The sequence below is a fragment of the Macrosteles quadrilineatus genome, unplaced genomic scaffold, assembly GCF_028750875.1.
Source record: "Macrosteles quadrilineatus isolate MER2022 unplaced genomic scaffold, UCM_ALF_1.0 Scaffold_2__2_contigs__length_208266976, whole genome shotgun sequence".
NCBI lineage: Eukaryota > Metazoa > Arthropoda > Insecta > Hemiptera > Cicadellidae > Macrosteles > Macrosteles quadrilineatus.
In genome coordinates, this window is record NW_026542595.1 from 165,868,641 (window position 1) to 165,940,729 (window position 72,089).

At 34.7% G+C, this 72,089-nt stretch overlaps 5 protein-coding genes across 7 annotated transcripts; 3 read left to right on the forward strand and 2 right to left on the reverse strand.

Annotated features, from left to right (window-relative positions):
• The first annotated feature begins 3,538 nt into the window (after positions 1–3,538).
• On the forward strand, positions 3,539–8,433 carry LOC128985112 (uncharacterized). Its single transcript, XM_054404494.1, has 5 exons — positions 3,539–3,634; positions 4,467–4,635; positions 5,996–6,369; positions 7,413–7,660; positions 8,205–8,433. Exons 1-5 carry the CDS (start codon positions 3,539–3,541, stop codon positions 8,431–8,433), a joined length of 1,116 nt encoding a protein of 371 aa, XP_054260469.1.
• Positions 8,434–10,389: 1,956 nt separating this feature from the next.
• On the reverse strand, positions 10,390–39,259 carry LOC128986629 (transmembrane protein 87A-like). The gene is made up of 16 exons (XM_054407090.1): positions 38,926–39,259; positions 30,990–31,050; positions 29,698–29,795; positions 29,064–29,174; positions 25,525–25,749; positions 24,451–24,606; positions 23,518–23,670; positions 22,820–22,950; positions 21,365–21,583; positions 21,041–21,161; positions 20,012–20,115; positions 18,164–18,243; positions 17,414–17,484; positions 16,775–16,827; positions 16,190–16,217; positions 10,390–14,758 (listed from the first exon to the last, which is right to left on the reverse strand). Exons 1-16 carry the CDS (start codon positions 39,037–39,039, stop codon positions 14,717–14,719), a joined length of 1,767 nt encoding a protein of 588 aa, XP_054263065.1. The 5' UTR covers positions 39,040–39,259; the 3' UTR covers positions 10,390–14,716.
• A 5,238-nt stretch (positions 39,260–44,497) lies between these two features.
• LOC128985113 (ionotropic receptor 21a-like) lies at positions 44,498–53,164 on the forward strand. Its single transcript, XM_054404495.1, has 10 exons — positions 44,498–44,572; positions 45,326–45,474; positions 46,182–46,404; positions 47,499–47,654; positions 48,696–48,812; positions 49,653–49,816; positions 50,100–50,537; positions 51,164–51,429; positions 52,246–52,454; positions 52,974–53,164. Exons 1-10 carry the CDS (start codon positions 44,510–44,512, stop codon positions 53,148–53,150), a joined length of 1,962 nt encoding a protein of 653 aa, XP_054260470.1. The 5' UTR covers positions 44,498–44,509; the 3' UTR covers positions 53,151–53,164.
• A 1,541-nt stretch (positions 53,165–54,705) lies between these two features.
• On the forward strand, positions 54,706–60,720 carry LOC128985114 (lipase member I-like). Its single transcript, XM_054404496.1, has 7 exons — positions 54,706–54,778; positions 55,476–55,566; positions 55,981–56,129; positions 56,571–56,813; positions 57,621–57,812; positions 58,836–58,989; positions 60,549–60,720. Exons 1-7 carry the CDS (start codon positions 54,706–54,708, stop codon positions 60,718–60,720), a joined length of 1,074 nt encoding a protein of 357 aa, XP_054260471.1.
• LOC128986549 (uncharacterized) lies at positions 59,417–70,599 on the reverse strand. Of its 3 annotated transcripts, none has more exons than XM_054406976.1 (7): positions 70,539–70,599; positions 68,155–68,293; positions 67,521–67,624; positions 66,583–66,826; positions 63,300–63,403; positions 62,669–62,763; positions 59,417–62,110 (listed from the first exon to the last, which is right to left on the reverse strand). In XM_054406976.1, exons 2-7 carry the CDS (start codon positions 68,263–68,265, stop codon positions 62,034–62,036), a joined length of 735 nt encoding a protein of 244 aa, XP_054262951.1. In that variant the 5' UTR covers positions 68,266–68,293; positions 70,539–70,599; the 3' UTR covers positions 59,417–62,033. The 3 variants fall into 3 exon arrangements, with proteins under 3 accessions (XP_054262951.1, XP_054262948.1, XP_054262949.1); XM_054406973.1 differs by lacking the exon at positions 70,539–70,599 and adding an exon at positions 69,857–70,082; XM_054406974.1 differs by lacking the exon at positions 70,539–70,599 and adding an exon at positions 69,857–70,082 and having other exon boundaries at positions 68,155–68,304.
• Positions 70,600–72,089: the final 1,490 nt, after the last annotated feature.

The window sequence follows — 72,089 nt, forward strand, 5'->3', positions numbered from 1 at the left end:
TCGTCGAGCAATCGATTTTTTTGGGCTTCTGATGCAGAATTGTCGGATTTCTTCAACTATGTCATCGCTTGTTTTTAGCCGGCCAGGTGAATGTCTTTTCAAAACATTTCGGTGCTACGAAACTCATTAAACCAGCTTAAAGTTTCTTTATCATCAAGTAGATTTAAATTTAGTTTAATTTAGCAATGGATATAAACTCGGCGAACTACAGATTACAATCTGTGCCTTCTGTTGTAAATCATACTGGCGACTGGCGTCAGCCGTCAGGCGTATGAGTCAAAATAGCGGCCTATCACACCGCACCTGTTTTACGCATACCAAGGTCAAAGTTTCCTCCCTTGCTACACGGGAAACAAAACTTAGTTATTTTAGCTTCAATTTGACGTATAAAACGTTTAGTTACCTTGAATAGTATCCAAGCAATTACCATTTAAAATCCCGGCATTCATTTAAAAACACCCTGTATATTAGAAACAATGAACTTTCAACTTAGTACGATTAGCCGGTATTGTTTATTGTTTTCATGAGCTGTTCACAAAATTACTCATGCTGGTTCATATTGGCCGTTTTCTTTGTTGAGTTGTCTAACGTTTTGTTTGCTGTCACACAAGCCGTGCTCTGTGGCTAGACAGATTATGTGCAGTATGCTGAACAATTTGTACAATAGTACTTAGTCTAACAAAGCACGACTGCTGAAGTACTATCCGTCCGATCAGTCACTGTTGTCGAGTCCTTTGTAGCATTACAGACAATCAGTAAACAAGCTTGTCAAAGCTCTGTCTGCGCTAACAACACTTGGATTAAGTTAGGCCATTACTATGGAGGACGCTTTTTAAACTGTAATATAGTGACGAAAATGCTGAAATGTATCTATTTCTTGTCATATGTAAAACCATATAGGTAACTTAAAGTATCCCCTCATGGATTTCAAATCGTCCTGGGTCTGCTGAAAATTTTTTTAATGTTATTTGTGTCTGGCTTATATCAATAAACTGTCAATTTTTTTTCAAATGATTTTGCTTGTAGCAAAATAAAAGTTCTCGTGGTAGCGCTTTCAAATGGCTCAGAACTGCACATAAGTTCCAAATAATAACATAATTACCAAAGACGTTCTCAATAGTATACTCTTTAATTTATTCCTGTAAATATTTTACGAGTTTAACTGTCTTAAGACAGTTTACAACAGTAAATCAAAAGTTTAATGTGGAATTTAATCCAACAACAACAATACAACTATTTTAATAAAATTACTGATGTTTTTAAAATAACCAAATACCAACCAGAAACTACAGGATAGATTTCAAACAAATAGCTGTCAAAACAATAAAAGAGGTACCGTCAGTTGGTCGAAAGAGCGCTACCACCAGAATATCCATAACTCAATAACGTCATATTTCCAATATCCTATAAAATAACTGGATTCCATCCAACCAAATTCAGAGTTAACTTCATCGTCCCCTCCCGTATATCGCAATAATCAATTTTGAAGTAAAGACCAATTGAAACATGTTAGCTTGGGGTTTCCTGAATTGAACTTGGAAAAACATTACAGTTTGTTGTTTTGCTCTCTTTTACAAAGGTTGTAGTTTTATAATTATTTGTGACAACTAAAAATATCAATAGCAAAAATTGGGGGCTTATAACAAAAGTCCATCCATATTCCGTTCACAACATTTATGCGGGAAAGTTTTCCCACCACTTTTTCTGCTGTGGATGTTGCAGGTGATCAACGTTTAGGCAAATCTCAGCTGTTGAGCTATGTTTGGTAGGATCAAGACGTGGAGGGAATAGATTTCTTCCCCTGAAACCGCCTAAATTTTGTATTATTGGACGCAAAATAGCCATGCTTGTGTGTCGTAGCAGTTTACATATATACTCTGTATGGTGGAACCTGTATCCTTACCCCTTACTTGGGGTCTGACCAATGGTTTAAAGCCGAGGCCAGGAGACAGGTAACTTTTTGATGGAATAACAATCGTCTATAATCAAATGTAAATAAAACTGTACAACACCAGAGCGAGGGAGACACAAAACCGAAGGTTAGAACAACACAAAATAAAAGAATTCCACAGTAGACAGGATGCGAGTGTATTTATCGAATGACCGCTGTATCGTGTGCGGTCGCGGTCTAGCGGCTAGATCAAAGGTCGGCTGGATGGACAAACCCTAGTGATTTTTCTCCGGTTTTTTGTGCCCAGTCCCGTTCCAGTCCCACTAGGAGCAGTAAGTAGTTGTGCTGCTGTTACCACGAACGCCTTGTCCTTGTTTACCGGCGTTTGTTGTGTTCCGGTGTCTTCACCACGATATTTTTCGATCCAAGATCCAATCCTCAGTTTTCTGTGTCTGTTTATATTTTCTATTTGTGTTTTGCGGAATGTGTTCCTCGATCAATTCTTTTGTAGGGCAGGGCCCTTTGACTGAAGTTCCGTCAGGTTTGAAAACTATTCAATTGGTTTAATTTATTATAAGTTAAGTTAATTGTTAATTTATTGTTACAGTATTTTGATAGTGTGTGCACAAATTAAATTAGAAACTAACGTATGTGTATATGAGAAGAATATTTATAGCCTAATTGTTTATTGTAACGTCACTGGATGGATTGAGTTAATACTTTTTACTTAAGAGGTGTTTCAATTTCAAATGATGAGATAATCATTGATTGATACTTATCTTGAATCTTGTAAGTGGTAAGCCCTACTTGAGTGTCATTGTTACATTTTGAGTCCAAACTGAATCAAGAAGGTTTAAAAGTGCAATGTTGCACATATTTTACTGATTGAGAGTCTTAAATTGATTTGTTGGAAGCAGTTAATCACAGTGTAAAATCAATTTGTCATTATATTCTAACATTTTTGTAATTAAATTTATTTTATTTATAAATTGATCGTAAGAAATGAACTAATGTCCTACTATGCAAAAATAAATAATTGGCAAATCATTTAAAACTCCTTAAAAAGTTCTGAAAATTTATTTTTACTGAACATGGTCTATATAAAGTTTTGCATGTGCTTAATATTTTCCAAACGAACCCAGATAAATCATTAAGATTTGGTAACATCAACATCACACCTAAAAATCTACTTTTTTAAGGAGCTATCAATTTTCTGTCATATCATAGAAATGTCCCGCAAGGAGTCACAATGAAATCTTAAATAGGAGCATAGGTTGATTTGTACATCAAATTAAAGACCTTTAATAGGTACCAAAATACAATGCCGCAAATTTGAAGTCAAACGGACAACCGAGTAAAAAATTACAACTTAATAAAAAAGGCAAAAAGAAAAATAGAAGGTGGATACAGAGCAAAAATATATTTTTCCTATAAACACAGATTTCCCCATTCCTTTGCCAGGCTTTAAAGAGGAACTTTACTGACTTTTCATATTATAAATAAACTCTTAATTTATACTGATAGGGATGGTAATTTTGATAGCTGGTTTATGTTATATTTATGCAAATTACTAAATAATTGGTCATAATAAGATACTCTGTTGCAGTACACAACATGGATATTTGATCAACTAACATCAGCTAAGGAATGAAGTCACTGTCGTATGTGTACCTGTGTCTGATCTTCATCTTAGCACAAATACCATTCTTTGTTGAATCTTCAAAAGAAGTTACAAATATAGAGGTTGGTGTTGATTACTTTAATAACTTTTTAATTCCTAGAACAATCCTAATTATCTTTTCAATTAGTGATATGTACGCCAGAGTTTACAGCTTTGTTTTAAATAGAAGTTTACAGCAGTCAAAAGAACATTTTATGGTTTTTGTTGAAAATATTGTAATGTTTTTTTTCCAATCTTTAGCGATTGAATCTGAACTTTTTGAAACATTTTACTGCAGCATTGTTGACAAAAGTTTTGTTAACAAAATATTAACAATTTGTGGTGTACTGAACTCTGATGTAAACGCAGCATTGCGATGCTTACAAGTGGTCTTACTATAGATTTATTTTGTAGGTTACAATATAATCCTTACTCAGGGCTTTAACCCCCTTAGCTTTTGTAATTCTCATTATTTAAGGTTATTTTAAAGTATTCAAAATCAAACGAATAACTGTTTTATCTGTATTTACTTTAGCTAATTAATTTACTAAATATTTAATAAGTTGTATGAACAAGCCAAAGTATGCTGCTAGTTTCACGCTAGCAGTAACCACGAATCCTAGAAAAATACCGGTATGGATCATAAACATAAACAAATGACGTTGTTGGCCCGAATCCTATACTAACAGCATTAACATATGTTTTGGCAGTTCCGTTTAAGCAATGTTAAATATTGCTTATTTTTGGGCCAAAAACGTAATTTGTTTATGTTTATGATCCATACCGGGTCTTTTCTAGCATTCGTGGCAGTAACTATAAATTAACTCTAATTTTGGGTAATTAACGTTAAACATGCTATTCAACATATTTTTCTAAGGCTTATCTCATATTTAATAGTCATGTTTTTTTTTTTAGATTACAACTAAGAGTGGGATTAGAGATTCCCTAAATGCAAATCAATGGACAAAAAGGAAAAGTATGCATCACAAAGAACACAAAAGAGGAAGACACAACAGACACTCTTCAGCAAAGAGATATTTTGAGAAACAGCTGTTGGTTAGGAACAGAACACTGGCTTTACTAGGTAAGTTATTTTACGGAGAAGTAAGGGACAGAGGAAACACGCTTATACCCCGCTTAAGGACTGTGTGCTTTCAGTTCTGGGATGTTGTGCCGGAACTATACTTGTGGAGAGTAAAGGTGGGTTTTTCTAGCTCCGCATTTTATGCAGAGCGCACTGCGTGATGCGCAGTCCTCACTGCGGAGCCTACTCAACAACACTGAATCAGACAGGGCCATTTTCCTACACACCTCCACGGTGAGGAGTACGCTCTGCGCAACTGGCCGACTCATCTGAGAGCAGTCAAGTGCGGACCACGTTTGGACACACGTTTTGGCGGTTTTTCTGTGTATTAGTTGACAGTGATGCAATGGATAGATTTACAGCCAGTGATGACGAACAACTTATCGATATATTCGGTGCTCAACGAATTTTTCGGAATATGGCCGATAAGCAGTTTAAAAATACTGTCAAGGTGACTTGGTGTGGATCAAAATTTTAAACACTCCCACTTTCTCTCTAGATGTGTACATGGAACTGACAAATATTTTCACAATTTAAAAAGATGACCAACAATAAAGTCAATTTCATCTTCAATCTCTTCTTCCTCTTCTAATAACATCAACAACGCCAATAAAATTATTTTCTTATTTAGAGGACGAGAACTCATGTTCACTCACTGAACATACAACAACTAACATTTTGGTAGCAAACAACTACTGACACCTTGCAGCGCATTGCTGAAAGCTAGGAAAACACATCGCATTGCATTGCGCGGAGAGAGATCCGCAGTACACAGTGCGCTCCGCACAAAACGCGGAGCTAGGAAAACCCACCTTTAGGAAGAGCCTGGACAGCAAGCACTGCGCACGGAAATTCCTATCGCACAGGGCACATAGGTCTTCCTCCACCCTGAGTATTGTAGTATGAGGGCGAGAGAGGACGAGTTTTAGACTTTGCTCTAGACCACTAGAGCTAGTCACCACTTAAGTGTACCATGGAGGGTATCCTCTGTTCCTTACTTCCCAGTTCTTTGGTTATTTCATAGACAGAGAAGCAAGATTGGGAAACCACGATACTTTTAATTTTAACCTTGGTGAACACCTGTGTTAGTGTCACCATATTTTTGGGTACTTTAGTGGTCATTATTTCAGAACACTTCTAAACATTATTTCTACCCAAACCATTAAGCTAACATTATGTTGATCAATGTAAAATTAGTTAACCTATGAACTTATTTGAATAACAGTTAGGAAAGCAACTGGGAATTTGTTTATCGGATAGATTTTCAACAAAAGGGATTTTTTTACATTTCAGAAAAACAGTTAAGACAAGGAGTGTAAAGAAGAATAAACTGTTTGGATTTCATGTGTTTTTTTTTTAGGAACCGGAATGGAAAAATTTCTCCCAAACGCTGTGGATCTATTGGACATAAACCCACAAGAACTTCCAGGGGAATCTCCATTTCAAAAATGGCACAATCATGGAAAGAAAAATACTGAACTAGAAGTAAACAACACAAAGCCAAATTTACCAGATGAAATTCTCAAACGAAACCAACTTCTTGATTTGGAAGAAGATCAAAGTTTCTCTGATGTCAGGGGTGATCAAATGATAGGATATGATTACAGATATGAGTCAGCGAAAGTTGAAGACACTGAGGTTCTACAACTGAACCTGGGGAGAGCTTTAAAAACGTTACTGAGAATATTCTCCATCTCATCAAACAACAAAACTGAAACCAACCCATGCAAAAAGGTAATTTATACATGATCGATTCTGTATCACTTGTACCTACAAAAATGTCTACTTCATCATCAAATCAGTCTCCATTAAGATTTTTTTTTTATCAAAACTGGACCAAGGAGTTAATGATTGTTAACTGGATGGTCCTGACTAAGGAAAGGGCTGTTCTTAGTCAGTACAACCCGGATCATCCCACTCCATTCCACACTCACCCTCAATAATAAACAGTCAGTTCAAAATATGCAAGAGGACATTGCTGTCTTTAAATGATTGAATTGAATCCTACACTCATCCTTGCAATTATATTCACCTTATTGTGTACATAAAGTATGTATTGCTGTCTCAATATGTGGTTACTAAGTGAATGACCTATTAAACTTATTTTCAGTCACATAATTGTATTTTGCGTTACTAGCCCGGTAAGTGGTGTTTTACCTCGTGAGCACGACAGTTCCCACGCGAGGCGTAACCGAGTATGTGATTTTCATGCGAGTACGGTAAAGCTTATCATGCGAGTAATGTTTGATACTTTACATCATACTGCACAGAAAAATTACTAGATTTTATACTCATAACACAATTTATTTAGGACATAACATGAATTATGTTATTTTAATATTTCAGAAAATAAATTGCCGTGCAGTGCACGGTAAAATTACATTACGTTACTTTTCCGTGTGTAGGCACGGCAAAGGGCAACTTTCCAGCTTATCAATACGGATGGAAAGGTACCTGTTTCTGTGTATTATGTTGTAAAAACATTTTTGGGTTTGGAATCTGATTCGGTCATCATGTGGGACAAACTTCATAACCAGATTGAAAAGAGACACAAAACTACACAGGAACACTGCATAGTCAGAACTTGGTCAAAGTACCACATACAGACAAATAAACACAATAAATTTATAAATCAAGTACAGTTGACTCATTCACTCTCATTTCATGGGAGTCTATTTAATTTAAGCATAGTTAACAATATTGAATCCATTGATTTAATTCAACTTGAAGAGGTTCCTGAAATTGTGTTTTTAAAATGTGTAAATTCGACATTTCAGTGGATGGGTTGCAAGAAGCAGTTAAAACAAGTGCTTATGGGTCAGTTGCCATCTTGTCCTTGTGAATACCCGAGCAGCATCTTCTATGAAGACAAAGTGTGGGACAAGAGGTTAGGAAGGTATTTCCGCTGGAAGGACGCCAGTGGGGAGAGATTGGACGTTTACAAACCTGGGGCGGATTACTGCATAAGAAGTTTGATTAACCAGGGTTCTTCAAGCCTGGCAGTGCAACAATGCTGCTATGATAGGTGAAGTTTGGCTAATTTATTTTATCCACCCATTATCTACGTCATTGGTATTGTTTTACATCGTTATTAAAGGAAATGTCTAAACTGTTACTGTAGTGTTTCACTAATATTCTATACACATTTGTTTGAACAATTAACATTATTAAATGTCCACTTTTAAACTTCTATCATTGATGTTTTGTAGTCAAGTTGACTTGCCATCTATATTGACCACCTGTAGCAAATTATTTTATTTGAAAAAGAAAACGTAGTTTGAATGAGATTTTCTCCACTTAGGTTTTATAAGGTACTGTGACAGTTTGTGTGACATAAAGATGCTATCGCTTGCAAATTGTCATTTCAATTTTGTTTGGTTAAAAATTTGCTAATTGATAGAAGTCAGTAATTCACATCAGAGCACTCTGATCATTGGCTCAATTTAACTACATAAATTTTAATTCTAAAACTGGTTACAACATCGAAACAGGATGTGTATTTCTTTCTATGGCCAAAGCTTATACTTCTTCTTCCAAATGATCTCTTTAACCCCTACTCTTGTTCCTAGACACCGAAGACTCATCACCAGAGGTTCTGGAGCAGGGACTCCCAACCTGATCAGTCCGGATATCTCCCCTCAGCTGCACCACTCCGTGGATATCCTTCCTTGGATACTGTGTAAGGGAGACTTCACGATATACAACAGAGCCAGACCCCCGGATAATGGACTCAACTGCTCTGTAAACCCTGTGGCTAGAGAGTTCAACAGACAGATCCATCTAGCGAAGTACTTCTGACTGCAACAAGTGTAGAAGTGGACGGATTTAAGCAGCTATAACTGCTGGGTGAGAGTGAAAAGAACAGCAACCATTGATTTTGTTTAAACTTTGACAGAGAAGCAGTTTGTGAGAAAATGAGCACGTGGAGGTAACACCTCGAGGTTATTTAAAGACACTTGCGGACTTTGTAAATCCAGATAAAATATTGCTAGGTCAGTGGTGGCAACACACAAATTCTGCAAACATTGAGATTTTCGGAATGCCATCACTAGTGTCACGAGGCGTAGATTTCCTATCTTACTGTATTTTAAACAGCTGTTTATTTATGTTTACTATTAGTTTATGGTTTATGTTATGGGTTTGTACTGTAAATCTATTTTTGGACATGTGTGTCACATCCAATGAGCTATAAATACAACTCGTGGTAGCACTGACACATAACTTTGCTAAAAAATCGATATGCTATAAAATATTTTATGTTTGTATCAGCTAGGGAAATCAGCTCATGACTTTGCTTATGTACAATCACACAATCCCTTAGTTCAAATGTACTAAGTGCAATGTACTTTTTCCTCTAGTAAAATTGGCACCAACGCCTCACAATTCTCTCATTCAGCGCTACCTGAATTCGTATCTCTACTTCAGTGGTCACACCCTCATCCACTAGTGGGCTATTCAAATCCAGCCCTTTCTTCTATGCCACTCAGTAGTAAAACAAAACTATGATTGTGAGCAGCAAGTATATTGAGTTAAATCCTACACCGATACCACAACAAGAACTTAAGGTATGTATTTTGTTGTTCTTGCATCAGTAAGATGGCAAGATTACATTTTGAATGCCCTTATGATTATCTATGTATATATTAAATAAACATTGCACCTGAATGAGAAGTGTACATTTATTATACATCAGTCTCAATGTAGTTCTGTATAAGTTAAATAATTTTTTCCCCAAAAATGTGAATACATTCAATATTGGACAACTAAAAAGATTTCAGCCCCAAGTGTAAAATTTGCGAGTAAAGCTTTCAACTACTTCTGATATCAATTTTGTTATATACATAGTTCAATTTTAAACTATTAAGTGGTACGCTTGGTCTGAGGTTTTCCCCTAGCCTCTACATATCAGATCGTCAACCATCATGGCTTGATAGTGTGCAGAATTATTTTAGCTTCAAAGCTGTTCACTATAATTCATCAAAATGATCAAAATAATCATTTTGGTTAAAACAGGTTATCAGCCAAAACTGCTTGCCTCCCAAGCATTTAGTGTTGACTAGTACAACTACACCAACGACAGAAACTAAACTACTGATGTTAAATTTATCCGAGCTGCTTTGTAAAAAGACGATTACAATTGGCCACCTAAAAATACTCTCTGATTGCAAAGATGCAAGATCTTCACCTTGAACTCCCTAAAGCGATACATCTTGGTTCATGTTATTCTATTTCCACATGACAACGATGCATCATGATCTCGATTTGGATTCTATTTTAGCAAGGTCTTATAGGGGTATGTATTTTTAAATATAGTATACCACTTTCATACAGGTTTAAAATATATCTGTCGGGTTTAAGTTCAAGCACAAAGAAGTAAGACAGAGAATATATTCAATGGTACACTTAAGTGGTGTCTATCACCAGTTGCTGGTGTCTAAAGCTAATTCTATTGGTCGTCCCCTTCCGCTACCCTTTCCCCCTTCCCATCACGTACTACAACGCTTAAGCGGCAGGAAGTTTCTGTGCATTACAACTGATGTACAAAAGTGCTATGTGATCATCGCCATTTGGGCTATTCCTTGCTCAGTACGAGTAGATTTCAGCCCCACCATTCAATAGCTAAAAGCGCAAGGTTGTCTCATAACCTAGTATTCTCTGGATCTTGCTTCTCTGCGGTTCTATAGAGACAGTTTAATGCTACACTAACATTTAAAGAACAGGAAATTTAGGGTATAAAAACTTGTAAATACTGTTTAATTTTATTAAAGACAAAGGAAATTAAAATTAATTTACTATGTACAAAAATATATGAACATACCTAAACTTCTAAAGCACACAAACATGAACATTAAATACATATTTGTGCTTTTTTGGATTTCAACTTTATATTTATACTTTTAATGTCCAATCACAAACAAAAACACAACAAAAGTAAATACATTTACTTATCTAAACCATACGCATATATTTAGATACGAGCACCTATTATGATATGGTCAAGATTATGGTAATGATGATTCATATTTAAGCAACGCTGTTGCAAACTCCTTGATTCCCATGTCAATTAATACATGAAGATTTCTTATCTGTTCTTTGATTATATATATAAAATACTAACTTGATTCAGTAGTCTGACAGGATTGATTTCCAACATTAGAAACATTTCTTGAGAACAAAACAAAATAAGCATTAGGGACAAAATAAGTTTTACAGTAACAAAACCTACTATTTAAAAAATCTAAAAAAAGCTTCATACAAACCAAAATAAATTAGGGTTTTATATGTATAAAACCCATGCAAAGTTACTTCAACCTACTATCTATCCTACGTAACTTGTTATGGTTGTTTTTGAATAATTGGTGACATAAGGGAATTATTAAGTGAAATTGTTGTTTACAGATTGGAAATTACTAAACATACTTAAAAGGCACCCAGTGAAACTATAACTACATACAGTTCCAAGTGACTAGATTAACTACATTTACAATGTATAGTCCATAAATGAATGCCTCCTACATGCCACATACAATAGTCCATAAATGTAGTATGTATATGGTTGATTACATGTAAACCTACAATGGAAGATTTAAACTAACTGAATTTTACCACTTGGAATAATTAAACTAAGTTAATCATGAAACAGTGTTTCTACACAAATGCTTTAAACATTACAAATATGTTAGTATACCTTTAAATAAGCTTAAGTACTCATTCTAACTTGCAATAGAAACTCCTTATGTACACTACTCTTGGAATAGGCAAGAAAAAAAATTAACAAGAAGACTACTTATTTACAAAAATCCTATTTAAAAGCTTTGAGAATGTTAGGAGAGAATAAATTATTTAGTTTAAATACAAAGAAGGAATAAGTACAGAAGATATCTGTAGGTGAAAAAGTAAGTTGTGAAACACATAATTTGGGCTGATTTGCTTATCGAACATTGTGCATACACACTTTTGAGTAGTTTCTATTTCCTCATTTGATCACATTCAATGGTGTTGCTGAGATCACTGATCAAGGTGTGTGTTGAAAAAAAGCGAGCCTGGGCTTTAGTGATTTACTCTGCTGGATTCCTACTGAAGGAAATTAAGTGATACAATGTCAAATGCAGCCTCAGTTTCATCCATTACAGTCCCACAGCCTTTCTGTGTAATCTCGAATATACATGTTCAGTAATGTAATGGGCTCGGTCAGAAGCAAGAACAAAGCAGCGATGTCCTAAATCACATGTTGGTCCTGGCACTTAAAATTTATTGGTTGATTGTTCTACTGTACCAGCTTTCATTATACATGTCTATGAATCCTTGTGGACGAGAAATGCAAGGTTTAATTCAAACAAACTATCAACCTCTTTAAAAAGACACAATGGGTGCGGCCTCGGCCCCAAAGTTAAAGCTTAAAGGTTCATTCTTTTCCTCCTATCTCAGGAAGTTGCTTTAAACTCTCTGCGACTAGCTACATAAGGCAAATAAGAATATTACAGGTGTCGCAGCATGTTACGGATATCGTAAGAAACACCTGCATTGCTTAAGAATTCCTAATGGAGACATGTAGAGAATAAACAGTCACAGGAGACTGCATCTACTGTTTGACTAGACAGAACTTTTCAAGGTTAGATGAAGCACTCTTGCAACCATGGTGAAGGGGTACCTGCCTCAGGCAGAGCCTATAGACATTCTGTAGTTTATCGTATAACCCCATTTTGGCGTTTCTGACAATCCTAGAAGCTGCACAATTAATCAAACTTGAGTGAAACTTACTATGAAAATCAATATAATCAGGCATATGCCTACATACCACGTAAAAAGAGAAAATAGTGGCAAAGAGACAAGTGTTTAGAAGGAAAAAATGTCGAGAATGTGAACATCAATGACAAACACCTGTATTTTCACTATTTTCCCACTGTACTTATTACTTCTTTGAGGTGTTACTAATAAAAGCTGATGATAGATTAAAAAAAAAACATTGGAAAACTTATTAGTGTAGGGTTTAAATATACATGTATAAAGCTCTACATGAAATTCAAAAAGGCCTAAACTGTTTAACTACAGTAAAATTTTTCATCTAGCAGCTCATGCAATAGCAGTATTGTAAAATCTACTTTTTGCTATATTTAAAAAGACGGGAATATAAATTGCACTTAATACTTGGATATTAGGCTAACGAGGTATTTTAAGCAAATCCCTGTTTTTCATCATTTTGGCATCACACTTCACTTGCATAGCCAACTAATTAATCTATACTATTATAAAGAAGAGGTGGTGTCTGTGTGTGTGTTTGTATGAGGTAATCTCAAAAACTACTGAACCTATTGGGCTCAAATTGCACACAAATGAAGCTACAGCTCCGAGGATACATATAGAACTATTCCCGCTTCGATATTGTCCTAGGGCTCTGCCCCGTGGGCTTTCAAAAATCGGAGGTGAGAGATTTTAAAGTAAATTTTGATTGATGGTATCCATGACAACAAAGAACAAACCTACAAAGTTTAAAATGTAAACAAGCAGTACTAACTGTCAAATTGATTTTGATTTCACAATTCCATACAGCTGGTTCAAACATTCATTTAAATACTGCATGAATATTAGAACAGAGAGGGTAAGGATCATATTTAAAATAATGATGTCACTATCCTGAATGAAAACATTATTTAACATTATTTAAATGGAGCTGTCAAACCATACGCTAATGTCACTTTATACTTACATGCCAACCCCGTACGAAGGACGGGTACTCTGCTAGTCACTAAATAAACAATTACCTAAGCAAAAAGTGAAAATGTATTATTACATTAAATTAGTACATTAAACAATAACGCACAATTTATTTTATGTTTTTCATTATGTTATTTTAACTTTAGTTTTTATAGAACAGACTAACAAGTCAAAACGTATTATACAGATTATTTATATCCTATGTTTAATATTATTTTGAAACCACATGGTAGAGAATTGTAATCCACTAAATTGTTACTTTAAATTTCAAGCAAATTTTTATTTTATCACAATATTTTTATACAAGTTTTTTTTTATATTACATAAAAAAATTATTATATAAATATTATTAGTCTAGTGGACTTTGGAGAATAAACTAAAAGCGAATTGCAAAACATACCAGGAAAGGAAATCAAAGAAATAAATAAAAAACCTTTTTAGCAGATTATTGGAACAGTTTCATTTTTTTATCAGGTAGAATACTTAGGAAGATCTAGGATTTTAAATCTTGTAAATTTTATATCAACAAATAAAACAAAGAAATAGTGATGCTTTGCATTTTAACCCATATTACTTTAATGGGTCTACAATGCATTTAGCCTATTTCAAATTTCAACATATCTTAAAACATATTTAGGTAACAAAACAAGAAAATACAAAATATAAAAAAAACAAATTTAAAAAAATACATTTTTATGTCGAGTGAAATTTGGAAAGTGTGTACATTTAACCAAACTTATGATCAAAATAATTCCAGAAATTTGTTAGGTGGTATCATATTAAGGTACGTTTGTACACAGATTTGTAGTGTACCTCAAGAAGTGTAGTGTAGTAAAAGACCATTTTACCTCAAAATAAAAAAGGTTTTAATTGTTTGCTTAGGCATTTTTGGACAGTCCTTCTAACTTCATTTTATAGAAATCCTATGTTATTAAATTATTAAGTCAAGCTTTTACAACAATCTGCGAACGATTAAAATATTAATAATGAGTACTTGTTCGTCAACATTATAGGATAGTCAAAGTAACCACATTGGACAGTATTCTTCCAAAAACTATTAAATATTTCCCTTAAAGTAAATTAAATTTAAACCTGTATACAAGTTATTTGAGACAACCCACACACAAAAATAACTTTTAAATAAAAATTCATATTGCGTCATTCAGTTTAAGTCCATGATCACAGCGTTGTAGTTCTTACAACACAATCTTTTTCACAAAGCAAGTAGACAAATGTTTATACATTGACGATTCCCTAAAATAAACATGTGTAAGCCAAATAGGTGGCTTAATTCAGTGGGATTCTACAAATAAATAGGATTAACTAATACTACTTTACACATCACGATCGCAGAACTCCACCAGGGTTACTGCATCTTCGACAGTTCGAACTTTGTGTTCATTATTTCCTGGAATTTCAAAATAACCAACGGTTAATTTAAATGACACTAAAGCTAAGCAGGCAATATTTACATTTTCACCAATTAGTATACATTATCTATTGATACTGATAGTAAACTTTTAGTTGATAGTAATTATGAAAATGTATCCACTATTGCTATATAGGATATTTAAAGCTTTTAATACACTTCACATGGCAAGGCATTGTGTAATGTGTTGTTGCATTTTGACAAGGCAAAAAGCCAAACGTTACTGGCAGAATATGAACCACAGTATGGCCTTTGACCCATTGACATACCTATGGACTTTGACCCATTGACATACCTATAGCCTTAGACCCATTGACATACCTATGGACTTTGACCCATTGACATACCTATGGCCTTTGACCCAGTGACAGTGACATACATATGGCCTTTGACCCATTAACATACCTATAGCCTTTGAACCATTGACATACCTATTTGAACCATTGATATATCTATGGAATTTGGCCCAATGACATACCTATGGACTTTGACCCATTGACATACCTATGGCCTTTGAACTATTGACATACCTATAGCCTTTGACCCATTGACATACCTATAGCCTTTGACCCATTGACATACCTATGGCCTTTGAACCATTGACATACCCACATACTTAGACCCATTGAAATACCTATGGCGTTTGACCCATTGACATACCTACAGCCTTTGACCCATTGACTTACCTATGGCGTTTGACCCATTGACATACTTTTATTGCTCTAGCTGATTACATAGAGGAATGGATATTTTCTCCCATTTAGTGTGACTTACAAAAACAACTATAATTTCCTTATTCATTAATATTATGTCTCAAAGTATAATTGAAATTGAATGACAATTTTTAATGATCAGACAGACGCTACATTTTGACACAAAAATTGAAAATTACCTCAAAACTCACTTGTTGTTTACTATTGTTCCCCCCTAAAGAGGTTAGGCAACCAAAGAAAAAAGAAACTAAAATACAGCAATAACCTATGCAGATGGACATAGATAAAAATATTGACGTGACAAGTGCTGCAATCCCTTGGAATGATTTCAAACTATAGAAGCAATGTCCTAGGAACGGAACAGTTCCGTCTAGGAATGACCAGGAGCACATTAGGAGCGGAACTTAAATGTTCCAACCTAGTATGCCACATTCAGACTCCCAAAACCACATTTATAAACTAGATTAAATTCTAACAAATCAACCGCCTAAAATCAACGTAAAATACAAGACTCCAAAACAATAAATGTGTAAATAAGTGTTTCGAAATAATGTAACAAAGATTAACCTAGGTAGGCTCAAATATAAGAAATCCCTGTCATATAAACATGGATTTGAGATAAAAACTGTTACATTTTGGTAGAGTAAATTTAAAATTAGAATTGTAATAAAATTGAAAATAAACTTGTTCAACTTACCTCGTCGGAATCCAAAATGGGTAAAGCACTGAAAAAAACATTTAATGATTAGAACTTTGGTTTTTAAATGTAGCCTAAAATTGTTTACACTAAATAATATAACTTTATGGATCCATTTAAATTTAAAAACCTAAAACTTGCTATAGCCTAGCTTAGACAATGAACCAAAATAACATTCTTGCCATTTTTTCAATATTTTTTGTTGGATAGTGAATGTAATTAAATTATTTCAAACAAAAAATCATGTTAAAGTAAAGTTTCTTTTATGTTAAGTTATGTAAAATGTTTTAACTACGTTCCTTAAAATGGATTAGTAGGATATTTTAAATGTGAAATATTTTTTTGTGATATGATTTATTAAATTTAGGCTATTAATAAAAATAAATAATATTTTTTGTTTAAAATAAATCCATATTGTTTGTGAAATAAAATAATACTGAAAAACTGATGTTTGAAAATAATGTATGGCACAGGTATAGTATGTTTTATTAACAGTATAAGAAAGACAAAAACTTATTTTTCAGCCTCAAAAAAGTTTCAAAAGTAAATTTGTAATTGGTATTTAATTTTCAATGTCCTTCTTACCTGTCTGCTAAGGACGTTGGGATGTTTTCCTCCACCCATTTCAAATCCTCCTCCTGTAAAACCACATTGAGTACTGTCAATTAAAAACCACAACATATATCAATCTATTAGAGTATACCACATGAAGTTTTAAAATAGCCAAATATCTATGGAATAAAAGCCATTACAGAAAGTACTAAATTTAGTTTTGAGCAATTACTTTATCCACAAATATTACAAAATACACTAGAAAAAACGTTTAAGTGTGTCAAATCAAACATAAACTTGGAAATCAAATCTATTTTTTGATCATCAGATTTAAAAATACTTAAAGAGTAAGGAGCTGTCAGCAATAACTTTAAAATCATTTAAGTGTGAAAATGTACCTATTAACAACTAGAGATAATTAAGAATGGCTATAATAATAAAATATTAATTTGTGATTGTTAAATATCACATTTTGTATGTGTTTATTTTTTGTAATTCTTCTGATAATTAGCAAGAATAAATAAACAAAAACTAGGTTGGGTTCAGAAGCAATTGTGTGAGCTGACTGAAATTTGAAATTTGCTTCAACTATTGCCAAAGAACATAGGTAAAAAAATCCTGAAATCACAAATTTTGGCCATTTTGGTTTTATAGTTTTCAGTTTTCACTTACCGCTGAATTCATCGACAATTTCTGCTTTGGAGAACTCGTCCCCGAATTGAGGCCCCCTCTCATTTTGACCCCTGAAAAAGGCATTATCTTTGAATACAAATATTCTCGACCATTAAATAACTGTTACATAATGATCAAGTATTACTCAACAGAAAATTAGATTTACTTAATAAAAAGTATCACTGAGAAAGTTACACATCAACTTAACCGAAATACCAGTTTGAATGCACGAAAACATCCCTTTTAAACTACTGCCCTAATACACGCTATTGCAATGTTTTAATTAAACTGAACCAACTAAATGACTTTGCTTAAAGAAAAAGGTTCCCACTTTGCTATCCTAGACGTGAATGTCTTTATTTTTTCAGAATGCAGAAAACATTTTAATGCAGCAATCAGCAAGATGCTTTAACTTTTTTCAATAAAGCTTTACGTACTTGCTCACTACAAGGTCTAAAATCTAGTTTAGTGGTGTAGAGTAATACATATGGTTTAGTGGTACAAGCATATTAAGTAGGCCTACTTGATTACATTATAACAAAATTGCATCAATAGAAAACTATAAGACTAGGTCATAGTTAAATCATATCACTACGTCTAATAGATATCTAATAAACAAATAGATTAAAGAAAACAATAAGGTCTTGCATGTCACCACACTGATAAATAACAATCTTAAAGCACAAAACTTAAAATTGTGAGTAGATTAGTCAAGTCACATTTCAATATTATTTTATTTAAGTATCTCACCATAAGCATCACTGACAAAATATTCTTCTTCTTCATCGTCCCCGTCTTCTGGAGCATCTAGGAGAGGCGTAAATGCATATCTACAACATTCGCCAATGCTTAGTAACCAACTAAAAGTATATTTATTTTTTTATTTAAAAGAAAGTTTTTATAAAAGTAATCTTGGGGTATATTTTATGTGATATAAAAGTAATTGGAGGCATAACATTTAACCAAAGAGATTTGTCTACACTAACCGACCATGACAGGACCCAGACATGGTCGGAACGCCCAAAAGTTTGGATATCATGAGTCTTCTGTTATGAACATAACAAGTTTCCCAGAATCACAGGAAAATCTTAAACAAATCCTGTAGTCACAGAAAAATCATTCCGCAGTCGTTTGTCATCATCGTAGTCTTCAGCGATCACGGCATAATCCTAATGTATACTAGGCAATGTAAACATCATTACAGCGGCTGCCTAAATGTAATTATGACTATGCGCTACGACTTCCTGCGACCACTGAAATTTTATGCTCGTCATTCGTAATGAATGCTGAATTTTTGGATTGTGCGATTTTCAAAGATGAGTCCTGCAATTGTGATTACATTGTGATTGTAAAATGAGAAGCTCAAGCTCAATTTTCTGACTAAGAATTCAATCTCTCAAGCTTGTAAGAGAGGCAAGGCAAGGCTCAGAAATCGAGCCGTTCGCACAATGTATAGCTTTTGGTACCTAAGAACGGAAGAACCGATATTCCGAGGTATGCCGAGGTCAGATACAATACAATAGTTTACATTTATAAAAAATATCCTTCTAACTACACTAGATGAAATTGACAGGTTGATATAATGTTAACAAAACTAAACTAAACCTAACCGGCGTGACTAATACTGCATATTACATTACTGGATCTAATACTAAATTATTTCAAAATTCATAAAGAATAAAAAATACAAAAATAAATAGATGTTAACGGACCCCCCTCCTCCCCCCCCCCCCCCCACACAGGGACAAAAAGGAGACAAGGCACTGACCAGAACATTTTGGGCTGGTAATGGAAAGAAACACAATCAATGTTTTCTATCACCTTCCTTAAAATTCTTACATTAAAAAATAACTGACACCTTAAAAAAGTCAAACTGGTATTTTGGTGACATACACCAAAAGTAGGTTGATGTTTTTTGTCGCCATTGTTTTACAAGAATGAAGAAAAGGGTACTCACATGTATAAAATAATAGAATTTGAATTCAATCTAAATTCATACTTTCAGTAATTTTCAGAGAATGTCATATTGTGTCTACCAAACTACTTCAATTGACATATTTGTAAAGATAAATATTGCTTATTGATATGAAATCTATTACTTTTCTACAAACTTGTAACGGATGCAGAGTACAGAAACCCTGAGGCAATATACATCTATCAGTAAAACCTGACCTATCACCAAAACATGATGACTTGTTTTGTGTTAAGAGTTTTTAAGCACCATTCATTACGATAACATAGCATTTTATATAGGCTAATACGTTTAGCAAAGTGATTTATAAATATTACAGCCATTCACACCATACACATCGTCCCTTTACATAATAATAATAAAATAACTGACATTTGTAAAACAAGTCTGTATTTAGCTCCGGACTTAAATCTTACATAGAAGACTACCGCAAAGACTACTTTCCATGAAAAAATTGCTATAAATGCTTCACATTGGCATTCTAAATCATAAGTTTGTAGTTTAAAATCATGACATTAAATTTTCATGTTTTCGTTAAGTTCTCAAACTATAACATTTTTTTAACTCATTAGCAAAACAGTCTTATATAAATGTGTTTTAGATTAACAATAAATGTATACTATTACCTTTGATTGTTGTTGGTCGGCCTCCATAGAATCATGATAACTAGAAGAATCACAGAGAACAGAAGTTTCCAATACGCATCATCAATCCAAAGCTCTTTCCAAGCCTAGACAAGAGTCAAATCTAATTTTTACATATTATTTTTAATATTTTACTGATGTTATTTGAATATTTATTTTTTGCTTTCATCGAAACCAAAGCTATTTTAGGACGTGTTCAACAAGGAAACAGTTTCTTTTTGGAGCAGAGTCACATTTATTTAGCCCATGGTTTATAAGGCCTTGCCTACTGGTAAAATATTGAGTACTGTAAGATTGCATGCTTTTTCTTTGTGACAATTGTACACCCTACCGAGTGCATCGAGACAACCCCTTTTCATTCAGAACATACAAAGTCTTCAGGTATCTGCAATTGACTGTAGTTCCTTTTTGTTTCAACAGACAGTGATTTGGATCTTTCTCAGAAGAGGGCCGCCACTATTTAAAGTTTTCCTACACGATTAAATTGTGCTCAGATGAGTTTCTGGTATTGAGAGAGTCATAGATAAATGAAAACTATCTGCAATGTACATATTGAAAGTCAGGTTCAGTCATCGGGCGATATTTTAACAACCCTAATCTTATCCCGTGTTGCCGCTACGTCCTGCAGTAGCCGGAACTCTGCGTCATTAGCCTGTTTTTAGTCAGACATTCAGATGACGTTACGTTTGTCAGTTTTTGTACGTTACGTTGGTTTTTGTGGTTTTTTAGTTTTGTGATTATTTTTGTTCAGTAAATTAAAAAACTAGTGAGTAAAGCTATAAACTAACCTAACCTCACGTCCTTAACTGTGGTTTTTTCCTCTTCTGAAAAAGTTATTTGTATAATGTAATAAGGGTTATAATGGTTTGTTTGTATTAATTGTGTTCTGTGTTATTTGGTCTTTCAACAGGTTTAGGTTGGATAGTCTAGACTCGACTATATGTACAAATAGTTTAGTAATACAGTAAATATTTACGATAATACAATAATATTTCTTATGTGTGAACTTACTGTAAAACAGTTTACGAGGTAATGAGCCTTGATAGAGTACAGCATAAAGACTACTGATGATATTACTGCGAAGATCAGAGTGTTAGTGAAGTGCCTGTACAGGTTGAGTTTCACCATGTTCCTGAAAAAGAAAAAACAATTAGATAAGATTACCAACAATAGCTTATCCTACCGATAGGTGGGGGCAGTGAATCTGGACTCATATCCAAATATTTGAGGTTAAGTGGGAAATTAGTTAAATTAATTGGATTTCAATTCAAGTCATGTGTGAATTCATCAACGATTCAACACTTATCTTTGCCTTGAACTCTAATGTCAGCTCACCTCCGCAGCCTCAATGTTCTCGTCGTCTGCACCAGACTAGTGAAGATCCACCAACAGATGGCAGAGTCCAGCACAGCCAAGGGCACGCTGGCCATCAACATCTGATTGGCCGGGTCACTCTTGGGCCGCATCACGCGCAGGTATGCCTCTGACGCAGCCAGTAGGAAGTACAAGATGCCTGTGGCCACTGTGCGGTGCAGCATGGGTCCCAGCCGGGGCCTGGAAGTACCAAAGAGCAAATAGTGTATTTGACTTTTCAAAATCATACATACCTACTCCTGTTAGCCTTGTTGATTATTATTTATTACACAATACACTTAATTTTTGTAAAAAAATTCTAATACATCTTTTTGGAAAACATTTTTGTTAATAGTTTAGGCTATTCTATTTTCACCACAGTATACATCTGAGTTATAACAGATTAAGCTTCAAAAAAATATTTAAAAAAGTCTCATTTTACTCTGAGACATTGTTTGTTAATCACAAGGGTTGTCTGTGAATCAAGGTCTCCATGTATTTCCAATTACAGCACAAATCTGAAACCAACGTTGGACAGTAATTAAATGGGACAGTAATAAGTCTCTCTCATCATGGTACTCGAATGTTGTGAAAGAAAATTTACGCTCCTGCGAAATATAAAACATGTTCTGTGGTTAGATTTCTCGGGTATCAGTCGTCAAATCTCATTGTCCATCACCAGTTGGCAAAAATGAGTAGAATTAAGTGTTTGGACGTAGAAAATGTGTGCAAGATGTGGAGGAGGTTTTAATTATTTGCACCATGTTTTCCATTAGGTAGGTCAACTGCTGTATTTTATCATTCTAGTTTGTAGCTGTAGCATTGAACAAGTTTAGGGGAATTTTCAGGTAGTTCACAAAACATGACTGTTCTTTGACTGTTGTTGTTGTTTGGCCGCAATAAACATGACTGAGTGAGAATGGTCATCAAAAAATAGGGAACATCTCTATGAGACTATCAAGGGCTATTGTCAGCCAGTCAAGACTATGGAAGACTTAAACAAGCCAGTCAGTAAGCAAATGTTATCCAATTCAATCAAAGGCCCAATGGAAACACATAAACACCAACTGCCAGCCCTGTTGTGCAAGTATGTAGAGCTTTCTGGCATCGCCTTTAGTCCCATAGGAACTTTTCTACGCTTTTCTACATACAAGTCTATTAACTAGAAACAGTTATTGTTAGGGATTTTGACCTCCTTCCTACAGAAACCTAATAAACAAACACGGTACTTGGCAGATGCATCAATTTTGAATTTTCTTTCACACAATTTTGAATACTTTTATAAGACTCATCCTGTATGGATCCGAACCATCTAGAAAAGTAGCAAATAAAGTTAGGAACACAGATTTAAACTTGCTTGGCTGCGACAGAAGTACGATGGAGAGCTTAATTTACGACAGTCCTTGTATTTAGTGTTAAAGAATTATTGTAACTTACTTGACAATGCCGAAGCCGAGACTGACAATGATGACCAACATCCTGGCCAGTGTTCTCTTGCCACAGCTGACAAACTCTGCCAACAACACGGCCGTTTGTGCTGACTGCCCCGTGGTGTTGATACTTTGGTACTGCAATCAACAATTACATCACTTCATAATGATGTTATTTGGTCCAGGATCACTTCTTGAAAATTAAAATGGTATAAGATTACATGTTTCTGTCTATGATCCTAAATTTGTAGTAATGAGCTACCGGTTTCGAGGTTATAACTTCAAAACTGGTACCTCATTACTACAAATTTAGGATCATAGACGGAAACAGGTAATCTTATACCATTTTAATTACATCACCATTATGGGATAGCGACGCTACTTAGGTGTATTTTAATTAGAGTTGATCAAGACCCAAACATAATGGAAATTTTTTCTTCCACTATGTCTTCAAATTTCTTCTCACAAGTTACTTAATCCTTTAGCCATGTGAACAAATGAGTTAATCTCAAAACCTATTTGTATATCACAATCATAGCATAGTGGATATTATTTTTTACACATAATGATTGGTTTAAAACACATTCATCGACTTTTCTCATTAACTTCTGATGGTTTAGATTTGTTTAGTTTGGAAGAGTCCGGTCCTGAGGTGTTCTTAAGAGAAAGGTTATTGTTTTTAAGTCTCTCTGATGAATAGTTTACCTCAGCGTAGAACATTGCCTTCTCCAACATGCCTAGAAGTATGACGCCTCCGATCCAGAACTGAATACGCAGCAGATCTCGCCACTGTAGAAACGAGACTATCAACCAGGCAAGACCTAGCACCACATACACCAGGCACATGGCCCCGTAAAACTGAAACACCACAATTCTTATTTAAAATATGTAAATAGGAAACAAATTAAATGTTTTTTTTTTTTGTAAATGGCCTATTTAAAGTTTAGTGGCTAACATTCTGGACTTCGGTACGAAAGTGATAGGTTCAGGTTTGATCACTCAAACTTCAGAAGTCCAAACCTTTTAAGTGTTTAAGCTGCTTTCCCTTAAGTGTTCTGGGATTCTTTCTAACTGAAAATTGCAGTAAGGACACAAATTAAATTCGTGTTAAATATTAAATACTAACAAAAATATTGCAAAATAAGTTGCATAATGAGTCTGTTAAAAATTTTAACATCCTCATAAAAAACCAAACTTAAATTAAATGTGAGTTTATCTCTACTCTTTTTATACACCACACATAATAAAAAAAAAATCTAAAACAAAATATTATTTACAAGTTAAAAGTTTATACTGTAGATTTAAAAAAGTCCATGCTTATATGATCAAGTCAACATGGAGTGGTACCTGAACATATGCCTGGTTTTTATCAGTTCAAATTAAAATATGGCATATATGGATCATTGAAAACCCAAATCCTCTACTACGGTTTGAGAGAACCGTCAGCGACAAGAGCCAGGGCAATGAAAGGCAGAGTACAGTTCAGGTTCAACCCATCATAAATCATAAATTTCAAACATAGGTTACATTCAATATTTTCTTTATAAACATTAAGGAAAAGGTGGAAATCCAACCAACTTATTTAGGAGAAGAATTTGAATAAAGGATTATGTTAATATAAAAAGATCAAATGCTTACCGGTAGCAGTGGCCAGTCTGCGGCTGAGAGGTAGCCTTGTTTACCCTTCATCTCAATGTGAACATCGGCTGAGAACGGAGAGTTGCTGGTCAGCTGTAGAGACAACATGTAGAAACCATCTTTGGTAACTTTCATTACTGGTCTTGAGGACGGCTTCTGTGGAACAATAACATGAGTGATGATCAGCCTGTTAACCATTACCAAATAAAAAGTAATCATAAAAACTAAATGGGTTTTCCAAATGAATAGGATATTTTTTGGTAACTGTCACTGGCTAGGTTTTGAATGTGGCGGATTTGTAAGTGTCTACTGTAGGCTATTTTGTAAGTCTGCAATGTTGATGACTTTGATAACCTTAAGGACATGGTGAATCTGTATTTCATCTAACGTAGAACTGTTATAACAGCATTTTTTCAGGTTATGGAAGAGTTACTGACGAAGGACTATCACGTGATATGAGGCTGTTTGGCTCAGCTGTGTTGAATTCTTTGACTACTACAGTGGTTGAAATGTTCAGTGTCTAAAGTCCGTTCCTAAATTTAGGCGGTTTAAGGGAAAGTTTTCCTGGGGTTTCCCCCACTTTTTTTAGCTTAATGTAACATGTATCAGCTGTTGACTGTTGTTTTAAAGTTAGGGTGAGGTGGAGAGGATGAAATTGCTTCCCCTCAAACAACCCAACTTAAATTTTGAGAACATTGTACACGTAAGTCACGCAAAAACTTTTCTCCATTCAAATCCAAAGGCTGATATTTGACAATATCAAATAACCTAGCTTCCATCTTCTGCTTCAAAATTTCATCATTCTAATGCAATTTTAGGTCTAACTCAACAACGTACTTTACTACCTACATGACTGTCCTTGTTGACGAAAAGGCCTAGTTATATCAGTAATGTTATTCATATTCACTTTCATACAGTCTGTCAATGACGACTGTGTCATTGAATTGCCGAAATTCCCAAGTGCTAGAAATGAAAGACACAAGAACAGATAGCTTTTCGAAGACTAACTACACATTATCACATGATAAACAACCTTGCCGGGGAAAGGGTTTTTTGTAATTATAGTCAACAAACCGTGTGAATCTGCTTTAACACTTGTCTCTGCTCGTGCAGCTCCGGACTTTGGCTTTGATGATCAAGTTTGTTTTCCTGCTGCGATGATTTCACCTGTGAACTTTCTTGTTCAATTTGTCTCCTAAGTCTGGAGCCTTGATCCTTAGGATCCACAGGCATACCATGCACACCTGCTGCCTCCGATTGTATATCCGTGTAAGCATCCTCAGCAATTGTCAGTTCTTTCTAAAAACCAAAAAATTACACTAAATTAGATTAGAAGATTCAAACAAGACTGACACACGAGGGTGTGTATTTTAAGAAGATGAGTAAAGGATGTGTTGAATGAGTTAACTTTGTTAATGACTGAGATCAGCTGGTTTTTTAGCAGGCACCATTTTAATACACCGTTCACAAAAATTAGTCGGTTTGAAGGGAAGTTCTCCCACCAATTTTTTGCGGTATGTTGCAGCTGGTTGACAGGTTAAATCAATATTTGTTTTATAACAGCTGTTGAGCTATTGTTTTCAAGGTAGGGTCAAGTGGATGGGATAGATTTCTTCTCCTAAAACCGCCTAAGTTTTGTGAATGGAGTATAATCATAGGTAAAACATACTCCCTTAGTAGATTTGCCATCCTTATGGAACAGCTGAAGCCAATTTTATTGTTAGTTCTGTACTTCCAACTGTAGAGGTCGTGTTAAGTTTACAATTTTTTTCTCGTTATTTCAGTCATTAAAAACCTCATTTAACCAAATAAAACGATATAATCATAAACAATAACTGGTCTCCTAGTTATATAACCAAATCGTAAAGCACAAATCATGAAAACAACCCTAAAATAATAGAAACAAAATTTTGTCTACCTCAGAGATCAGTGTGGACGTACATGAACTAGACACGAAAAACAAGCTTCAAAATTCACAATGAGATGAGGAGTCTACTTGTGTTGCTTAGTCTACACCAACATTAATTTTGTAAATAATAAATTGTCCAAAGTTGTACAGTTGTTAATAAATCTAAAAAGACATGTTTCCAGTAAATACTTGAAAATGGCATATTTTGCTTTTTTTGAAAGTGTTATCAGGTATGGTTTGATAATCTGGGGTAACGGAGTTGGAATTGAAAAAATTTTAATCTTCAAACAAAAAAAAGCTGTTAAGAGTTTTGACGGACTCAGAAAGGTTAGCCCACTCTATGCCACTTTTAGTCTCATCGGGGATCCTGACTATTGTTAACTTGTATATTTAGGAGGTATTGATGTTTGTCAAAATTAATTTAAATATGTTTTCTGTCAGAGAAGAAATACGTGATCATGTGACCAGATTTAGGCATAAATTAGATCAACCAATGTTTAGGTTAAGTAAATCAATGAATTATCATGTTAATTTAGGTGTAACTTTTTTCAACAAGTTACCATTGACTTTTCAGAGTTTGCCTCAAAAAGCATTTCATAATAGATTGTATAATTGGTTACAACTGAACCCATTTTATACTCTTGATGAATTTTTAAATATTAAAATAGAGTCTTCAAGCCTATCCTAATTTTAGATTTTACAAGATTTTTCTGTGATGTTAGCTCAATTTAATGTTGCTTGTTTATGAATGTGAATCATAAATGACGATGCCTATTGCAAAATTTTGTAATTTTGTCGAATGTCTAATAGATGTCTTATTTGTAATTATTTTGAAATTTTTTTATTGTTATCCTTTGTTTGCGGTTTTTCAGATAAGAAGCAAACCATTGTAATGCTATATTTTTTATTCCATGTCTACTTAATTTTTCAAGAAGTATTCCATGATCAACACAGTCAAAGGACTTGGACAAGTCACACAACACTCCCACAGTCTGCTGTGCTCCATCTAAGGCCCCAGCAATATTATTGATCATGTCGGTTACTGCTTTTTGAGTGTTAAGGTTAGGCCGGAATCCAAATTGAGAGGGGTTGATTAGATTATTGTTTTCTAAATATTTTACTAGTTGGTTTTTGACAATTTTTCAAAAAAATTTGAAAAGCTAGGTAGCAACGCAACAGGATGATTATTAGAGGGATTATCAACATCACCTTTCTTCAATAAAGGTTTTACTTCTGCATATTTGAGTTTGTCTAAAAAAACACCTTTCTCCAGGGACTGGTTTACTATTCTGCAGAATAAGTCTTCAAAGACATAAAAAACAAGTTTTATCACAAAAAGAGGGATTTCATCCCACCCTGATGACCTTGTGTTACTTATGGTATTCAAAACTTTCTTAACTTCTGCAACACAGACTGTCCTAAAGTTAAATCTTGCATTATTAAGTCGAGAAATGTGTTTACTATTTTTCTCAAATAAGTTAATTGCTTTGGTTTTATTTGAATATTGATAAGGATATGAGGCATTTACAAAAAAAATATTAAAATTGTTTGCAATTGATACAAAATTACTCATTTTGGCATTTTCACTGTTTGTAACTTCAATAGGTGTTTCTGACGATTGTTTTTTTAATCCAAGTTCTTTTTTACAACGGCCCTGGTGCAAGGCCCCACTAGAAAAAACAGGCCATGCTGCAGCAGGGGCAGCGCAACACTACGTCACAGTGGTGGATAGTTGTACTAAACTCTTACCATTAAAATCTTACAAACAGCCAGCTTGTTTATTTACCTAAGACATATGGCAATGGTGATGGCAATGAATTTATCAATGAAATCCATCCACTAGTGTGACGTCATGAATCCTGCAGCATGGCCTTGTTTTTCTAGTGGGGCCTTGCCTGGTGTGGCAATATACGCCTTGGTGTGGCATCAGTTAAAATTACAATTTTAGAAAATTAATTTGCTATTTTGTTTGTAATAGGCTATGGTTTTTTGTCAATAAAAAACCCCAAGACTTGTAATATTTTGATAATTTTACGTTCCTTCTTTTTGGTAGGAGAATCAGAAGCACTGTTCCTACTTCAGACAAAACTTTGGAGACAAAGTGGCCAGACTTGAAAAATATTACGGCAATGGACACTACAGAAAAAGAAAAACAGAAGTGAAACTACGACAAAAGACACCGTGTAAAAGAGCTACGAGTTTTGATCGCGAGGGAAAAAGTGTGAGTGTCTAACCGTGTGTGAATGTGAATGTCTAAGTGATATGGGCTAGTGGTTGGAACAAATTCTAACACTAGAGATTATATGGTCAAAATCGATGGGAAATTGTATAGAAAGAATAGTTTTTTTAGTTCCCACCAACAATAGATTCTAAACACGTGAACAGAGAAAATAAATGGGAAAAAATTAGAGAAGGGAAGGTGTAGTGACAGCTGTTAATTGTATCTTATTTGCTAACACATGTTATGATTATTGTTTGTTGTTTATATGTTTCTGTTTGTACCTACTTACTTAAATAATAGATGTTGTACATTTTTCCTTGTGAAATATTATTTGGCACCGCTACATTAGGTTGTTAGGTCTCATCTTGAGCTCAGTTTTAAGAAATGTCAAAACATTAATAAAGAATAAGAAATGTTAAAACTTTAATAAAGAAACTTAAATGTAAAAATTATTCTTAGACTATCAGGACTACAAAATATTACCAGCTGTATATTGTGATCACAGTCGTGTTCTTCTGGGGGAGATTTGACTGTGTAGAACGAAGCATTGTCTAAAGCTCTTTGTAGATCATTGGGTGGGACACTCCTGCTAAGCTGAAACCGAAAAAAAACATGATTAAGAGGCTCACTATTTAATGTTAAAAAGTATAAGTCTTATAACACATTTTTGCGTCTTACACATTTTTAGCGTTTTACAAATTGTTTGAGACATATTTATAATGTGCTACAACGTATGCGTTTTTCACTCTGATGTGATGATATTTTGGTTGTAGATAATATTCTTGGCAAGGGCGAGATAAGATGGTGAAAAGGTTTCTAAATTTAGGAGTTGGAGCGACACGTTTTTGGAAACTTGAAATTATTTAGTCATTTGAATGTTTTCGCCTACTTGTGAATTAGGCCTACTTTTTGAACTCCAAAAACTTGGCCTTTGTTCGGCCTTACCCAAGCACCAAAGCAAATCAAAATGATTCTATTATTTGACAAAACCAATAGCACTGTATTTAAAATTGTTCTTATACAACTATAAACTATTTTATCTCAAAGAACTTGTAGTAACTTATAAAATTGATTTTAAGGGTCATAACCAGGTTATTATCATTATAAAAATACTTACTGCCTCATTAATATGAAGGTAGTCTCTCCAACAGGCTACTTCTCCCAAAGACCAACTAACTGTCAACTTAGACTGGTCGTCCTTGGAGTCACATGTTACTGAAACAAACATTTTAAGGTTAAATTGCCAAAATACAGGTTTTAAAAACACACGATTAATTTATTTAAAAAATATACCCTCAATCTTGTAATACTAATAAGATCTTGCTATACTTGATATATGTGCTGCACTGTCAAAACAATTTTAACAACCGTTTTAAATTTATGAACAGAATGAATATGCCATATCGAAGAACAATAAATAGTGAACTTAGTAGATTTAAATTTTCATTTCGTGATGTATTTGCATGTAAGAGGGGAGTTAGTAAGTAAAGCTTTGTTCATTTGATTTCAGCACTTAGCCTACAGCATAATTTTACAAACAACATTTTATAAAAATGTTGTATCCATAAAAATCTGCTACCTGTCTCTTGAGCAAGTTTGCAACCACATCTTTAGGTTCTTCGTCATCAGAATACCACTGAAGCCCAGCCACCTCTATATATTCTGGGCTGAAGGGCATATATGTTGGAATATAAGTCCTAATTTAGATTTACCAGAAAGGCTTCTCTGTTAAATAAAAGAAGTGCGAGGCGTCGGCATGCAAAATCACAACACAGAAGTCAGTATACCGCAGGATTTGTTTTGAATGACCGATTTTAGAGATTAATCCATATTCACAAACGTCAAATTCCCGATGAATAGCTGAGGCTAAATACTTTTGTGACATTAAAACTCTTATGACATTTTACTCCTCACACTTGGCCGGATTTTCAATTGTTACACATTTTGAAACCCTGTAAAATCAATTGTCCGACCTTCACACGGTCACCACTAGACACCGACTGACCTGCAGTACACGTCAGTACATGAAAGCCAAGCTATCTCCATTACTTCACTCAGTGACCAGAGGTTACTTTTCCAAGCCCTCACAGACAAATTTGAAAATTTACTTTGAATCAAGTAAATGTGCGGTCACCAGAGAGTCTAGTGACTCTAATTATAATTCATACCTCTTTGGTTGTAACATGTGTTAAATTATTGTCACTACCCAAATATGCTATTTTCTGCCAGTTCAGACCATAAAAGGCAGTGGATAAATTCACAAATCTTTTAGGACAATATCGATGTGGGTAATTGGACTAGAGTTAAAATTGCTGTCTGATGATTTGATTTCAATTCATATAAAAAAGTTAACTATAATGGGTCTACCCGTAAAAAATTATAAAATAGTCAGTACAGTAATCAACTTACTTTGGATACGAATTTCTGATTCTTTAAAAAGGCTCTTAACCACTGCAACTTGGTCATTTTGCTGAAACAAGAAAAAATACATTTATGATCAAGTCAAATTAAAGGCAGTCAATCAAACTTATTAATGGTACTTTATAGCAGTATTTTTTTTTATAGAAACCTGAAGATGTTGCTTATGAGACACCATGACACTGAGGTGAATGCAAATAAACTGATAATTGGGTTCTATAGTAATGCTTGCGATAATTTACCACATTTGCATTACTGCCTCCACAATAAGATGTTATGGAAATCAATAGAGGTTATTGGCAAAATTTAGTATTTAGCCAAGAGATTTCTAAACTTAATTAATTAGGTTAGGTTTTTAAATCAATATCTAATTAAGTTTACAAAATCCAAATGCTACTACCGGTACCAACTTACTAGCTTATAGTAGGCCTATTATATTTTAGGTAGGTACCTACTTAGCCTATTTAATATTTTAAAATTGAAAATATCCAAGAATGCACAACTGTTATTTATTACAGACTCACAGACAACAAGTTTAATAGATGGTAAAAGTTAGGAGAAATGATAAGCCAAGCAATACCGTAGCCTATATAGCCTAGAGACTCAGTCAAGTTGCTCCTTTTTCTCATTAACTTACATAGACTACTTAATTGCCTATCAAGGTTTCAGACCTAGGCCTATAGCCTAACTCCAAAAGAAATTGAAGCATGAGAGGAATGTGTTTGTCAACAACTAAATAAATATGTAACTTATTAGATGGATTTGTCTAGTTAAAAAACCCAAGCATATCTATTATTTACTAACTGTTACATTTTTGGCATCAACGTTCAAAGGTGATGATCACGTTTACGTTAATGTGTTAACACGTATTACGGATTACAGGGCTTTAATTTTACTAACTTAAGCTAACTAACTTAGTTTGGTGTGATCTTGAGGGGGTGAGTGTTGGTGGGCCATCTTCAAAATAGAAAGTAGGTACGAATAAAATAGGTTACCGGCACCAAAGGCTAACCAAAACTTTAAATTCTTTTCCTGTTGCAGGTATAACATTTTTTAACACTTTGCCTCTTCAAGTCAGAAGAAAACCTGCTAAAGCGTTTGCAAAGAGTGTAAAGGGTTGGTTGGCTGCAAGCTCATATTCCTTGCAGGAGTTTTTCATCACAAATCGTTACTCAATGAAGTAAAAAGATAATAAAAATTTGAAAAGAGATGAATTAAATTTAACCCTGTTTTAGTATTAGTGACTTGGCCTACCGTATTGTAAATAATAGCCTACTGAACGGCGTAATAAATCTTGAATCTTGAATCTAGCACAATCTGCAATCTGAACCGGCAGCATGAACAAAGAGACCCTAGGGACACTTGCCAACACTCATTTATAAGGCTAAGTCTCCTACCTACAACCGTCGCAGCCAAAATTGACACGGGGGAGATCAGTTTGAGAAAAAGGTGAGAGCGTGGGGAAAAAATAGGCATAACTTAGTGTCCCAAAATCGTGTAGGTAGCCTGTACGTTGGAGAGCTTTTGAGGGAGACCAACAACTCCATATAAATAGGGATTAGTTCAGAATAAGGGTAAGTTTAGGCAGCCTACAGTTTCTTAACTGTAATTTATGCTATATTTATGTGTTAATTTATGCTAATATCGATTTAAACTATCGATTCGATTAAACTTACTTAGTAAACCTTCATAAGATTGTTTCATTACCTAGGCCTGTCAGCAAGTTTGGTTAGTTAGGTTAGGTTATGACAAGTTTCATTTTATAATAGATTAACTTATTTAAAAATATTGATTAGATTATTAATCAATATTTTTAATTGGATGGATTCAATCGATATTAGAATAGCCGAGTTAAGACACTGTAGGCCTACCACAAAATAAGTCAAAAGACAAATCGTGCAGCATAAGCATAACTTAAGTTAGGCCTACCGTTGTACTTTAGAGATTTGCATTTAAATTCAACAAGGCCCAACAAAGGTACCGGTAGCCCATACATTCCCATCCCCGGGGTTATTGGTAACACAGAGGATAAGCGTCCGGTAACCAGACGTGGATTAGGCGTCCGGTAGTGACATCACCGGGTTGTGGGGTCCCGGATCGCCATTACCACAACGATACGATGTTCGGCCAGCGTTGTTCGTGGTGAAGTGGATAGAGTGCTCGGCTGATATCCAAGAGGTCCCTGGTTCGAAACCCATCGGTATCTTTAACTTTTTGTCACAGATTTTGCTTTGAATGTAATTTCTTCTTAACTGTACATCTTTTGTTAGAATTTTTGGCATTTATAACTTAATTTTATGTTATGAAGAGAATTGGGTAAAACTGAGTTTTTACTACTTATGTTATTTTGACTTTTTTTTACTTTATTTACCTAAATTAGACTATTTTGAGCACTTTTTACATTTAACACTTTTGGGGGAAACGCCGTTTTCACCCTCAAAATCGCGTTTAAAGTTTGCTAAAATTGATAGCGGGACGAGGTTAACAAGCCATTTTTTGACATTTCATTTCTGGTCTGGTCAGCAGAAGGACGAGTCCAAGAGCTTAGAGGAGGGGAGTAAGGTACAGTTTCTTAATTGAGCTAAGCCAATGATTAAAGATATCGATTGGAAATATCGATTAATAATATCTATTATTAACTATTTTGATTATAAAATAAAACTGTCATAACTTAACATGACTAACCACACTCGCTGATTATGAACAAATCGAATTAATGTTTACTAATCTAATCGATAGTTTGATCGATATTAGCGTAGTATTGTTGCTTCCTTCCACCATGTGTTGCGGTATTAGTGTGATATTATGGGAGTATTGTTGGAGAAAGTTGTTTACCTTTTAGTTGTGAGCAAAATGGTGGAAGAAGCTGATGCAAATGTTTGTGAAAATTGCGATGCAAATTTATGTGAAAGTTGCGAAATTAGTTTGTTGGAGACGGGTGCGTGGGATTATGACCGGGTGGTGAGGTTTTTGTTGGACCATGGAATTTTCCACCGATCCGTAAATTGTCCAAACTGTGGTAGAGTATGCGTGTTGGACAGAATAAATTTACGGTACCGGTGCCAGAAAAGCCGACGTGATCCTAAGAAAGGAATACGGAGATGCAATTTTTTCTTAAGTGCGCGGAAGGGAACCTTCCTAGAAAGATCCCATCTCCCTCTAGAGAAGTATGTTCAGCTGGTGGCGTTCCTGCTTCTTTTAAAACCCCCACGACACTATTTGATTAGGGAAGAACTAGGGGTATCCGACCACTTCGTGGTCGATTGGTATTCCTTCTGCCGCGAGGTCTTTATTGACCATTCTCAAAGAAACTCGGCCATGATCGGAGGGCCGGATAAAATCGTAGAGATTGATGAGGCCAAATTCGGCAAACGCAAATACAATCGCGGTAGAGTTGTGGAGGGACAATGGGTATTCGGAGGTGTAGAGCGCGGGTCAGGGCGTAGTTTTTTAGTACCGGTAGACACAAGAGATGCCGACACGCTCTTGGCAATCATACAAGAATGGATTATCCCTGGCACGACCATTATCAGCGATTGTTGGCGTGCCTATAATTGCCTCCAACACAATGGTTTCAACCATTTGACGGTTAACCATTCCGTTAATTTTGTGGACCCTCAATCTGGTGCGCACACAAACACAATAGAGCGTCAGTGGAGAGATGTGCGCCATACAACGCCCAGATTTGGTGTGAGAAAAACCCATTTCATCGGTTATTTGGCTGAGTACATGTTCAAGGTCAAATACCCCTACAAGATCAGACTGCACGAATTTTTCCGTGCAGCTGCTCAGCTCTACCCTCCACCTCAGTAAAACCCCAAAACCTTTGTACATAGTGTAAATATTTTCTTCCCTTTTGAACTATTTGAACTATATTGAAGTAAACCCCCGTGTACATAATGTAAATATTTGCTTCACTTTTGAACTATATTGAAGTAAACTCCCAAAACCATTGTACATAGTGTAATATTTTCTTCCCTTTTGAACTATTTGGACCATATTAAAGTGTATCTTGCCATCTGGGTGTCGTCTTGTTTGGTGAGTAGGCCTAGTCTTTTAAACTACGTTTGGTTATGTAAGATAAGGTTAAGTTATAATTAATTTGACGGAACTGTTCTGAACTAACCTAACCTAACCAAACCTGATGTATGGTTACATAAATCTGGCAATCTGGTTGTATTCTTCTTTGGCGAGCAGGCTTATATACTACGTTTAGTTAGGTTGGTTAGGTTAGGTTACATTAGGTTATAATTAATTTGACGGAACTGTTCTGAACTAACCTAACCTAACCAAACCTGATGTATGGTTACATAAATCTGGCAATCTGGGTGTATTCTTCTTTGGCGAGCAGGCTTATATACTACGTTTAGTTAGGTTGGTTAGGTTAGGTTACATTAGGTTATAATTAATTTGACGGAACTGTTCTGAACTAACCTAACCTAACCAAACCTGATGTATGGTTACATAAATCTGGCAATCTGGGTGTATTCTTCTTTGGCGAGCAGGCTTATATACTACGTTTGGTTAGGTTGGTTAGGTTAGGTTACATTAGGTTATAATTAATTTGACGGAACTGTTCTGAACTAACCTAACCTAACCAAACCTGATGTATGGTTACATAAATCTGGCAATCTGGGTGTATTCTTCTTTGGCGAGCAGGCTTATATACTACGTTTAGTTAGGTTGGATAGGTTAGGTTACATTAGGTTATAATTAATTTGACGGAACTGTTCTGAACTAACCTAACCTAACCAAACCTGCTGTATGGTTACATAAATCTGGCCATCTGGGTGTATTCTTCTTTGGCGAGCAGGCTTATAGGCTATAATACGTTAGGTTAGGTTAATTTATAATTAATTTGACGGAACTGTTCTAAACTAAACTAACCTAACCAAACCTCTAGAATGTGTATGCAAACTCCTTTTGATGTCAGAAAAGGCATGTCAGGGTGATAGGTCGTGCTGTATGTGAATTGGTGACTGCATTAAGTCCTTTGAAGGTAGGTTAGATTAGGTAAGTTAAAGTTTAGGTTATAATGTATCGAGTTGTTAGTTTATGTTGCCTGCAGACTGTTTTTGTAAAATTGAAATCCTGCGAAAAACACTTCAAATTACTATTTCAAAAATGCAAGCATTTTTGAAATAGTAATTTGAAGTGTTTTTCGCAGGATTTCAATTTTACAAAAACAGTCTGCAGGCAACATAAACTAACAACTCGATACATTATAACCTAAACTTTACCTTCCTAATCTAACCTAACTTCAAAACACTTAATGCAGTCACCAATTCACATACAGCACGACCTACCACCCTGACATGCCTAAATAAGAACTACATGTAATTAGTCCACCAGTCCATCTCTATATCTCCATAATGTGACGAAATTCCTATTATAGAGAACATCTTCTTTGGTGAGCCAGGCGGGTACAGTTTCTTAACTGGGCTTTGCTAATATCGATTGAAACTATCAATTCGATTAGTAAACCTTTATGCAATTTTTTCACCATCAGCAAGTATGGTTGGTTAGGTTAGGTTATGATAGTTTAATTTTATAATAGATATATTTAAAAATATTGATTATTATTCAATATTTTCAATTCGATAGTTTCATTTGGTTAGGTTAAGCTATAATTAATTTGACGGAACTGTTCTTAACTAGGCCTAACCTAACCTAACCAAACATGCTGTATGGTTTCATAAATTATAGTCTTACAAGATAAAAAGGCATGTGTTGAAGACAGGTCGGGTTTTCTGACGATTCGTGACTACATTAAGTTCTTTAAAGCATTTTCAAATCGTTTCCTTTTTGTCTAACCAACTAAGCCTACTCCAGATATAAATAACAATGTGGTGTAACACGAAATAAACAACCCGATTACCTATAACCCACACTTTACTTTCCAAATCTAACCTTACTTTAAAACACTTAATTTAAGCCAGGAATCCTCATAAATCCCGACCTGCTCAAATAAGATCATTGGTCAATTATGTGTTTCATTAGCTTTATAAGTTAACTGTTGTTTTTTCGTTGACATTTCATTTGTACTTACATTACTGTACCCTTACCGTGGAGTGGATGTAGTAGAGTAGAGGTTAATGGTTATAATACCTGCGAGGTATTATCGGATTAAATATCGATTTGGATGTTGTTCGATATATCGCTTATTAAATCATTATTTCTAATCAGCTGGTAACATTTTTAGAGCCCGAGAGTAAGTAGTCACCGGCATATCCCTCCGCTCCTTGTTCCTTGCCCAAGCGTTAGAGAAAGTAGTTCCATATATTTTCTCAATTTTCAGTGATTTCAGCTTCTAAAAAAAATGTTTTAAAGGTATTTTACCGTTTATAAGGATCGTGGAAATGTTTTGGGAAGGTTAACAACAGTCCAGATTAAAAAATACACCACTCAAGGCTGCCAATATTTATTTTGTTCTTTTGGAACACAATCTATGAACGTAATTTTAATTTACCTACCACCATAATGGCCATATATGGCCTTATTGTGAAAATTTTTGGCAAACTTTAAACGCGATTTTGAGGGTGAAAACGGCGTTTCCCCCAAAAGTGTTAAATGTAAAAAGTGCTCAAAATAGTCTAATTTAGGTAAATAAAGTAAAAAAAAGTCAAAATAACATAAGTAGTAAAAACTCAGTTTTACCGAGAATTGAACCTTCATTTGATTTTTTTCATTATCAGCAAGTTTGGTTGGTTAGGTTAGGTTATGACAGTAACTGCCGGACGCCTAATCGACGTCCTGTTACCGGACGCGTATCCAGTGCCGGATTTACCACTAGGCCGATTAGGCCGCGGCCTAGGGCCGCAAGCAAAACGGGGCCGCAGAGGATTGGGAAAAACATTTTTTAGATAAAATTAATTACAAATAATTTATTTTAAACCACCAGTTTGCCGCGATCACAGGTGACCATAATGATGTCTCCGCGGACCGAGGGAGATGTTCACGATTTTGCCGCGGCCTCGGGTGCCTGTGATGATGTCCCGTGATTGCGGCCCGCGGGAGACGTTCACGATTTAGCCGCGGCCGTGGGTGACGCGGATGTCTCTTTATAATCACAGCCCGCAGGAGACGTTCACGAATTAGATGCTGTATCGAGTTGTCAATGATGATGTCCCCGTGATTGCGGCCCGTGTGCGGGAGATGTTCACGATTTCGCCGCGGTCACAAGTGTCGATGATAATGTCCCCGTGATTGCGGTCCGCGGCAGATGTTCATGGTTTCACCGCGGCTGTGAGTGTTGATAATGCATCCCCGTGATTGCGGCCCACGGGAGATGTTAACGATTTCGCCGCGGCTCGGGGTGTCAATGAGGACGTTCCCGTGATGGCTTCCCGAGCGGGATGTTTAAGATTTCGGCACGGCCGCGGGTGACAATGATGAAGTCGTCATGATCGCAGTCGACGGGAGAGTTTTTTTAACACGACTTTGCCGCGATCGCAAGTTTCAATTATGATGTCCCCATGATTGCGGCCCGCGGGAGATGTTCACGATTTTACTGCGGTCCCGGATAACTATGATGGTTTTGACTTGGTTTAGGAGAGATGTCAACAATTTCATCCAGGATCACGGGTGTCGATGATGATGTCTCCTTGATGTTTAGGAGATAGTCACTATTACTTCCGCGATCGCAAGGAATTTTCACCACAGGGGGAGGGCCGCTCAAGTAATTTGGCCTAGGGCCGCAAGTAACCTAAATCCGGCACTGCGCGTATCCTTTACGTATTGATAACAACAATGGGATTTTAAACTAACAATTTTGCAAAAGCCAATTGAATACACTATTCTAGGCTTAGCAAGGCAATGGATAATGGATATGGTTGTACAAATAACCTAAACTATGTCTAGAGGGTGTTCTTTGTTTAAGCCTAAGTTAACTTAGCCTATTTAGTTGCAAACTTTAAAACTTGCTTACCCCATCTAAACGAAAGTCCCACTTTCCTTGGTCAGGGTATGCAAATGATTCACAAGACAAAATGTAGCTTAGTACTAATGTAAAAATACTGATTAAATTGAGATAACCGGCCATAACTAGGAATGAGATAAAATATTTTAGCCAACACTATAATATCTTACTAACAACTTCAGTTACGAATAGCTGATTGCAAAATTAATCTATGAAGCAAAACATCTTGATTATGAACTATATTTGTGTTATGATAAACACAACAAGAGGACTATAAATCGTTGACAACACAACAAAATTTGTTGCAAATGCAGAAAAAGGTGACAACTACATCAACATAACACTAAACATTGCGACTGCGTCAACGCATTGTCACTTGTCAGCCATCATGATCTGTCATGTTCTATCAGCTGTTTTTAACTACAGCCTCTGTCGGTCTTTGTCCACTGAGCTATAATTCTAACTGGAGGTAGCACTGAATGTCAAAGATGCGTGTCGCCAGCCGCCATGTTTGCGTGAGTCGGGTGTCATAAGAAGCCATATTATTGCTATAACTATTATTATACTTGGCTTAAAATACCTACTTTGTATGGTCACCATTTCAAAGAAAATTATTAAAGTATTTAAAGTATTCAAGTATGACAAAAATACTCACTGCTATACCAACCTAGTTATAAGAAGCCATGTCATTGCTATGATAAGAAAACTTACTGCTATACCAACCTAACAAAATCAGCGACACGCTTTTGACAGACTTCTGCCATGGCAGTGCTACCTCCAGTTATAATTTTAGCTCAGTGTCTTTGTCTATAGCTTCGTGTTTCATTGCTCTTTGTAAAGAAATTATATAATTGCATGTTGTTGTATGATGCTGGTAAAATAGCAAAGTGAAACGGTTAAACTGCAGCGATTATTACATGATTACAGATTGCACTATTAATTTACCTGGTATATGGATGAGAGTATGGAGTATGACATATGAATAAGGAACAAGAAAACCCCAAAGCGGAATTATGTATAACAAAGTATAATCAAACTCACAACCACGGCAACTAAACTCCTTTTACCTTTTACCTTCGATGTCTTCACCACAATCCGTATATCGGGGAATCGTCATAGTTCTTCCGTCTGGACGGGATTTTGCTGTATGTTCACTCCGGGCCTGGTAAATTGGCCACGTCGCAAGTAGTTTTGCTTCAGACGTCCCATAAGATAACATGGCAGACAGGTGACACCAGCTCAATACGCGTATTATTCATTTAAATTCAAAGTTTATGAATATACATTTGTTAAAATATTAAAAATATAACATATAGAATCGAAAACCAAAACAATATAAATTGAACTTTTATTTCTGTACATTATTTAAGGGCTGCACACACCGGAGCGGTACGGCGCGGCGGAGTGGTAGCGGTGCGATATTCGTGCGGTGATTTAGTACAATGAAAGTAAATACAAGAGGCCACCCTGGAGCGGTGCGAGCGGTAGCGGTATTACCGCCCGTACCACCATAGATAACACCATTGACTATACATACTTCTCAAGGTAGCCTACCACTGACCGCCGAGATGCAGCATGTTCCGTTTCACCACCCAGCGGTGCCGGTGCGACGAGCCTGGTATTTGTGTTTCTCGTCTTTTCTATGTTCAGGCATCAAATCAATGTGTATGGTACTATTCGCCATGCTCAAATCGATTTTTGTGATGTAATGTACCCACTTCCTTAATACCTTACCTCCTCCTTCGTCTTTTACCTACAAAGTGGGATTGCTCAAATCAAATTGTCTTTATTTCATAGTTGTACTGTACATCAGTTTTAGTAGGTGACCTCCAAAAAATACATCTAAAACTTAACCTAAACAAAACAAGTCTCTATAAAGAAAAAACACTTATTTGGCATTACATTCTGGACTATTTGGGGTAGGGCAAAGCAAGGAGAGGTAGGTGAGGCCTTCCTGAGAAAAAAAAAACTTAACTTAAAAATGTACTAAACTCGGATGGGTTAATTATCTCGTGAAAAATTAACAAAATAAATAGAGAGTATTGTCAATGACTTAACAGTAACTTAAAATCTTGGTCCAAAAAATCAGTCCTCTTGAACTCAGTCTGTGCAGATGCAGTCACATGAATTATAATACCTGAAACTTATTTCAGCTCTAGGAGATTTCATTTGTTAAGCCGGGTTTTCCTAGACGCGGAAGAGGAGCACGGAGAGTGGAGAAGCGATTAGCATGGCATTCCGCTACGCTTCTAGGAAAACGGTAACATTAAATTACCTAAGACAAGGGGGTTCCTCTCTCCGCTTCCACGCCTAGGAAAACCGAGCTTTATATTTTTTTCTATGGATTTGGATTGCAACTTATCCTATAGTCAATGATAGTGCACAAACACTACTCCGTTACCAAAATTTAGGCAGATTTAGGGGAAGAAATCCATTTCCTCCACATCTTGATCCTACCATTAAATCATAGCTCAACAGCTGTGATTTTGTCAAACCACAAATTAGCTGCAACATAGGCTACATTAAGTATAGAAAAAAGTGGTGGGGGAACTTCTCCTCAAACAGCCTAAATATTGTGAAGAGATAGATCAGGAGAATAAACTAATGTTCCATCTCCACCAACTTTTAAGGATGGGAAAAAGGGGCATCATTTGGGGGGGAAGGGGGGCATTTGCCCCCCCCCCTGGATCCTGGGCTAGAGAAAAAAATATGCTGTACTAGCCAAAATACAAATATTTTCTCCTGTCAAATCCTAAAAAGCACAGCAGACAAAAATCTGTATATTCTTGTACAGTAATTTGTAACAGTAAAAATTATTATTGTTTTATTGTCTTAGATAGCAAGATAGCACATTTTGAGTTTACATAAATTAGTAATTTTTTAATTCATTTACTTTTTCTGTTTGGTGCTGTACGATAAACCACTTACTTCTAGTTTATATACATATATATACATAAAAATTCAGATTTTTTAGAAGCATTGATTTGTCATTTACTTTTATGAATTATTTAAGCATTAAAATTATACATGTGTATACATTTTACGTAATTTATTTTAAACATTGTAGACTACCAATTTAATATTAGTTAAATAGAACCTGTTGTACTTTTGTGTCAAATTATTTTATTGGTGATAAAATTTGATTTGCTTTTAAGTTCTTAAACACTGTACTTGTATTTTATTTAAAAACCAAAATAAACTGTTATAAACTATAGGCCATGAACAACCATATTCATTTTTGTTAAATGTTGTACAAGAGAAATTGGTCATGAATCTAATAACAAACATAATATTAATACATCATGGAACTATGATCACGTTTCTTAGATGACTAACTTACACAAGCATAAAATTATTGTGTTTCTGTCTGTTGTCAATAATTCTTAGTTTCATTAATTTTCTGCCTAAATTTAAATAAATTTTACTCATAACTATTTTTTATTTGAAGTGCTTTTGACAATTAAAATAAGCTTATAAACCCCTCTTTTTTTGTTTCAAAACTGCAAAATTTTCCGGGGGAGGACCCCCGGAGCCCCCTTGATTGCTGGGGTGTCATTCCCCTCGGTGTTTGCCCCCCCCAAGGATTTGGTGAAATGACGCCACTGAACTTACCAGCTTTAAAAATTCTCTGAGTGCAGAAATAAGAGTTGAAATATAATTTGGCATTTAAAATATTAAGCAAACTTATTAAACATATTACATAAAGGGGTTGCTTATTCTTCCCCATGATTACACAATAATCTTCAATATACACACAGTACTTTTTTGTACAATAACAAATTATTCAAGATTTTGGTGGAAACCCCACACTTTTGGGAGTCCTAACTTCTGTGTCTGGTCTAGATCTTGGTAGTTAGTTCCAAATACAGTCATTTAATCAGTAGCAGTAGACTAGTAGTGCTTAGAAAAATAAAATGTAATGTAGCAATAGAGTTTATATAGTAACGTTAACCTTTCTTTTCTGATCTTTCATTCATTGCCTCTGCAAATTTAAATCCATGGGCATGCAAAGGTCACATTTCCATCTTCAGTGTCTACAATGTTACCAAGAGTGATTACTTTGTTTTTACTTTCATACATACAAATTACAATACAAAGGTAATAAACTGTGTTTTAATGATTTTATGCACATAATTAAGTATTAAATATTAAAAATATAATTTTTACATTGAATTCGCATACACACCTTTTACCTTTTTGGTAAACAGTATCATAGTCAGAATAATATTAAGTTTCTATTGATTTTGAAAAAACAAGCTTTGTTCTGCATGCTTTTGTCAAACCTGAATATTTCCTTTATTTCTATAACAATTATTTTTAAATTAATTTATTCTGCAATTATTTTAAAATTTCTTCCCCCATTCGTAGTGGGGAAACATCCTTAGTATGTGGCTGCTACGAAGTTTTTATTTATTTTTTAAATTTTGTTTTTTAACGGTGATATTTCCAGAAAAATCTGACTTTTGCAAAAATGACCATAACGATTTTGAATCAAATTTAGTATGTTATGTTAATTTAAAATCTAAACACCACTGATCTTTGCAATTCACCTATTGGGTCTGATAATGATTGGAGTGAGCTATCAAAGTTGATCACCATTACCATCTTATCTTACTAATATTATAAATCTGAAAGTTTGTGAGTTTGTGTGTATGTTTGTGTGTGTGTTGCTCAATCACGCATAAACTACTGGACGCATTGGGCTGAAATTTGGCATGCTGATAGCTCACATTCCCGATTAACATTAAAGCATATTCTTATCTCAAAAACACTTTCGGGCTCCGCCCCAGTGGCTCTGTAGTTCCCCATGTTAATCTTATGATTTTTCATATTTAAAAGGAATTAATGAATCTTAACAGCTGTCTCAATTAAACAAGTTGGTTCTGTTCTATGATGTTCAACAGCATAAAAGTTACAAGGATTACCAACAGGGTGCAGCACTATTAATTTTTTTTTTTATTTATGACAACAGCTAATTTCCAACCAAAAGGTGAGTGAGCGTAGCGAACGAACTTCAACCAGGACGTGAATGAGCCATGCGAATACTTATGAAGTTAAACGGGGCGAAGCCCGCGGGTACAGCTAGTCTTTTATATATATTTATAGTCTTGTTTAAATAAACAGTATAAGTGTAAATATATGTTTTAAGTGTTATTAGACATATTTTTATTTACTCTCCGTAAACAAATGTAAACTTGAAAAAAGTTCAGATGATTGACAACTGAATTCATCACAAACTCTGGCCTATAGTACGCCTATAGTACTTTCACGGTATATCATCCAAACCCGCAAAGGCATATCTAGTGGATAAGAGCTTAATTGATACCCAAGCCTATAAAAATAAATATTCAGAGTTGATTTGCTGAATACAAAAATCCAACAAATTCTTTTAATAATATAGATTTAACACTTGTGATTTTTCTTCAGCAGTAGTGAACAGTTAGAAGCTAGACAAAGGGAAACTGCTGAACCTTGGCCTGTAGAGAGAGTTGTGTTTGACGTGTTGAGGCGGGAAGTCCTCAGGTCATATTCTGTGGCAGATGTCGTCAGTACAAGAATTAACTGCATTGTCATGCTCACAGATCCTCAGCATATGTTGTCTCTGCAATCTCTGATTATCAACACTCTTCACCGCTCGTACATACCGGTCTTCCTAGTAAGTCATAGTTCTAAAAAATAAAAAATAGCAAAATGTTTTCTGAAACTGTTTATTTAAACGCAAAATGGTTGCTAGTTCTGAAAGGCTTAGTTGTTTTTCAACACCATATACCAATTTTCGGGAGTGAGTATAAGAAGTGAGAGTATTTCAGTTGCTATTTGTAACAAAAAGGGTAATTTTTGTGTTCTCTTTAGTTGGTTTGGCACTCTTGGTTTCTATTACATGAAATAAACACTCTATGTAATTTATTAAATTCTGTTTTTTAGTTCAAAAGTCTTCATCTCTTGGATTATTTTAAGTTGACAAAATAACAAAAAAAGAATTGTCTGAATTTTGTTTTTGTTGAGAGTTTGGTTGGGGGAGGTTCACTTCCATCCTAGGTTTTGCCTGTATGTAAACCACATATTTTTTGACATACCACTACACTGCCTAATTCTTGTCCAATGACACCTTGATCACATATTCATCCCCTTTCTGCCTTCCAATCAAAATAAATACCAACAGCAGCTTCTTTTTAAAATAAATATTGATGATTGCACAGAGGATACAAATGATAAGTGGTGAAGAAATGTGAACTGAGATAGGACAAGGAAGAGAAGGCGACAATGGAGATGCATAGGTCTACTTGATGTCCAGACCTAATAATAACTTTAACTAATGAGGTTGTAAATGTACTACTTTTTGAGCTGATCAGTAAAATGTGGTTATATGTTAACTACTGGGAACCTAAAACTGTTGTGATATTATTAGGTTTTGGTAAAGGAAGCTGAAGACTTGTTGGCCCCCAACTATCACACGGTCCGGGTGATGGAGCAAGTGAGACGAGACAACTGCAACTTGTACATCATCTTGCTGGCTAACGGCAGACAGGCTGTCAGGTTGCTGCGGTTTGGAGACAAGTAAGTCTTCCAACAAAACTACAGTGATTAACAGTACAAACACCCAAGGTGAAAGGAATAGCAGGCTTCTTTTAACACGTTCGTGGCGGCAGGGGTTTCCGTATACCTCACGGCAATCCTGAAACATTACATCTTCGAATCGTCACTCACATTCTCACTACTTAAGTTTCATCGTCACTTGTCCAATTACCTTCCACATCACTATAAATACAAAGTCCCGATCATCTGGGTCCGACATTTTGGAAGAATAAATAAAACCGAAATGGCGATCAAAGCAGTTGTACAAGAGCTCAACCTTACTGACTAGTAAAATACAGAGAGTACCATGCCTACCAACTGCAGCACTTTCTAGTGCAAATATACAGTATACTATTGAGCAGTACTGTGGGAAGTTTCAGAAAAAAAAACCATTATGTGCCGCATCGCAGCTTGGGAGCGAGCGCACCCACCAGGATGGCATTAGGGTTCCGTGTGGGAGTGATCGCTCCCATGCTGCCATGAACGTGTTAAACGAGATGAGTTTTGACTTTCCTTTAACAAGATAGACATCCGATCTTTACAACAAGGTTAATTTTCCACCTACTATTAAATCGTTAGAGTAAAAAACCATAATATCTCAATTTGTTTTATGATGTTGAGTTATTTAGTAAAACTCTGTGAGTATTTAAAATGTTTAATATATATATATAATATTATATTGTTTACAGGTACCGTTTAATAGATACAAGAGCAAGATTTATACTTCGCCACGATGATCACTTGTTTGATCCATCGCTGTCCTATCTATGGAACAAGATTGTCAATATTGTGTTCATCAGAAGAGTGTCGGACAGCTCGGAATATGAACTAAGCACTGTTCCTTTCCCAGCACAAATCAACGGAACAATCAAACTCCATGTGATCAACATTTGGCAGAATGGATATTTTAGGGTTTGTTGCTCATATGAAAAATCGACAATAGCCATAAAATTGTTCAAAAGTACTTTTAAGCTCAATAGTTACAGCATGGGCACCTGCAAGGCAGTTGGTTCAAATCTATGCTTTTGTTTTAATGTTGTGTGCTATGTTTTAAACAGACTTTAGTGACAAATATGTCTAAAGGTTTTTAAGAGAATTTCAGCTTTTAGACTGCCAACAATCATGTTTGAAAGTGTTTTACGTAATAAATTAGGGTGACAGGCAATATAAAACAAGTCCCAACACCAGGTCACTTTTGAAAACTTGAAGATCAAATTTGAAACGTGGCAGAATGGTGTTGCTAAACATGGCATCATTGGGTTTATTAATAAATGGTAAATCAAAAATGTTAAGATGAAGGAGCTATTATTTTATCATAGTCATTATACTAATTTATACATAATTTGCCTCCAGGATTGATCTAATGACTTAAAATGAGGTTACTAACCTGTCGTCAATCAGTCCTATACTGTCGTTGATGACTAGTTTCGGGGCTAAAACCCCATTTTCAAATCTTCTCGTTCAGTCGTCATATGTCAAACATATCTTCTTGCACAAGCCGTCGTCAAAGTTATTTCACACATAAACATAACACATACGAAAACGTTTATAATACAATACAAAGATATGTACATTCGCGTGTGGCCGGCCAAGCCAAGCGTGGTGGCCGGGCAGTCTGGTTTTGTCCTTGGCCGGCCACACGCGAATGTACATATCTTTGTATTGTATTATAAACGTTTTCGTATGTGTTATGTTTATGTGTGAAATAACTTTGACGACGGCTTGTGCAAGAAGATATGTTTGACATATGACGACTGAACGAGAAGATTTGAAAATGGGGTTTTAGCCCCGAAACTAGTCATCAACGACAATATAGGACTGATTGACGACAGGTTAGTAACCTCATTTTAAGTCATTATACTAATGCTGGAGGGAAAAAATGAAAACGTTTTAACAACACTTAACGCAGACATTTATTTAGCAGATAACACATTCCCTGTTCACAAATTCTTTTTGAATTAAAATAGTTTTACATGTAGGAAAATATGAGGATTGAATTGTTGCAGAAAGCAAGGATGACACATTTTCCAGAGAAGACAAGAGATTTACAAAACTACGAGATAAGTGTGGTGACTTTCCCACACATACCTGCCGCTGTTAAGAGATCCGTCCTTGACAAATATGAAGGGGAGCAGTTTTATTACACTGGTCTTGAAATAGAAGCAAGTATTTATTTTATGAATTATCGGTTGAACAAATTTAATGACAAACAATTACTGTATTTATAAAGATTTGATATATATTTAATTTAATACAACAAAACATATAATAGTTATTTGTGCAACTAGTGAGAAAAGTGAGCAATTGACTCACTCGAGAGAAATCCTTACTCACGAGCCGTAGGCGAGTGAGGAATGGTTTCTCGAGTGAGGCAATTGTACTTTGAACTCGAGTTGCACATTATACTTTTCCTACAGTTACCATAAAACAAATAAATTGGTGAAGAAACATAACCTATTTTTATACAGAAGTGAACTTTTAATGTAACATTTAACGTGAAGTGACAAATACAACAGTACAACAGCTGACCAGCTGATTTACAGCCAGTGCTGCCAACGTTTTTCGCGCGCATACGACGTTGCCTGCATGTTACGCGCTCACTATTTCGTGCCTTCACGTTGCAAATGTGGAGTGAGACAAAGTAATTAGAGTGAGACAATGTTAACATTGTCTCACTGATGAGCGAATTGGCCACTTTGCTTTCTCAAATCAGTGAGAGAACATGTACATTGTTAGGTAACTGTAGGAAAAATCATTTTTTCTAACTCAATTACTCCTATTAAGTCTCTTCTTCTCTTTATTTATAGTAAGCTTTTCCTCCCTGAAAGATTTACGACAACACTTCTGATGAAGAAAATCAAGGAGATAAAATCAGCCATATGGTACTAATTAGTATCAAACACCAAAACAATACTTTAAAAGAGACCACTTACAAACAATTCGAGCACATTTGAAAGTTCAAGGAAAGATAAAATAGTTTCTTAGTAAAAAATAAGAAACCTTAAGATAATAAATCAACTTAAAATGATATATTGAACCTCATAAAACTTTATTCATTCATCTTTCTTCATTCATTTGGTTTATAGTCAACATCAATTCAAGACGTTTATGTACACTAACAAAATTTAGATCTTTATTTTACAATAATATATATTAGGTTTATTAACCTTCTGATAGTTTTCATGCAGTATTTTTTTTTCTAGATTATGAAGAGCATGTCACAAGCTATGAAGTTTCAGCCTATTTTATATGAAGTTGGTAGAAATGAAGAGTGGGGCATGCGTCAAGTGAATGGATCTTACTCTGGACTATTTGGTGAAGTAAAGCACTAAACAAACACATTTTTGCTTAACATCGTCAAAAACCTTAACTCTGACACACAAAGAGAAGGGATGGATCAAAATCATCAAAAGATTTTAAAGGCAAACCTAATGTAGGCCTACTTCATGAAACCCGAATTCTTGCTTTTTGGTAGGAAACGTCAGCTAACACTGACCTTTTAAATCAACGGGTACAGTATACAGGTACACGGTACAGTATACGGGTACAGTTCTTTAATAAATGGTACTAATCGACTAGCGCAAATCTGATCCAAGTCCAATATCCAATACTAAAAAGCTAAAATATCCAAGTACTAACAAAGCTATACCTTGGCAATATGGGAGAGCCCCTAAACTCAGGTAAAAAATACATGTGTCCAGTGGCACTACCATATTGCTAAGGGTATACACAGATCATCTTGTTTCAATTGACTAAGTGATCCTCTCGACTTTTTAGATAACAAAGTACACATTCTATCTATATGGACCAGCCGTTAGGTAAAATTTTTTTTATGAAAATAGATAATATAGGTGAATTAACCACTCACAGAATAAGCTTCTGTATCTATATTTCCTACCTTGGTGGATGTGGGACTTAAAATATGCTGTAGTTATAGTATGAATTGTAGATTCAATCTGGCTTAGTTTGGAAGCCGATAAAAAAGTGTGTAGGTAATTAAAATTACTCTTCGACAAAGTTCATTTTCATTATAAACTTTAACGGGATGGGGTGTCTACTACAATCAATAGTTAATGATTCTACACTCACCCTGCAGTTATATTCGGCTTGTCATACATTAAGTCAGTCGCTGTCTTAGAAAAGTGACATAATTTTTCCAGCTGATGAGTGGGCGAGCACAGATCGCTCTTGGCAACCTACAGCACACCCTGTACAGCCTGAAGTTAGTAGATCTCAGCCGACCTTACATGACACAATGTCTCACATTCCTAACACCTGCTTCACGGACGGACAACAAGTGGAAAACCCTGGTCTTGCCTTTTCTGTAAGTATATGATTTTAAGATGTATTTTAATGTCCTGAAAAATCCAGAATCCTTTATTAATGCTGAATATGCAAAAAAAATTGCAAAAATGCTTCCCTTAATACTCACAAAGTTGATTTTCTTAAAATAAAAAACATAGATGGTAGACACAGAAGATAGCCGTTTAAGAGTTGAAGATTGGATGTACAGTACATTTCTTTTAATTCAAAATACTAAGTTTAATACCTATTATGATTTACTTATTAAGTTCAAAAAAATTATGAATGAATCCTCAATGTTTCAGATTGAATGTTTGGTTGGCAATCATGCTCACTCTATTTCTTGGAGGATTTATCTTCTACATTCTTGCCCGCTACCATCGTCATCTGGAGAAATCCTTTTACAAAAGCACAAAAAATAGATCATGGCTTAACAAAATAAGCTTTGGAAGATTTCCTTACAAGAAAAACAGAATTAAGAAAATAGACGAAGAAAAGGGACTGCCATTGAGGACCTTGGTAAATAATTACATCCCTGAGAAGACTCAAGGGCTGCACATATTTGAGGAGCTGCAGAACAGCGTGTTGTATACTTACGGGATGTTGGTGTCTGTATCCCTTCCGAAAGTTCCTACGGGCTGGGCTTTACGTATGATGACCGGATGGTGGTGGTTCTACTGTCTTCTGATGGTGGTCAGCTACCGGGCGAGTCTTACAGCCATCTTGGCCAAACCTGAACCTATGTAAGTGTGTATTTTAACATTAGATTTTTACGAACCCAAAACACCAGGGTTCATATTTTATGATGGAGATGAGTGTTAAATGAAATTATAGCTTTGGTACTGCCAAAGCTAGATCAGCTGTTTTTTTTTTTTTTTACTGGACTAAATAATATTAAAACTAAAAGTTCATTGACCAAGGACACTGGGTCCAGGTCCAGTAGAACCATCAAAGGTGTCAGACTTTTTTTCAGGATTGAACCATTGACATTCTGAATACTACACAATCATATCCTCAGTTATCCATAGCTATTCTCTGTATACAATAAGGAATCTTTGTTTAAAGATTTTTTTTTGCTATAAGTGGATATTATTATAAAGATGGTATTGGACATTTTCCTTCACAATATTGGTGAAAGTTTTCACAATTGATTATAGATTTGAAATCTGATCCCATCTTCGGGTGGGAAAGTACAGTACCTAAAACATAACAAGATAAATACGCCAACCCTGTCTAAGCTGGAAATTTGCAAAAGAAACCCCACTCCAGAACTCTACTATAGTCAAAACAAGAAACAAAAAATCCTGAAAGAAAACGTCAACAAGTACAAAGGGTAGCGTTTAGAAATACTTAAACTGTTTGTTGATAGAGTTACCATCGACTCGATCAACGAGCTGGTGAACAGCCCAGTTAGATGCGGCGGCTGGGGCGAACCTGAGAAGCTGTTTTTCACTACATCCTTCGACCCTGACATTCACAAGATCGGACTCAAGTTTGAGACCTTGACTGACGTGGAACAAGCCATCAACAGAGTTGCGTCTGGTTCCTTCACTTACTACCAGAACATCTATCTGTTGCAACATGCTGCAATGAAACACTTATCACGCAGCAACGAAACAGATCAAACCCAAAGTGGTAGGGAATGTAGACAATCGGGAATGGAAATTTGAAATATATTTTGATTTGTGAGCCATACTGACCTAAAGAAAGTTAAAATTGTTGTGGACAAGATTTGTTAAAACTGTTGTATCTTTTAAGACTAAACGTTAACTAACTATTGATGGTTTTTATCTCTTGGTCTTTGTAAGTGTTTAATCATCTCTGAATGAAAAATAATTGTTTCATTGTAGACTTCTAGGTATTTTTATGTTAACATTTGGTTTCACAAAATTGGTGCATCAATAAATTTATAACGACGCTTTTGGTCACCAACGTTCTTTTGTGTTCATACAAAAGTTGTAGACTCTCATGTTGCCTAATTAATTGGTAATTCAAATTACCGTTATTCATGAACCTTGGGACCGGACCCTTGCCAAAAAATAATAAGGTACTGTAGTAACAACTATACCAAGCAGCACTGAAAACTGAACAGACTGTAACCTGTTTATCTAGCTTTGAACAAACTTGAATGTATGTGTAGCCTACAAGCGACAGACGAGTAGTGGTGTGAAACAGAAAAAAAAAATTAATAGACAAAGTACTTAACATGTTAAACAAACACAGATGTGTCCAAACCTTCCGAAATTAGGACAAAAATAATCATTTTTCAATAACTACAATTTATTGAGATGACTTGCAAGAACACAGGCTTTATAAACATGACTTTAAGTTCTTACGACAAAGAAAATAATGAAAAGCAAATAATAAAAAACAAAATGATCGGACACTACGATAAAGTATTATTTGCTCACAATCAACTAACCACATTTAACCTGAAGTATTTTCACCTAGGAGAGGAGACCAGCAAGCACAATCTACACATTATGTCAGATTGTGTAATTTCAATGCCGATCAGCATTGGACTTGAGAAAAACTCACCACTGAAACCTCGCATTGACGAATTTATTCAACGTGTTGTTGAAGCGGGGCTCATACACAAATGGCTCGGTGATGTCATGGACGAAGTCCGTCGGAGGAATTTCATCTCCAGTACAGAGCAGGTATGAAAGTTGTGCTACAGTTTAAAATAGTTGATATAGCCTAAATGACATTTATATTATCAAATGGTATCCATTAAACTGTTCTGGCTGTACACCAACTGGCTAAACTACTAAATCGATTGGGCAGATATATAAAAAAAAGCTAAGACTACAAACCCAACACATAGAATCATGTCCTTATAAATCCACTCTGACTGTGACATCCAACGAGGTTGAGCTTTAGGAAATAAAAATAGATGGGTTTCCATCCAACAATAACTGCAATGTTTTAATTGATTTATTCTGTTGTTCCTACCAGTAGCTGGTTGAATTAAACCAAGAAGAATTCAAACTAAATGGTAAACTTATGTTTTGTTTCTAAAACATATGGATGGTATGAAACTATTTTCCACATTAGATTAAAGAACAATATTATTGCTCACTCCGAAACACAGGAAAAGAAACTATAGTTTTCAACTAAAATGTTATTAAAATGTAGGGCTATTTTCATTTTTTTAACTTTTGATTTTTTTCTTGCAGGTCAAAGCTCTGATGGACATGAGGAAGTTTTCTGGAGCTTTGGTGGCTCTAGGAGTGGGCTACATTATTTGTATTCTCACTCTTATTGCGGAAAACTTGTATTGGCATTTAGTCGTCAGCAAACACCCTCTGTTTGACAAATATTCCATGGCACAGTTTTATTTTTGTAACAAATAAAATTACAATTACAGTCGGGACCACATAAGTTTGCAGTTGGTGGCAGCCAATCACAAGACAAGGCTAATGCGATGTTGCCACATCGCCAATGACAACACTAAACATTTATTACAATTAATTATTAAAAAATCAAATATAATGGATAAGATATAGTCTAACAAAATAACAGTACAACACCCCTGACTCAGACAGATGTGCTCATTTAAAAAAAAAATCGTCCACTTTATAAGGACATGTTGTATCTAGATGAATTTCCAGTTTTTTAAAAAATGTGTTAGTTTTTTTTTTCTTTTTTTATCTCTGGTGGAAGGTGATTAAACAGTTGAATTGCCATGTAATATGGACCCTTCTCCAAAAGAGACAATCTATGTTTAGGGTACCGCAGTGTCTGTGTTTCTTGTACCCTGAGTCCTCAGACTGTTATTTGAAAAATACTGTTGATGTTTTTTAAAGAATTTCAGAACTTCAAAAATATAAAGAGCTGGTACAGTTAATAGTTTAGAATTTTTGAAATATTGTTTCAATTATGATTATTGTTGGTTATGATTATGTTCAATTGGATTATTGTTGTTCCAATTATGAGACTAAATAAGTGTTTGATAAAGTTATGAAGATCGGTCATGAATAGACCCCAGTGTAGGAAATGCATATTAACTGGTGCTTGATTGGTAAAATTTAGTAGCTTAGATCTAAACTGAAAACAAAATTAATAACTCCAACTAAATTGATAATTATATTTAAAATTAGTTCTTCCCCAATATGAAGAATAATCCATATGAAACAGGAAATAAAGAAAATTTAGCTGTGGATGTCTATCTTATCTAATGTTCCTCTTATCCCTCAAGTTATATATGGTTATATATAGTTTTAAAGGGAAAATAAATACTACACAAGAAAATACTAAATGGTAACAATGAAATATTGTGTTTGCTGTGTATACTCCATTGAATCGTTCTTGGTTCTATTTTTACGACGGAGAAAATATTTGCTTTCACGTACTGGACGCCCCCATCAACAGATTAACCCTGTAGCCAGACTTTACAAAAAGGGCCACTATGAAATTAAGTGAGGGACATTTTACTTTCATAATGCCCTTGGTTGGTGTTATCCCCTTGTAAAGGGCTTATACCATATTTTGATAGATTCAATATTTTTTTTATTTTTTTTACATTTTAAGAAGAAAAAGTATTTTTCAAAAATTTTTCAGGTAACTTATTGCAGCCAAAAACATAAAATACTAAGTTCTACTAATACCCAACTTTTTAAAGATTGTCAATGGTTTAGCAATGAAAAAATAACTTATTTGATATAAATTGTTTATACTTTTTAAAAGTTTAAAAAATAAAAAAGACCTCAATCCTCAATTACTCAGTTTTGAGTCTTTTATCTTTTTGAAATCTAATTGTATTTGTGTCACTGATTACTCAACTAATCACTTCAAAGCTGGTGTAACTACGAACAAACACTTAGACTACAAACTACAATGGGACTGTGTCTGTTGTCTGTTAAATCAGATCACAGATAAGCATGTTAATGACTCAAGATGTTTGTCAAAATGGCTGCTCTGTTATTTGCATTCTATTTGTTTGACATGACATACGTTAAGGTTAAAGTTTATCATAAGACAGGTAAGTCGTTAGATTACTATTCTTGATTAATGAAGGCAATGGTACGTATACTGAAATTGTCATTGCATGCAATTGGCTCTTCTTAATTATAATGTAATGAGGACAATGTATTTAATGATCAAAATTTATGAAAATTTGAAAATAAATTCTGGAAATTTGCAATTTTATTTGTTTATTCAAAGTTAACTTAAAAGAAGATTCCTGACACGGTGTGTATTTAAACTTATTCATATAAAATTTCTTTGAATTTTTATAACTAAGTATAATGAAAGAAGACTAGAGAAACTTAGAAAGCAGAACTTGGTATTATACTTGTTTAGCTTTACGACTTAATATCAATTCTAAATTTTGTTTGTCTCATTTCTTTATTGTTTCGTTTCTACTTGTTGGCTTGTTATGTGTAACTTGTTTAAGTGAAATGTAAGCCAAAGACTTACGTAACTTTCTGAATGTGATACTTATTCAAGTTCATTGTGCTCATGAACTAAAATGAATAAGGAGTGTTTTTATTTGATTACAATATCGGCTTTGATTAGTCTTCTGATGTCTTGTGACACCTGAAGAATGCAGTTATGTTACCTACTACTAAACAATGGTCACTTCACAAGATCAGGTAAATTAATAACCATTTCAATTTGATTACCACTACGTGGATCATCCTAATGTTATTATACTAAATTACTGACCTGCTTTTCAGGAAATGGGTTCAAAGGGAAATTTAAACGTTTACCACGAGCACTCCGTAATTTCAAGCCGGAGAGAGATGTGTGTTTTTATCTTTTCACTGAGTGAGTTTAATATTCTATTAGAAGGATGGTTAAGTAACCAAAAACAGATGAGATACAAAGATACAAATAAGATAAGATAGATGGTAAATTATAATGCTAAAACTATACTTGTAAGACTAAAATTACTACAAATATGAAACATTTTTATATTACTCTTAGTCTTTTAAAATTGCACTGGTGGTTTTATCAATTTATAAAATTGCCCCCCTGGCAAATAATGCAGACTAGAGAAATTTCTCGTTAGGTTCTATAAAAAAAGGAATTTTACAATTATATCCACAAATTTGCATCAACGACTGCTGCAACATGAAAAATCAACAATTCTTTTTTCCATTATATTTTTTTGACAATTAGTCTTTTTTAGTTAAATCCACAGTAACAACATTCAATAACATATGTGTAGATTTGTTACAGGCACAATACTCATCAAGGCCACAGGATATATCCAGAAAAGCCATCAAGTCTTTTTATTTCTCATTTTGACTTCAACAAAGATGTCAAAATACTTATTCACGGATGGAAAAATACTGGGAATTCAACATTTGGCCGTATTGTCAAGGATGGTAAAGAATCAAGTCAATGCGATTCACTTGTACATAACTTGTTCACCAAAAACATTTTTCCAACATTTTAAATTATGAATTGTTGGTAGAAATGCATACAAACTGTGTCTTGTAATTCAAGTTTTGTAATCTTTTAAAATATTAAGCAGGTATGTTTGATTGTTAAAACGACATTAAATTTGAGCAAGCAGAGTGAAACATTATATTTGCTTGGATTCTTGAAGTTATAGTTTGGGGGCAATGTACATTTTTCCATGATGCCCGGTAGTCAAAATAAACAGCACCCTAAGATATAACTTCAGGAACCGAACCAAGTATAAATAGATGATAAATAATAAAATAGCTTGTTATTTTTAAGTTTAACTTAACTAAATTTATCGATGTATTTAATGTTAGAATTTTAAAACTGCAAATTTAAGGTGTGTAATTTTGATTCAACAGCTTACATCAGCCAGATGGGTGTGAACGTGATCGTAGTTGATTGGCACAAGTTGTCGATACTTGCATATCACAGGTCGTGCAGACACATGGACATGGTCGCAGTTAGAGTCGCAATTCTGTACGACTTCTTGCGACAGTACGTCGCACGACGTGCCATCCACATCATCGGCCACAGTCTTGGAGCTCATGTAGCAGGCATCGCCGGGGAAGTTGTCCAGAGAGGAAAAATATACCGAATTACAGGTCAGTCAGTGACAGATTTGATTGTGAACCAAATTTAAATTTTGATGACTAAATATGATTTTCTTCTGGCCCATAACCAAAAACAATAAAAAGTTGAGCCCCAATTATCTGCAAGTAATTTTTTGTATGTTTACATAATAACGTCTAACTTTTTCAGGGAGGTTATCAAAGACTATTTTTGTTATCTACAACGTACAATTCCACGGATAATCAGGGCTCTGTTATAAATAGTCTCCGCTACTGTAATTTTTTACATCATCTATCTAAGAATATTTTTCCGCTACTGTAATTTTTTACATCATCTATCTAAGAATATTTTTAACATTTGTACTAATGTGTTTGTGTCTGTGCAAATACAAAATCGAACCAAACTAAGGAAACAGTATGTAATGGGAGGAGTCAAATTTTAAAGAATGTTTGTGGAAGTACAGTATTGTAAGACGTAAGACAATACAAACAAGCAAGTACAAATAAAAACTGTTTTCAACTACTGTACACCTGTATAAGACGGTAGGCAGTAAGATGGAACAACTAATACTAGCGCTCTGCGCTCCAAGCGAGCATATTGATAAACTTTTTTCGCCCACCCTAATTAAATGGATCTCTTCGGATGGTTGGATTTTTACCGAAATTTGGGTATTTTACAGAAAATAGGCCAAGTCATACTGAGCACTCTTGCGATCACAGAACTTGTGTGTGTTCAACGATTAAAAATGCATACTTCCATCACGATCATGAAGGACTATAATGATTTTTCGTGACTTCAGACTTTGATCATTTAAAGACTTTACTTTTGATCATTTCCAGGATTAGACCCTGCGGGACCAATGATCAGCAAGATCAGGACTCATGGTCGGCTAGACAAGGAAGACGCAGAGTTTGTTGATGTTATACACACAAGTGGGTTCATGTTGGGGTTCTACTCACCCCTGGGACACGCTGATTTCTACCCCAACAAGGGAACCCCCATACAACCTGGGTGTGGGGTGGACGTTGTGGGTAAGTATAAACCTACTTCTGGAGTTTGCATTAATCAAGAGGGAACAAAATATTAACCACTTTTATGGAAAGGGATTAAGTCCAAATAAGTTACTTATTAAAATTATAGTTGAGGGTGGATGGGCAACAAAAGGTTTTTCTCAAATAACTACTGAACTCTAATCCCTTTTCAAAATGATACTTTGACCACTGAACACTCATCTGACCTTGATCTGAATTCACACTAAAAATATGTGAGGTGACACAGTAGTGTCCTGCTATTTCAAACTGACTAATTAGCAGGAATTAGGAATAAGGGGATTTCTGTAATACAGAAATTATTGATCATTGGATAATTTTCACGGTTTTGTCCCAATCACGGGTGATATCTCTGGGACCACAGATGTTCTTGATTTCGTTATGACTGTGAAAGACATTTTAATTTTGCTGTAACATCAGAAGATTTTTACAATTTTGCTGGAACCGCACTGAGCTTTTGTTACCATCAAAGCAAGCTTCTCCGAAGATGCACAATAAAAAATGTTGCCGTAATCGTGGAAGATGATGATATCTCTGGGACTGCAGAAGATGTTCATGATATTGTCGTGATCACAGACGATGTTCTCATTTCCATTGTGACTGTGGAAGATGTACTCAATTTCATGTTACATTCGTACAAACCTGTTGAAAAGTATTTCTGAACTTAAATTTGGAATAGGCGGATTTTTGAAGTATCAGGGTTGGGAACAGCATAAAACTCTGCTGTAGTTTTATTTAATTTTCTTATCCATTAAACTTTTACGGGGGTAATATTTGCGGTTGAGAAATTAACAACTATATCTTTTTAATTAATCTTTACTTAAAATTAATTTCCATTCTAGCTCCTGAGCTGTTGTATTCAATATAATAAATAGGTTACATACCTTATAAATCCGACAAACAGCTCATTTTGAAAAGAAGGTTGTTTTACAACAACCTTTATTAACCTTTATGTAACCTATTTATTATATTTAATCTTTACTGTTCTTAACCATATGTTGACAGGAAGATGCAGCCATAGAAGATCGTACCACCTTTTTCAAGAGTCAATATTTAACAGTTCAGAGTTTATGGCATTACAATGTCAGAACTGGAAACATTTTGTGAAAAACAAATGTTTCCCCACTTGGCATCGGATGGGAGAACATATCCAGTATGGGTAAGATCTAAGATCATTGCAAATTTCTCTACATAATTTAGTTCATCCATTGGATCAACTATATCTGGGTTATTAGAACAGTAAAAAATTAAACTTTTCCTTGTTTCAGAATTGAGGGAAAGTTTTTCTTAAGGACAGCTCGGAAATCTCCTTTTGATGTTGGCTACACTACTGATCTCAAGTCAAGGGTTCATAATTTAACCACCATTTCAAATAAAACTGTTTAATAACCAGTGTTTTTAGTGTTCTCCTATTGTAAAAATGAATGACAAATCAAACCACTGAATATTTATAATATCTGTTCTGCCATGGAGATAAGCACCAAAATGTTTTGAAACTGGACGTCGCGTATGCTCAGTCAAATTCAAAAGGCTGTTCCAGTACTATAATAGCCTAATAACAGAACAGTGGAAAATAAAGACAAAAATAGTGTAGAATTTTTTATTTGCAACCTAATATACAAGTTGATCACTGATCAGTCTTGAAATAACTTTTTGGATTACTGCAAGTTTGGGCTTCAGTTAGTTTAGTTATTTTTATCCAAAGGCTAATTTTTAACCATTTGAGTGCCTCGAGCGGATGAAACAATTTTATTTGAGGTTTGCCAGGTCTACATGTGGTGTTGCTTCTAGGAATGCCGGCCATTTCTACACATAAATGCAGGTGTTTAGGAAAATCGTCATAAAATACTTATTTATTAACATTTTTGGCCTAAATTTGTTTTGTTTTGTAGATTATTAGATCGTGCATTGTAAATTACTAATTTTAGTTGGGGTTTCATGAGTAAAAATAAAATATTTTCATGGGCAGGACAGAAATATGGTGCAGTTTATCCTCATTTTCAACGTTTGAGTTAAAATAACATAATTTAAAATTATTTATTGACCTTCAATTTTACAATCATTTTAAAGAGCATTAAAAACTAAAGAGAAATCATGTATAGTATAACAAATGTATTTATTACATATGTCCAAAAAAATATGTATCATTTACTACAAAGAAGTCTCGAAAAATTCTAGGCCCTACCCAGCAAACAACCTAAATCGTGCTCTAAGACTTATGTTGTTAAGGACAAAACTATATCATTTTACATTTGACTGTATTTTATTTTTATGTTGTTATTATTATGTTTATAATTCAAATTACTATTAGAATACTATTAGAAGCCATTCACAAAATATGCAAATGGTCAAAACAAAATCATGCACCTATAGGCCTTAGTTAAAAAGTCCAGTTACCGGTACACTTTATGTGATTAGCCACAAATTTATCACCAAAACACACAAATAACTTGAGGTATTATATATTTTTATAGGTATAAAATATATTTTTCAACAAATCATGACCATAACCTGAAATTCTATAACTACAACTCGTAAACAAACATTTACTAAAACGTAAACAGTCAAAACAACAACAGACGAACCAGCTGTGTAAAGCCGTCTACTATTGCGTAATGGTTTTTGATTGGTTGACCACATTTCTCAGTTCCATTGTTCAGTAAAAGAGCAAAATAGTTGTTGCCAACCTCCTTCTGTCACATTTAGTGTGATTTGCAGCCAGCTTTATTGTGATAGTCGATTATCTGAGTGTCTCGCACCGAAACTCTGGCAATTCTCGTGTAATCTCGACCGTCTCGCTACGAGACGCTTGGCACTCAAGCTACGACAATGGTGCGTCTCGGAGCGAGACGCGGCGGCACTCAAAGGGATAAATCAGATTTCACAATAAAATCTTTGTTAGATCAAACATAAAACTTATATTAATGTAAATAAAATCTGTTACAAAAATTTTCAAGGACAGCAAATAACACAACAATAACAAAGTTCCATAAATTACCCAGGTATTATCACTATTAACAGTTTAGAATATTTCTTAAAAACAACCAGTTTTGACTCCTAATTTTAATCAAGTAAATTGTATTTTTTAAAGTTTCAGAGTTAGATATCTTGACAGATATCCAATACAGTAGAACCTAGTATCAAATAGCAGGACTCGCTTTGGAAATGAATTAAACTTATTATTGAGGTAGACATCTTATTGAGGTATTTTTACCCAGAATTCATACAAATGCATGAAAATAAATATAAATAAGGTGATATTATACACATAACTCTATCACTAACATGGTCAATGTTCTGGAGACTTCATTAACAAAGTTATTTAAATTAAAATAAAATAAATATTTTAAAAGTTATTTAAATAATTTAAAGTTCTAGAGCATGGTTACTTTACAGTACATTGAAACTAAACATTACAACCCAGAAGTGTAAATAATGTATCTAAAAGATAATGTAGGAACAGGAACATGAGTTTGAATGAATCTAACTTAACAACGCTAACTAAAATGTAATGTGTACATTATTTGAACAAGGAGAAAAGTCACAAGTAAAGGAAAAACAATTAATTAACTTTAATGACTAAAAAGTTTACTATTATTTAGGCCTGCATTTGGGATTTCCACTGAAACGTAAAGCAAAAAAAAGGAGAGGAAAATGTGAGAAACTAGGAATGCCACGAAAGAAACCTGGGGGAAGGAAAAACAGAAGGTGAGAAAAAAAGGAAAAAGAAGGGTAGGAGAAAGTAAAAAAGCAATAGAATGGGAAAGTAAAAAGTGAGGGAGGAATGCTAAACAGGAGGAAAGGGAAAAGGGAACGAAAATCTAAAAATCATTGGAGGGGGGAGGAAAACAGATGAAACGACCAAAAACATGGGAGGCATGCATCTACACTTTTCACTCAGAGTGATCATTAAAATTGTATTTTGATAAAATTTAGACACCTGGATGTTTTCTTTGTACTGGAATTTTATAGAATCTTACAAAAACATTTATTTCTAGCAAACGTTATTTTAAATTACCACTTTGTAGATTTCGTATCACAAAGAATTGTACAACAAAAGTTTCACAAATTCATGCGAAAGTATCAAAATATAAATAGTAAATATACATTTTCCATCTTCAGTTTTAAAAGATTCAGAACCTCAGTAAAAATCACAGTTTAAGTTGCTTATAAAACTAAGCAATGTTGTGGTAAAAATACCCTTTATTGTTTCTTGAAACTTCTCAAAATAGGGTGCATGTTGTCCAGAGCTTCTTGACTTTCTTCTCGGTTTTTCGCACCTAATCATGGTATTCATTTAATTTATTTATTTTTTTGTTGAGGTAACTAGTAACTTAACTACATAGGGTGCATTCAATTGACATTCAAACATTATTGAATTCTTGAGTCAGTTCTTCAGTTTACTTCACTTCCAAGATGATTTTAGAATTTTTGTACATTATACAGATAAAAATTGCAATAGGTTTTTTTAATGATTCACAACATTTAACCAATTTAATCAGATTACAATTTTAATTATTACAATAAAATTATATTGCTGATACAGTTTAAATTACTCTTAGGATATAACTTCTTACCTCAAGCAATTAAAAAGCTAAGTGTAAAATAGTTTGAATAGTAGTAGTTATGTAAGGAAAGGCTCCATGATAGTATTGTTATTTTTAGAATGATGAGAGGGTAGCTAGCTTACCTTAGAAAAGAAAGTATGGTAGGCCACAATACACATACATACAGAAAACAAAAAAATCAAACAATTTTTTGTCACCTGGGGGAGTTCTGTAAAATTATTAGACCTACATGTTAGTTCTATTTAGAACAGTATTTTAAAATAAACTAACCTGTTATGACAAGTTTTCCATTGACAAAGATGAGTAAAACAACTCGAGGTTTAACCATTCTGTAGATCAAAGCAGGAAACAGTTCCGGTTCGTAACTGAAACGAAAAATGTAATGTTTACACCGTTCATCTTAAATGTTTGTAAGTACCAAGATTGTAAACTTTGGATGATAAAGGACTAAAATAAATGTTTGTCAAAGTTGTTAACGATAAATAATCATATTAAATGCTTGCCAGCTCAAGGCCCCACTAGAAAAACAGGCCATGCTGCAGCGCGGGCAGCGCAACACTACGACACAGTGGTGGATAGTTGTACTAAACTCTTACCATTAAAATCTTACAAAGATTCAGCTTGTTTATTTACCTAAAACATATGGGAATGGTAATGGCAATGAATTTATCAATGGAATCTATCTACTAGTGTGACGTCATGGATCCTGCAGCATGGCCTGTTTTTCTAGTGGGGCCTTGGCCAGCTTTAGTACCTATAGAAAACAATTTCTATTTGCATGTATCAACGAACAACAACAGTTGAAATATGCATTATTTTGTTTGATTAGTAATAATTTATTCAATATATCTTTATAAATTGTTTTAGGTAATAAATAAAAGGTTAATCCAACTTCACTCACCTGCTGAACTGGCCATGCATCTGATTCAAATTTTCAAGCCTTATTGGGAATCGGAGATCACACATGGTGACCATATTGTGAATTTTGAAGTTAAGGAATCTCACCTGTAACATTAAACACGCATCATATGTTAAATGGTTTCTTAATATTAAAGTGAAGTACACTATTAGGTTGTCTTAGATTTTGAGGTTGGGGTTCTGGAAAATAAGTATTAACTAGTGTACCTGTTGCTCGAAATCGAGCAATTGTCAAGTACCGGTATTATACAGAAGTTATTTGAATTAAAACTACAGTAATAACGGTCATAATTTTCGATGAGTTTAAAAGATCCGACTAAATACTTATGTAACTAATTGAAATACTCACACTATTTAATAGCGCTTTGAAATAATAAACGCATCTTATAAAATTATTTTAGCATTTTTTGGACCCAGCCTTAGTTTTTAGTGTTTTCTACAAATGTTTCCCGACTTAAAGCTGTTGTACCAGTAAACATTTCTTGCATGTATTTATTTGATCTGACTTTAGGTAGGTTTACTTTACCACTATGACAACATGATGTGTATATTCTTCATGGTTTTTTTTTTACTTCCAAAAAGTTGCTTAGCATAACTGGCAAAAATGATTCATCTCCCCAAGTGATTGTGTACCTGAATTCCTTACTGTGACACCAGGCCTCTCCCCTACTCTTTTCATACATATAAGATTTCCTATTAATTGTCTCCTCCTCCTGTTTTCAATATTTATCCTTTGAACTCAAGAAATTGTCTGTTCTTCCAACAAAACTGATTTGACTGTTTAGATTTGTCTATAACCTCTTAAATATTACAAACATCAATATTTACAGTGCTCCAAAAAAGCTGGTGAGTTTATTTTTATACACAGCTGTTTTTGTTTTTAAATTTCTTTTCAATGTAATTCTTATGGGGAAAATGCGACATTTGAGAGCGTCTCGTGCCCTTAAGGGTAAGAGTCTAAAACCTTTATGCAAAACTACGAATTGAGACGAATTATTTGACACCTCAAACGTTAAAATCGGTCTAAAAATAACGGAGGAGTTTTGTTCACAAAAAACAGCCCTCACATATTAATATAAGAGACTAGCTGAGTACCCGTCCTTCGTACGGGGTTGGTATACAATGCTTATTGTAGTTAAATGCTCGTGCTTTGCATTTGCAATGAGAGAGGACACGTTTTGAGAAAATTTGGTTTACTATAATCTACGGTATACTATAGTATATAGAACATCTACCATAGCCATAATGTTCTACCACTTCACCTAAACAATAGAAAGAAGTAAAGTTCTCTTTCTCACACTCAGATTTTTGTTGCTGCTTGGTTCAAATTAGCTGTTAGTTTTCATAAATGTATAAAGAACTAATGGTGCTGCACCCTGTTGGTAAACCGTATAACCTTTTAATGCTATTGAATATCATAGAAACAAATTGTGTAGTTGAAACAGCTGGCAAAATTATTTAATTCCTTTTAAATATGAATACTCATAAATAAGGTTAACATGGGAAACTCTAGATCATATATGTATAAAAATGAAATATCAAGTAGAATTAACTTATAACTTTGTAAATTTAGAATTTAGTAATGTAACATTTTGAATTGGACCGTTATCATTATTTACCAAATTGTCCATTTTATTTATAAATAATGATTCCCATGCATTTAGTTCATTGGATTTTGTTATATTTTTTAGTAATTTAGTATTATTGATTGATATTGTGTGGTCCGTTTCTAAGCAATGTTTTGCTATTGCTGATTTTTCAGGTCTGTTGTGTGTTATGTGAGAAGTGTGTTCTTTGAATCTAGTTTTAATATTTCTTTTTGTTTGTCCAACATACTTCATCTCACAACTGTCACACTGAATTTGATAAATGCCAGATTTTGATGTATTTTCTAATTTACTTTTTGGATTTCCAAGAATGTTTTTAATTTTGTTTTTCGCTTTAAATGAAACCATTAATTCAGCATTTTTCTGAAACGTTTTCTTGACGTCTTTATATTGCTTAGTATAGGTAGCGCTTACCCATTTCTTCTTTACTTTGTTTGGTTCCAGTTTAGTTCTTTTCTTTTTCTCATTTCTTTTTAAAGCTTTTGTCAACATATTGTCTACAATTTTGGTTTCGTATCCATTATACTTAGCCACGTCTTTTATGTAGTTAAGTTCTTTATTATAATTTTCTTGGGACAGTGGAGTATTTAAGAGGCGATATATCATTGAATTAAACGCTGATCTTTTTTGTTCTGGAGGGTGATGAGAAAATAATATCAAACTCAAGCAAATAAGCAAACTGTAAATATCAAACTCGAGCTTTTCATTTTTCCGTAGGATTAGTACATCCAGAAATGAGATCTTCTTATCATTTTCAACCTCATATGTGAACTTTATTGATGGATATATGGAGTTTAATTTGTTGACAAAGTCATTAAGGTTTTCTTTCCGATCAAAAACTGCAAATATGTCGTCTACGTACCTTAACCATGTTCTTGGAAAATACGTCATTTCTTCTTTTGCTTTTGTTTCTAAATGGCTCATAAATATGTTTGCTATAAATATACGTCTATATGTGAATCGGGAATGTAAGCTATCAATATCATCATACCAAATTTCAACACAATCCGACCAGTAGTTAATGCGTGATTAAACTTCAAACAAACAAACAAATAAACAAACAAACACACAAACTTTCACATTTATAATATTAGTATGAAGTATGAAAAATCCTTTTTTTTCTGAAAGATTGTTTTTGAGAAAGATTGTGAATAAAAATTTCCTCGCTTAGTGACTTTTTGAAGTTAGGCCTAACTGAAATATTTGTTGACCATCAGACTCGGTTTTTAATGCAGATTACGATATAAGTTTCATACAAACTTTTGAATTGTGTAAATTTAGGGAAGCGTGTCAATGAGCAGTGTGTATATGGGCTGCACACTGGTCCGACCCGTGGAGTCCGTGCGGGTTCATCACAGCCACAAGGCAGTGGAATCTTTTTGCTCGTCGGCGTGAGCCAGCCCCTGTATAGGACACACCCCAACAAAGGAACGTTGCCAAAGAAGCCCTGGAATGGAAGCCTGCTGGTAAAAGAACAGTTGAAAGACCTAGAAATACCTGGAGGACACTGATGGAAGACAAGACAAGGGAAAGTATCAAGAGAGAGGTGACCAACATAGTGGGGTAGAGAGGGACAGTGCAGGTCCTCTATGATCCAGGAGGAGTATATTAGAGTTATAAACTCTAAAGCACTTTGAACTGGCTCTTTGCAAGTCTCACCTTAAACCCAAGTTTCTGGATGATCCTAGCGAACTTCCTGGTAGCAAGGTGAGCGAGATCCTCGTGTTTGGTGCCTGTCACCACGATCTTGCCGGAGCTAAAGATGAGTGCCGTGGCCCGTGGGTCTCTCAATCGCATCACCACGCCACAGAACCTCTGAGGGTTATACTCTGAGTTGCGTGTGCGGAAGTTAATCTTTTGTAGATCCAACTTGCAGTCCAGATTCACTGTGCAGACCAGATTTCTGGAAGTTTTTAGAAGGACAACAGTTCAAATGTGAAAAAATAATTATATTTTATACAGTGTCACATTTACTGGTGTATGGTAGAGGATTATGCGGCTTACACTTAGGCCCTACATAAACTGTCTATCTGCGATTTCTGGGATAATAATGATTCATCCACTAAGTAGGTACCATGGTAAATTATACAACTAGCCTATTTTAATAGTCATTTTGATTACTATTTCTAGATACAAAAATTATTGATGCCATTCTATATGTATAAAAGTTATAAATAATGAAAAAAATATTTCTTGTTCCAGTTCTAATAAGTTAGGCTAAAATAAGTCAATTTAAAAATATGATATTTAGATTTTATGATTTTTGAGCTCTCTGCGAAAAATATTAAGATATAAGATATTTCACCCTCCTAAGTGTACCTTTCACAGTAGGATAGCTATTAAGAAACTCACACACCAACTCATACACCATGAGTCTAATAAACTCATTTATGATTATAATCCCTCCGACCTATAGGAGCTTAACGTAGCCTATTCAATTTTCACTTATTATCAAATGTTTACTTCATCTTGTGGATTAGTAGGCCTAAATGTTGTAATTACAATTGGGGTTACAGTTATATAACAATTAACCTAACTAGAGTATACCTAAGTTTAGTATACAGCTCAGAGCTCTTGATATGAAACATAAAACTTACTGAACAGTAAGGGTTGGCCCGGTGTCGACGGCAGACGGAGGCAGAGATACAGGCATTGCAGATTGTGGTGCTGTGGATGAGCTGGCTTTCTGTGGCACATTTATCTAAAAAAACACAAGTTTGAGTTTGAATAAAACGTCTAAAGTCAATGTTGAATATTTATTAGCCTACATTTGTTCTTGTTCAACCCCTTGATATGTTTAAGGACATAGCCTAAGTAAAAATTATAATCTGCACTTACAGCTTAATTATTGGTAGATAAATACAGAGTGATTTATCTACCTAAATCAGTTATACAAAAGATGAATATTTCTAAATCATTTTCATGAACTGTTTACAATCTGACTGTGTTTTTAAAAACATTCATCTAAAGGATCAGACTGTTAAATTACAATCAACATTCAAACCGTTATGAAAAAAGTTGGTCAGCATCACTGACTTAAAAGTTAACTCTATAAATAAATGAAACAATAAAAGGGATTAATATTTTACTGTTCTTACTTTGGATCTCGTGCATAGGCTAATCCAATAGTCAATGCTATAAGACAATAATCACATTTTTAAAATCCAATGCAATGAAGATAACATTATGTTAGTCAATGTGAATATTTTATATAGTCAAATTCCTACTTACTGAGGATGGTGGTTGCATTAATTGTTCATCATCATCTCCTAAATCTGTATTTTGTGAGCCTCCAGCTGCCACCAACGAACCTCGTGCCGTTAGAACCATATCATCAGCCATGACAGAAACTGGAGATCCCCAACTAGATCTATGACAAAACTAGTGTCAAACTGACAATTAATACACTGAATTAAAGGAGTATCTTAAAGCCTTTATTAGATTTACCTTTAATTGTTCTTGCATGAATTCTTAATTAAGGTAAGATCTTTGAGTCACCTCCACCTTGTCTGGCATCATAAATACAATTTATGAATGGCTTGTCAGAAACCCCCTGTAAGATTTATGATTTTTTTTATTTACATTTAGGCCTAATGACATAACCACATGATTATCTCATTTCAGCCTTGAATGTACGGTATTTTTCAGCCTGTCTATGCTTATCTGTGTTTGTGCCATTATTTATTTGCATGTTGTGTAAGTTTAGGTGTCCTAAAATCCTGTAGCCTACTTGTTTACTTTTAGTTGATTGAACTTGACTTATGCTTCTACTACTTAGCGTGTATTTATATAGGTAATTTGACTGTTTCTCATGCATTTATATAATGTCTATGGATGAATAAATATAATTTCATCCTGGGGGTCCAGAGGTTATTACGCCCCTTTACACCTCTTGGTTAGGCGACTAAAGCTGCTTTGATCGTAGGTATAACTTACTCAATGAGAATCTTATGCTTTGCATACTACCATTATTATTATAAATTGAGATATGGGGACGCCACCTAGATGTGTTAAAATAAATTCTAAAGGTGGTGTAGAAAGGAGTGAGATGGTCTGTGTAGCTCTATTACTGACTTAAGTTAAGCTATTTCACTAGCCAGGATCATTTATTAAAAGTCCAATAATCAGGGAAAGCTTTTAAGTCCAGTTTGAACCATAAAAAAACTAGGCACGGTACTAGAACGGTTGACCATGAGGGCAAATCAATGGGTGACTGATTGGTCAAGATTTTAAGTAGGTGTTGTCTGCCGGTAACGATAAAGCGCCAGAAGTAGTCCTAGGGTGGATTAAGAATAATCATAACTGGAAACTTATTTTAGCTGTTAAGTTAATTTATGGCACAACTCATGGGTGATACACCAGTCAGCAGGAGAGTTAAGTTAGTGGGAGAAACTTATCTGTTAAAACTATAGGCTTGGTTGGAAGTTAAAGAGACCAGTACTTAGCCTATAATTTAGTTACGGTAGGTTGACCTAAGTTGCTCCAGTTTTTACAATGAAATTAGAGGGTTTAAGGGCTGCACTTTAATATCTTTCCACCAACACTCACTCGAATGAATATATCAATCGATATTCGATATATTATTTAATTTGATATTTATGATGTTTGGTTAGTTAGGTTAACCTAAGTTAACTAACCGAATGAAATAATCGATATATCGTAACTTATAGGTAATCTACACATCGATATTTATTATTCGAATAAGTGTAGGACGGATAGGCTTACTAAAGTGCCGCCGGTTTAAGAGTTAGTAATTTTATTATTTTACTTTTGACCTTGTTTACCTCATTGCACAAGCATAGGCTAGTTTTTTTTTTTTATTAACTTAGGTATATATTATTTTAAAACAAGATTTTAATACATACTAACTTAATTTAACAACAATAAACTAAATTATGGTTAATGCTCAAAATGCCAATAGGCTACACCTCACCTGAGTAATGAAGTGGAAAAAAAACAATAAATAAGTTGCTAATAGCCTACTCAGAGTTTCTGAACTAAACGGATTTAGAACAAACTATCGGTTAATTTTTCTTAATAATGTCTATGTTAAAAAAAACAAAGAACAGAACAACAGAAGTTGGAGAAGTTTGCTTGATCTTGTAAACTAGGCTTTATGCTAGGCTAGGGCAAGAGCACGAGCACGAGCACACGCAACAACACGCCAAACACACAGAGCAGCAGCAGACAGCCTATGCCAGGCATAAAGGTAAAAAAGAAGAACAAGACAAAGACAATAATGTAATGAGTAATGAATGACATCAAATGTGTTAAACAAAGGTCCTCTTAATTTTTTTAACCATGAAACTTTGAAAACTCACTTTTGTGCTCTTTTAGCGAATTTCCCTATAGGAAAGTAGCTATTTATAGATAAATGCAGATGTATTAAACTGGTAAGTATATTTTGATTTAGCCTTGGTTTATTCAATTTTAGATTGATTTTCCCATTTTCCAAAGTTTTTTTTTTTAAATATAAATCTAATTTAGAATGAAAATTGTCTAAAAAGAATCACTTATATCAAAATAATGTTACAAAATAATGTCTCCACTAAAACTAGACAATGAGTTTTTGTCCACGAAGCAAAGTAATTGTTAGTCTTACAATTAAAACCTACATCTTTGTGGACAACACTGTGTGTTTATCATACGCAGATAAGATCGCTGTCACTCCAAGTGATAAGAGAATTAGAAATATTTCCTGAAATAATACAATGTACCTACAAGGAAAAGTCAATACATAAAAAAATAGGTACTTAACTAGTCCAAGCCTGCAACCCACCATGCAGAGAAGAAGAAAAATTAAATAACTGACGCAATGGTCACATATTTTTTACTAAAATAACTTAGCTTACTTACTTAGACAATGGACAACTCTTTATTCCGTTAAACAATATACATCGCAATAGGAAAGGTCAGTATACAATTTCAACACATTTAAACTATAATACAGCCATCGTTTACGATGGCTTCATTAAACCACTTGCTGTGGTGGACAGAAAGGGTTGAAGTCTCCAGCGTGCCGAGTGTTGCACTGGTGGGTATCTTCATTTTTGGGGAGACCCTTCAAGCAGGCGAGTAAAACTTCCAAGATGTAGATGTTCACCACAGTGAGAACGTTCCCACTGTTTGAAAGGCCCTCGGCAGCTCTCCCTCCAGCCTAGGCCAGCCATGAATCTTTAACACTCTCTTTTGCAGGACCAGCACACGTTGGATGATGTGATGATGGATGTGGAGAGAGGCACTTCCCCAAAGCTGAATGCCATACCTGAGATGACTCTTTCAAAGAGTGAATGTTACTTCTGAGTGAATGGGCTTCTGTCGTACTGGTACTAATACAGTTGATGCGTCTTAGAGCGAAGGTTTCGCTGCTCAATCTCATGCATAGTTCGTCTATGTGATCTACCCATGAGAGCCTGCTGTCAATAACCAAGACAGATGCTTTGACGATTCAGTGACCTGAAGATCTGGACAGCCAGAAATCTCATGTCTCTTCGTTCCCATGTTTACCTGCTTGGTTTTCCCCGCATTGAATACCAGTTCGTTCGTTGCAGTAATCAATGGCTAGGTTTAAGGCAATGTAAGAAGTAACTTCTAGATCTTCAACTCATCTGCTTGAAGTTACTAAGACTGTATTATCACCATACATTAATGCTTTGCTGTACGGCTCGATGTGTGATGGAAGATCATAAGTGAATAGGATACAAATCACCGGCCCCACGAGACCCTTGGGGTATGGGTACGTCTCTTGAAACAGGAAGTAGTTCTGGTATGTATGTAGAGACTTCCCCATTCACTTTCTTTCTTAGTTGAACAAGTTGGTTGCGTCCCACAAGGTAACTCTGAGTTTATGACAAGCGTCTACAGCCTGACTGATCACTTATTGCAAACGAAAAAACTGGCCCATGAAGAAGAAGAACCATCTTGTTGATGTCTGCGGTCTGTCGTCTGTTCTTAAGCAGCATATTAAACAAAGTCAAAGTCAAACAGACTCCTAGATATAACATAACCTCAACCCTCAAAACCAACTAATATTTTGTTGTATATTATTTCACCTTCAATCCTACTAAGTTATATAAATATAAGCTATTTTTAATGTTGACGTTATTATTTATCGTATTGTTCCTTAAATTATTGCTACACCATTTGTTACTTTGATTTCCAAATTA

Coding starts and splice junctions, on each gene's coding strand:
- LOC128985112 (XM_054404494.1), top strand. CDS start 3,539: ATGAAGTCACTGTCGTATGTGTACCTGTGTCTGATCTTCATCTTAGCA. Junction 4,636..5,995: donor CAGAACACTGGCTTTACTAG/GTAAGTTATTTT, acceptor TTTTTTTTTTAG/GAACCGGAATGGAAAAATTT. Junction 6,370..7,412: donor AAACCAACCCATGCAAAAAG/GTAATTTATACA, acceptor TCGACATTTCAG/TGGATGGGTTGCAAGAAGCA.
- LOC128986629 (XM_054407090.1), bottom strand. CDS start 39,039: ATGGCCGGTTATCTCAATTTAATCAGTATTTTTACATTAGTACTAAGC. Junction 31,051..38,925: donor GGGACTTTCGTTTAGATGGG/GTAAGCAAGTTT, acceptor TTCTTGTTTCAG/CAAAATGACCAAGTTGCAGT. Junction 16,828..17,413: donor AATTGTCGATGAATTCAGCG/GTAAGTGAAAAC, acceptor GTGGTTTTACAG/GAGGAGGATTTGAAATGGGT.
- LOC128985113 (XM_054404495.1), top strand. CDS start 44,510: ATGTTGTCTCTGCAATCTCTGATTATCAACACTCTTCACCGCTCGTAC. Junction 45,475..46,181: donor TTGCTGCGGTTTGGAGACAA/GTAAGTCTTCCA, acceptor TATTGTTTACAG/GTACCGTTTAATAGATACAA. Junction 47,655..48,695: donor ACACTGGTCTTGAAATAGAA/GCAAGTATTTAT, acceptor TTTTTTTTCTAG/ATTATGAAGAGCATGTCACA.
- LOC128985114 (XM_054404496.1), top strand. CDS start 54,706: ATGGCTGCTCTGTTATTTGCATTCTATTTGTTTGACATGACATACGTT. Junction 55,567..55,980: donor TGTTTTTATCTTTTCACTGA/GTGAGTTTAATA, acceptor GATTTGTTACAG/GCACAATACTCATCAAGGCC. Junction 57,813..58,835: donor GTGTGGGGTGGACGTTGTGG/GTAAGTATAAAC, acceptor ATATGTTGACAG/GAAGATGCAGCCATAGAAGA.
- LOC128986549 (XM_054406976.1), bottom strand. CDS start 68,265: ATGGCTGATGATATGGTTCTAACGGCACGAGGTTCGTTGGTGGCAGCT. Junction 63,404..66,582: donor TCCAGAAACTTGGGTTTAAG/GTGAGACTTGCA, acceptor TTAATGTTACAG/GTGAGATTCCTTAACTTCAA. Junction 62,764..63,299: donor ATGCATGGCCAGTTCAGCAG/GTGAGTGAAGTT, acceptor TTTTCGTTTCAG/TTACGAACCGGAACTGTTTC.